At 46.6% G+C, this 63,866-nt stretch overlaps 1 protein-coding gene across 1 annotated transcript; it reads left to right on the top strand.

Moving 5' to 3' along the window:
* Positions 1-41,726: 41,726 nt before the first annotated feature.
* Positions 41,727-62,338, top strand: LAPTM5 (lysosomal protein transmembrane 5). The gene is made up of 8 exons (XM_051774230.1): positions 41,727-41,983; positions 48,790-48,883; positions 54,433-54,509; positions 55,254-55,382; positions 55,867-55,992; positions 56,418-56,513; positions 60,932-61,024; positions 62,124-62,338. Exons 1-8 carry the CDS (start codon positions 41,897-41,899, stop codon positions 62,196-62,198), a joined length of 777 nt encoding a protein of 258 aa, XP_051630190.1. The 5' UTR covers positions 41,727-41,896; the 3' UTR covers positions 62,199-62,338.
* The last annotated feature ends 1,528 nt before the right edge of the window (positions 62,339-63,866 follow it).

The raw sequence follows: 63,866 nt of genomic DNA, 5'->3' as shown, positions 1-63,866 counted from the left end.
CTAGTGGGGATCATGGAAGAGCAGAGCTGGCAGGGGACATTCCCACTGAGTAGAAATCAAGGATATAGCCAAGAGAAAGGAAAAAAAAACGCATCCAAGAAGGCAGCAAACGAAGCCAAGCAGTGGCAAAGGGTTCTTAGGTTTGAAGTATTAAAACATCAGTCCATTTTCATAAAGAAGGGTTGGATAAAGAACTGGAGCAGCCCCATTGCACCAAGTTGGGAATGTTTTCCCACAGAATATGCTGCTCACAAAGAGGTGGCCTGAGTGGGTTTTGTTTGCAGGGAAGGCAGAGATTTTGTGGAATATAACTGAAGTTTTACAGGAAAATCCAGGTGTTTGTGTATGTGGGTGAGTATCTCTGCCTCTGTAGGCTTTGGCTAAGATAAAAAAAGGGATGGGGAAATTATCAACTGAATGTGAATCCGTGCAAAATCTCCCTCCCTTCCTGGAATTCTGTCACCCACCCATTTATTTCTGGCTGTGCCTTGCCCTTTGCACCCCCTTGGCCTGACCCTGCCTGGGTTTTTCCAGCCAGCAAGTGGGAGTTTGATTTTAAATGGCATTTCTGGGAAGGGAAAAATCTATTTGTTTAGCTGATCTCTATGAGCCAGACCCAATCTCCAGCAGCCTCCAGGAACCAGGTAAAAATACATCACTTACCAATTCCTTCACCCCACTGAGAACTCGTGGAAAGGTATTTCATTGGGATTTGTGGATTGGAGGCCCCACTTCAGTGCAGGCTGCTTGGATTTATGCATGAAAGGTCACAGACTTGTAGGAGTAAATAACTTCCCTGGCATTATGTTCTGTTCCAGAGACACAAAGAGAAAAATATGTGTTTGCAAAACGTCTATTTACAGCCTGGGAGACCTTTTATTTCAGCTCAGGAAACACAGAAATGGAATCTCCATGGAAGGAGGGAGGGTCTGTGTGGAGGAGTCTGAGAGAGGATGGGCACTGTGGGGGCTTGGGGTGCAACATCCCCCCCTGAATGGGAATTTTAAATGCCTCAATCAAGGAAAATCAGTGTCTGAATCACCTGAGCTGCTCTCCCTCAGCTCCTTGATTAGGGAGGAAGCTCCAGAAAGGGATTTATCACATCCCAAGGCAGGTGTCAGAAATGGGGGGAGACGGATCACAGACCCACGAAACACATCCATCTGTGTTCTCCCAGTGTGTCTTGGTGCTTATTGACAGGACAAGAGCAGGAAGATGCTCAGATCAGGCTGGTGGATCCTCTGGGTTGCAAGGCAGAGGTTTTCAGAGCCAATAAAACAGGCATCAGGCCCTTTTGGGGGTGCAGGAGGCAGAAATGAGGGGGGCAACCCCACCGAGTCCCTCACTGCTGAATATTTCAACTGAGATGTTTCTTTATTTCCTCCTTTAGCTTTTCCCAGTGGTTTTGCAGAGCCCAGCACTTTGTCCAGCAGAACAGGGCTCTGTTATCCTGAACTTTCCCCTTCTGTAACAGGCTTTTGATCTCCTCCTTGCAGAGCACTCTGGTGTTTTTTGGCGGTGGAGCCAACGCCGGAGCCACCACCAAGCACAGGCTCCTGAGCAATTCTTCCCTCCCAGACGAAACAAAGAGGCTGAAAGCAGTCACCAGCCCTGGGGAGCGAGCCATTCCCACATCCCATGTTGTTTGGATCCCCGTGGGAAGCCCCAGCTCAAAGCACAGGAGGGGTTGCTGCAGGCATGTGACGCTGTGGTTTGTCCTGGAGCTGCAGAGACACCTCAGCTCAGGTTGCTCCAGTCCCAAAGGGTGTTCAGGAGCTCTGCTCTGCCTGAGTGGCTGGGAATGTTCAGAGACAGGCAGCTCCTGCCCCAGTGAGCTTTTATTTGACGTGGAAACGAGGATTCAAAGCACTTTTCTTGAGCTGCAAACGTGGGCTTACGCCGGGGTGGGCACCCCTGGGACACAGGGGTCACCCCACATTGCACAGGAATCAGCTCTCCCCCTCAACACCCTTCAGCTCTCATCCCACAGAGCTCCCTGCATCCCTGAGAAGCTTTTTGGGAGTCTCCCTGCTCCCCCCCCCTCATGGTTGCCTTCCATCCCTCTCTGTTGGGGTGCAGAGCCTGGTGCTTGCAGGTCTCCTGTGGATCACTCACAACACGTGCTTTCCTCTTGGGGTGTTCTAAGAAGCCCTAAAATTGCCCCTGGTGGGATTTTTGGGGTGTCCTGTGCAGGGCCAGGATGAGGATCCTTGTGGGTCCCACCCAGCTCAAGATATTCTGGGATTCAGGGGCAAAGTGGGAGAACAATCCCACACAGTGGGACAAGTGTCCTGTGGCTTCTTTGTGCCCACTAAACCCCCAGGATTTAGTGGGTCTGGTGGTATTTGGGGGAAAGTTGGACTTGATGATCTTGGAGGTCTTTTCCAACCTTAATGATTCCATGATTCCATGATTCTTTTGGGGCCAAGAGCCCCACTCCACACTCCAGGACTTTGTTTGCTCTCCTCCTGCCCCCCAAGTGGGGGCCTGTAGCACAGGATACAATTAAAGAAAGGCCTTTCTCTTTGATTCTCCTTTCCCACCCTTTATTGGGATCCCTAAAGAAGGGGGTGGGGAAGAGAGAGGCAGGTCTGAAAACCACCAGTTCCTCAAGGTGACCTCTCTGAGTAAACTCCAGCAGATGCAGAGGGATAAAGGTAATTGAGTGCCAGCCTAAGGAGCTTCTGGTGCCCCTCGTGCTCTAAAGAAATTGCATTAAATTGCTAAAGCACCTTTGCCACACATTAAGATGCATTTTTGCTCTGCTGCCCGAGCTGCTGCAGAGGCCCAGGAGTGACAATGGCCCTGCAGTGCTGGGGACACTGAGGTGGCTCTGAGATGAGCCCCAGGTGTCATTCCAGTGCTCTGAGTGCTCTCAGTGCTGCCAGGACTCGCCCCCCCTGTGCAGTGTTGGTGCCAAACTCACTCCTGTTCTTCTCTTAGTCTTGGTTTTAAATGGTTGTTTTAAGGGTCTTAACCCTGTGGGCCAAGAGCTCCAGGTTTCCTTGTAAGGGAGGCATGGTTTTTCTGGATCCAGGGTACCCAGATAGTGAGGAATCAAATGATTGGGGTCTTTTGATGGGCTCAATTAGAGGGGCTGCCTCCTGCTTAATGAGGGGAATCTCATCAGCTCCTTCCCACAAAGCTGGTGGTGCTGGGGCAGCTCAGCTTGGAGAGCCACTCCAGGAATTTCACAAGGACATGGAGGGACAGGACAAGGGGAAATGGCCTTAATCTGAAGGAGTTCAGAGTTAGATGGGATATTGGGGATAAATTGGTCCTTGTGGGGCCCTGGCCCAGGTTGCCCAGAGAAGCTGTGGCTACCCCAGCCCTGGAAGTGTCCAAGGCCAGGTTGGACAGGGCTTGGAGCTACCTGGGCTGGTGGAAGGTGTCCCTGCCCATGGCAGGGGTGGGAATGACATAAGCTTTAAGGTCCCTTCCACCCCAAAGCATTCCATGATTCTATAAGGGGGTGCCCAACTTGGCACCTCTGACATCCCAACCACAGGGGACATCTCCTGATTTCTCCCTTTCTGATTCCCAGCCAGAGCCATGTACTGCCCCATTTTCATTCCTACACTTGATTTCCACCTCCAGGCTTCCCCTCAGAGCTGCTTCCACCTTTCATTATCCCGGGCACGTGCGAGTCATTAGTTGGGAGCGGGTCAGAGATGGAAATGCCTTTTATTTGTGAGCAGAACGACCCCACCCATGCCTTTGATTCCTATTCCAGCCATTCCATTGCTATTCCAGCCCCGTCATGGGGCTGCTGGGGGAGCTGGGAGGATTAGGAGATGCCATCAGAAGTCACTGAGATATAAATGACTTTAATATGCCGTGACACGCGCCCGGGTAAATAAGCCTGGTGTGTTGCCAAGGTGATGCTCCTTTGTTGCCATGACTATATCAAATAGCCATGGTTACCTCTCCCTGCTGCCACTGGGAGACAACTATTTTTGAAATGTCCTTTTAATGCCTGGTGACACTAATAAAGTGATGGGGATTCCGGCCGGGAACGGGATTTGTGGGACACGGGCCAGGAGATGGTGCTTTGGTGAGTGTTGGGGGATCTTGTGCAGGAGAAAGTCCTCCAGAACCAGGGTTGTTCTGCTCATGGACCTCCAGAGTCACCAGGGGTGCATTTGGACCTTATTCTTATTATCTGCTGCTTCTTCCAAGCAGATCCAACTGGAGATATCTCAGTTGTTCTTGGCTACATAATCTGGTCTAGTGGAAGATGTCCCTCTCATAGAATCATAGAATTATAAAATTAATAGAATCCTAGAATTACAGAATCAGAGAATTAATAGGATGACAGAATTACAGACTCATAGAATTAATAGAATCACAGAATCATAAAATCATAGAATGACAGAATTATGGAATCATAGACATATAATCACAGAATTACAGAATCATAGAGTTAATAGAATCATAGAAACATAGAATTAGAGAGTCATAGAATTATAAAATTAATAGAATCAAAGAATTACAGAATCAGAATTAATAGAATCACAGAATTACAGAATCATAGAATTAATAAAATCATAGCATCATAAAATCATAGAATCATAGAATTATGGAGTCATAGAATCATAGAACTATGGAATTAATAGAATCATTGAATTATAGAATTAATAGAATCACAGAATTAATAGAATTATAGGATCATAAAACCATAGAATCCTAGAATTCTAGAATCATAGAATTAATAGAATCATAGAATTAATAGAATTATAAAATCATAGAATCATAGAATTCTAGAATCATAGAATTAATAGAATCATAGACTTAGAGAATCACAGAATTATAGAATCATAGAATTATGGAGTCACAGAATCATAGAACTATAGAATTAATAGAATCATAGAATTATAGAATTATACAATCACAGAATTATAGAATCAAAAAACTAATAGGATCATAGAATTAATAGAATCATAGACTTACAGAATCATAGGATTGTAGAATCACAGGAATGGTTGGAAAAGATCTCCAAGGCCATTGCAGAGGCTTGGACCAGCTGACCTTTAAAAGTCATTTCCAACCCCAACCATTCTAGGATTCCATTTTTCCTCTGGTTTAAAATCTCGTTGTGCAATGACAGGGCTCTGGTTTTCCTCTCCATAACTCGGAGATAATTCAGAAATAACAATTCATTCTTTTGCATTTAAAGACCTGTCTGTTCTCACCCAGCACACAGAGGGAGTCACTGGTGTGACACCTCCAGGAGCTGGATGTTGATAGAGCTCTGTTGACTTCAAAATGTGGTTTTACCTCGGCTTGTTTTGCCTGGATTTTGCCATTCTGGTGAATTGGGGGCTCAGAAAGCAGCTGACATGATTTGTGTCCAACACATCACTGCACCTTAATTACCTTGTTCAGTTTAGCCTCCATTTCCTCATTTTAATACTGCTGGAATATTTATATATTGGTAGGATACCAAACATGTCAGCCTGTCAATGTGACAGCTCTTGTCTGGCTCTGGGTTTGGTGGAAAAAGTTCCTTTTTTCTTAATAATGATGATTTTTAAGAGTTCACAGCCAATTTTTTTGCAGAGAGTTGAACACCTTTCTCCTTCAAAACTGAACAGATCCCTTGCTTGGTGAAATGTTTCCCAGGGGGTGCATGAGGAAAATGTGAAGAGGTGCCCAAGGTCTTCAGGGAACAAGCTCCTCTGATCAGTCCAGCAGTCCTGCACATCCATTTATCCCTCTCAGCCTGGGAAACCCCCCCAAAATCCACTGTTTTCCTGAGGAGCTCCGGCCATGGCCTCTCATCTCTGTGTTTTTTACTCTCATGCATCTGTTCCCTCATCCAGCCTCGGATCACACCAGCTTTGGGATCAGGGAATCCTTAAGGTCACATCCACATGTTTTTTCAACACTTCCAAGGATGGAGACTCCACCTCCTCCCTGGGCAGCCCCTTCCAATGCTTGACAACCCTTCCCATGAAGAATTTTTCCATAATATCCAAATTAAACCTCCCCTGGCACAGCCTGAGGCCGTTCCCTCTCCTCCTGTCCCTTGTTCCCTGGGAGCAGAGCCCGACCCCCCCCGGCTCCCCCCTCCTGTCAGGGGGTTGCAGAGCCAGAAGGTCCCCCCTGAGCCTCCTTTTCTCCAGGCTGAGCCCCCCCAGCTCCCTCAGCTGCTCCTACTGCTCCAGCCCCTTCCCAGCTCCATTCCCTGGACATGCTCCAGCCCCTCAATGTCTTTCTTGGACTGAGGGGCCCTGAAGTTGAATTTTAAAGCTTCACCTCATTCTGAAGCTCTCAGGAAACCAAAGATTAATTCCTGTGACCCCTTCCAAAACAATATCTCAGAGCCACCTTGGACTGCTGAGCCCTCTCTGGGATTTCCCTCCTGGTTTAGAGTAGAAATTCCAGTTCTCAGCCTCTGGAATGTTGGGACTTCACCAAATTTCATCCCATTTCTCTGTCTGCATTTTTCCAAGGCACCCAGTGCATTTCTAATCCCAAGGAGCAGCAGTGGGACTCCTTTTCTTGCCATCCCTGGGTCTGGCTCAGACCTCCTGAGGGACCCAGGGGTGCAGCACAGCTGGATGAGCCCAGCTGTGTTTGGTGCTGTCCCCAGGATCTCTTTGCACCATAAATGATGTCCCACACGTCGAAATCAAGAGGTGTGAGTTTGTCTGTGCTCCACTGGAATAAACTCCTTTCTGCCTGTAAGAGATTGATTTTCAATGGATTCACTTCCATCACAAAGCCTTTTTCTCACTGCAGTGTCGAAGATCCTTTGTGTGTCTAACTGTCCCTGAACTCGGGGGGCTGAGGGGATTGTGTTCAAATCAGCCATTCAGAACAATCTCCTGGCAGAGCCCGAGCATGAAAAATTCCCTCCGGAAGATGAAAGGGGCAGAAAATGTTCGGAGCTCCTGGAAAATGGGAATTTCTGAGGGTTTGCAGCCTCCACTGGAGTTTGCCATCAGCAATGTCCACCCAAACACGGCCAGGGCCAGAGCTCCCATCAGCTTTAAAGGGAAACTGGATTAAAGCTTTCAGCCTAAAGCCTCGTGACTAATCACCCAAAGTGCCACGGGATCCTTCAAGTGGCTGCTTTGCTTCAGAGGAGCTGCTGCTGCAAACTCCCTGGGAGAATTCCTCAGCCTGGGGTGGCAGAACTGGGAGGCCTGGATGGGAAAAGCCTGGTCTCTGATGCCCACAGGGAGAGAAGTGATGCCCTCTCCCCCTTCCTGGGGGTGAGCAGCGCTCAGGAAGATGATTTCAAGCTGGTCCTTCCTTGGGGGGGGTGGGTGGAGAGCTCCTTTCCAGCCATCAAGGAACAAGCAGAGGTTACAACAATTAATAAATGTTATTTATAAAGCATTTCCCGCCCCAAGAGCCTTTTGGGAGCAGCGTGAGCCATTAAAATGAAATCCAATTATAAAACCCAATCCCAATTAAATTGCTCGTGTCTCTCTGCAGGAGCCCAGTCTCAGTCACTCACTCTGTGTCTCCTCTGGCCGAGCTGCAGAGGAGCTTCCACTCATTTGTTTGTGGCATCAACAAGAGAACCCTCATTATCTGCATATTATAAAGCTGTGTGGGCTAAAGGATTGAGATTAATATGAAATAATTAGCTCTGATGAAAAGTTGCCCCTCACTTGGAGCAGCTGGGACAGAACAGGATGCAACTGAGAGTTGATTAGTGTGTCATTACAGTATTAGAGTGTGCACAGGCACTGTCACAGGGCCCAAAATGCCTTGGGGACGATGGAATTTTAATTGAACACCGAGGTTGGGATGGCACAGGGGGTGGGGGCTTCATTTGGGTTGGTTTTAGGAGCAGGGCAAACCCTTCAGTGTTTCAACAGCAAAGCTCAGAGGGCTGTCAGGGTGTTGGGGTGTTGGGGTTGGCCGTGCTGGAATTTGCTCCAGAAATGGCAGAATCAGGGCTGTGGTGGATTTGTACCCTGTGCTCACAGAATCAGGGCTGTGGTGGATTTGTACCCTGTGCTCACAGAATCAGGGCTGTGGTGGATTTGTACCCTCTGCTCACAGAATCAGGGCTGTGGTGGATTTGTACCCTCTGCTCACAGAATCCCAGGATCACTGAGGTTGGGAAAGACCCCCAAGGTCATCGAGTGCCCCCTGTGCCCGATGCCCCCCTTGTCCCCCAGCCCAGAGCACTGAGTGCCACGGCCAGGCCTTCCCTGTTTGTTTTCTCTTTGTCAGCAAAAAGAGCTGTTGAGCTAAAATTGAGCTGTCACCTGGGGCTGAGAAAAAGTGCACTGCTGTATCCTGAGGCTTGCAGACATTCCTGAAGGTTGTTCTGCGGAAAAACTGAGATCAAACAACATGATTCAGCTTCTTCCATTAAAATCCCAGGACCACTGAGGTTGGAAAAGACCTCCAAGGTCATCAAGCCCACCCTGTACCCGATGCCCACCTTGTCCCCCAGCCCAGAGCACTGAGTGCCACATCCAGGCCTTCCTTGGGCACCTCCAGGGCTGGGCACTCCAAACCTCCCTGGGCAGCCCCTGCCAATGCCTGACCACCCTTTCCATGAGGAAATTCCTCTTCATGTCCCACCTGAGCCTCCCCTGGCACAGCAGGAATGCTTTGCTGTTCACTCATAGAAAAGGAGACCTTAAAGTCATTACAAACAGATTTCCATTTTCTAACAATTAATGTCACATGGTTTAGAAAAATACCTTAATTAGGAATTACCCTTCTCAACATCTGACTGGTCAAGGCCTGGAGGTTTAAGGTTAACTGTGTGTGGCACATATTTCATCCCCAAATGCAGTTTGGAGGACAGTGGGTGAGGTTGTGTCCTCACTGATGTGTGGAACCACGCTGTGACTCGCATATAGAAGTCAAATTTAATTCCACTTTTAGTTTTGGTAGCATTTTCCAGCGGGAAGAAATTGCACAAGGTGGAATTTAAGGACTTGGGGACGGGGGAGAAAACCCATTTTAAAAAGAGTTGAGAAAGATGGGGCTGCTTGGGGTTATTTCAGCACATCCTGGCGTGGCAGAATTAACTCAGGGGTGTGTGTGGGTTTACAAGGGCTTGTTAAGAAGTGATGATGTCTTAGGAAATTAAGTGGGAATTACAATTTCCGGCCTTATTGGACAAAAGCTGGACTGTGCCCCCAGCTCTGGAGCTGGATCTTCATTCTGGAGCTAAATTTGAATGTCAGAGCTGGGCCTGTGTAACAAACTCAGCCTGAACTGCTCCAGAACTCCATAAAAAATAGGGATGTTCTACCCAAAGTTTTATCCCAACATGAGTCCTCAGAAAACAGAAGTGCCACGGAAAATTGCATTGTTTTGTTGCTGGTGGAGCTGTTCCTGTGGGAATGGTTGGTCTTTTCCACAGAGGGAACCAAACACGACGTTATCAACACAATTTTAGAGTTCAAATCATTTAATTGGAGCTCAGATTAACCTTAAACAGGCATAGCTGCTTCTGAAAACCAACATCCAGCCCCAGCTTTGCTCTCCCACTGACAATCCCACACAGGGGCATCACTTTTGTCCTTAACATTTGAGTGGGAGAGAAATAAACCTTGGGAACCTTCCTAAAAACAGCAGTGAAAAATACCCTATATCCAAAGTAGGGGGTTTTTTTATGCCAGAAGTCAGCTGCTTCATAACATCAGTATTTTGGGAATGAGACAACAACTGAGGAAGGACCAGTTGGGTCTTCGAGAGCAAATGAGTAAAATTTTAACGAATAAAACATTTTGATGAGCAAAATTTTTCGCTTATCTGGAACCCCTCTGAGCTCCAGAGCCAGAGAATGCAGAGCACACGGGGTGGTTTCTTTGCTTAAAAATGAATATCCAGCCTCTCTGCACCTCCCAAACAGAGCCTGGAGGAAGATCTTTCTCCACACAGCTCGACTGAGAGTTGGGTGCAAACCCATGGGGCTTTTCTTCAGCCGAGAAAAACTCATCCAAAAACCTCCTTTAGCTCATTGATCCCTAAAAATACGGGTGATTTTAGAGCTGAAATGATTCTTTATCGCCCCCAAAGTAATGATTACTCTTTGTGGCATCAGTGGAGAGTTGCTCGGTGCAGTCAGCAGGGGGAATCCTTCCCTCGGCAGTGGCGGAGCAGGGAGGGCACTGGGAGAGGGGGGTGGCTCATGGAAAGGGCTCCGCTCTTGGAATTTTGGGAGCTTTGCCCTTGGCTCCCTCCTGCACGTGTGGAGCCCCCGGGGCTGGAGGTTCCAAAGCTGCGGCATTGCAGAGATTTCCAGCTCAGCAACAGGTCCAGAAATCCCTGGAAATCCCTCCTCCCTCCAGCGAAGGGAAGGATGCTCAGCCCTGGTTTTAAAGAATCAGCTCAAAGATTTGGGGGTTTCCTTAATTTAATTTTTTTTTTATAATATCTATTTCTCTTGGCTTTTCCAAAGTCAGCCCCGTTTAATGAGCACAAGTCCAGCTTCCCTGGAAAGGGAAAGGAGGGGAAGGGATTGATTGACATCCAAAATTGCCAACTCTGAGCTTTTTGCAGTGACTGAAGGGTTTTAAGCATTGCCTGGCCACCAACAGGGGGGCAAAACCTGGGATAAAAAGGCAAGAACTGGATACATGCAACTGGTTTCCTGCTGAAAACAGGGATATTGAAACTTTGCTTCCACTGTCACTCCTTCCAGAGCGTTCCCATTTTTGTCAACTGAAGCAAACACACAGGGAGGAAAAGAAATGTGTGTTTGATAAACATAATTCACTGCTCCTCAGCAGGGGAACATCTCTCCATGCCCAGCCTCACCTTGGGTGTGTGACAGCAAAATTCCCAGGAAAATGAGGGGATTGAACCTTTAGGGAGAAAAAAATGAGGGGATTGAATCTTTTATCCAGAAAAATGAGGGGGTTGAACCTTTATGGATTAAAAATGTGGGGATTGAACCTTTTATCCAGAAAAATGTGGGGATTAAATCTTTTATCCAGAAAAATGTGGGGGCTGAACCTTTAATCCAGAAAAATGTGGGGGCTGAACCTTTAAGTAGAAAAATGTGGGAATTGAACCTTTTCTCCAGAAAAATGTGGGGGTTGAACCTTTATGGAGAAAAATGTGGGCATTGAGCCTTTTCTCCAGAAAAATGAGGAGACTGAACCTTTTATCCAGAAAAATGTGGGGGTTGAACCTTTAATCCAGAAAATTAGAGAATTGAACCTTTATGGAGAAAAATGTGAGGATTGAACCTTTTCTCCAGTAAAAAATGAGATGATTGAACCTTTTTTCCAGAAAAATGAGGGGATTGAACCTTTATGGAGAAAAGTGTGGGAGTTGAACCTTTTCTCCCGAAAAATGAGGGCATCAAACCTTTCCCTCGTTCCTAAGGAAGGGCTGGAATGGGAAGGAGGTTTGTCCAGGGCTTTTCCTCCTGGAGATTTCACTTCAGTCATGGAAAAACATCCCCAAGACAGTTTGTTCTCTTGATCAGGATCCAGGGGCCGTATTTACATTTTGTCTGAAATTAATTCAGTCACAGCTTTCAAATGCAAATAACTGGGAAAGAAATAACTGAAATAACTCTGGATCATTGAGGAAAGTATATATATATATATATGTGTATATATATATATATATATACACACATATATATATTTATTTTGTTTTCTTAACAAATAATGCAGGCAATTGCTTGTGTTAAAGAGCATCAAAAGCATTAAAATCACAGGTTAGCAGGACATGGAAATATTCTTTCTTCACACCTTTAATAAATGTTAAACACTGACATTGACCAAAGCCATTAATTCTGTTATTAAAAGCCTGTGTTTACCCTCATTTTGATTTTTCCTGGTTAGTTCCTCATTAAAAAAAATATGCTGAAGAATCAAATACCAGCTGAGTGTTTGCAAAACAGGACAAAAATAGGGCAGAATCTGCTTCTTAGAGGTTTGTGTTAAACCCTGCACAGGGAGGTGTCAGTTGTGTGCACTTGGATCTTCCTGGGATTCCTGCAGGACCAACAGGAACAACGGGAACAACAGGAATGTGTCTTTTCCTGTCACTTCCATGGGATGTTTCAGGATATTCAATAAATAGCAGGAGCTTGAAAAGGGAATATATATTATATATATATATATATGAAATATATTCTGTCTATATGTTATATATATTATATAAATTATTATATTATATGCATTTGATATATATTTTCTATATATATATATATTTACATGTATATTCAGCAGAGCTTTGGGAGGGAAACCATCACTTGTGTGCACTTGGGGAGCTCACCTGGGATTCCTGGAGGAACAGGAACAGCAGGAATGTGGGTTTTCTTTTCACCTGAATGTGAAGTTCCATGATATTCATATAAATACCCAACAGCAGCTTGGAAAGGAAATATATATTCTATATATATAGGATATATATTCTCTCTATATATACATATATTCTCTCTATATACATATATTCTCTCTATATATATATTATCTATATTATATTCTATATATTATATTCTATATATTATTATATTCTCTATGTTATTATATTCTATATGTTATATATACTCTCTATATGCTATACATATGTATTTTCTAAATCTATGCTATACATATATATTTTATATATATATATAGGAAATATATTCTATCTGTATGTTATACATATATATAAATTATTATATTATATGCATTTGATATATATTTTCTCTCTCTATATATATTTACATATATATTCAGCAGAGCTTTGGGAAGGAAACCATCACTTGTGTGCACTTGGATCTTCCCACTGGAGCTCACCTGGGATTCCTGGAGGAACAGGAACAGCAGGAATGTGGGTTTTCTTTTCACCTGGATGTGAAGTTCCATGATTTTCACATAAATACCTAACAGCAGCTTGGAAAGGAAATATATATTCTATATATATAGGATATATATTCTCTCTATATATACATATATTCTCTCTATATACATATATTCTCTCTCTATATATATTATCTATATTATATTCTACATATTATATTCTATATATTATTATATTCTATATGTTATTATATTCTATATGTTATATATACTCTATATATGCTATACATATGTATTTTCTAAATCTATGCTATACATATATATTTATATATATATATATAGGAAATATATTCTATCTGCATGTTATACATATATATAAATTATTATGTTATATGCATTTGATATATATTTTCTCTCTATATATATATTTACATATATATTCAGCAGAGCTTTGGGAAGGAAACCATCACTTGTGTGCACTTGGATCTTCCCACTGGAGCTCACCTGGGATTCCTGGAGGAAAGGGAACAGCAGGAATGTGTGTTTTCTTTTCACCTGGATGTGAAGTTCCATGATTTTCACATAAATACCTAACAGCAGCTTGGAAAGGAAATATATATTCTATATATATAGGATATATATTCTCTCTATATATAAACATATATTCTCTCTATATACATATATTCTCTCTATATACATATATTCTCTCTCTATATATTATCTATATTATATTCTATATATTATATTCTATATATTATTATGTTCTCTATGTTATTATATTCTATATGTTATATATACTCTCTATATGCTATACATATGTATTTTATAAATCTATGCTATACATATATATTTTATATATATATATATAGGAAATATATTCTATCTGCATGTTATACATATATATAAATTATTATATTATATGCATTTGATATATATTTTCTCTATATATATATTTACATATATATTCAGCAGAGCTTTGGGAGGGAAACCATCACTTGTGTGCACTTGGGTCTTCCCACTGGAGCTCACCTGGGATTCCTGGAGGAACAGGAACAGCAGGAATGTGGGTTTTCTTTTCACTTGGATGTGAAGTTCCATGATTTTCACATAATTACCCAACAGCAGCTTGGAAAGGAAATATATATTCTGTATATATAGGATATATATTCTCTCTATATATACATATATTCTCTCTCTATATATATTATCTATATTCTATATATTATATTCTATATATTATTATATTCTCTATGTTATTATATTCTATATGTTATATATACTCTATATATGCTATACATATCTATTTTATAAATCTATGCTATATATTATATATATATATAGGAAATATATTCTATCTGTATGTTATACATATATATAAATTATTATATTATATGCATTTGATATATATTTTCTCTCTCTATATATATTTACATATATAAGGCATGTCCTTTCCTTGTTCCTGGGAATTCCTGGTGCACCTGGCACAGGGCCAGGCTTGTCCTGCCTTGCAGTGACAGGGACACGGGACAGCAAAGATGTTCTGCTGGCTGGGGGAGGTGGCACAGGAGGAAAGGGGGAAAAGGACAGTGGGTTTGGCTCCTGGAATTCCTTAGGGCTGCAAATCAGGATTCCACAGGCCTGGAATGGTGGCAGCAGAGCTCAGGTTTGGTCAGCCCAGGGGCAGAGTGGGCTCTGGGGGGTTGTTCTTGGGTGCCCTGCATGGGTTTGAGCCCCTTGTGCTCCTTTGGGTGCTGGGGTGGGTGTCTGCTCCAAGCACAGCCTTGGTGTGTCCTCCTGGAAATCCAGGTGCTTGGGCTCACTCCAGGGATGTCTCAGTGGAAATCCAGGTGCTTGGGCTCCCAGCAGGGATATTCTCCTGGAAATCCAGGTGCTTGGGCTCAGTCCAGGGTTGTCCTCCTGGAAATCCAGGTCTTTGGGCTCACTCCAGGGATGTCCCAATGGAAATCCAGGTGCTTGGGCTCACACTGTGGATATCCTCCTGGAAATCCAGGTGCTTGGGCTCCCAGCAGGGATGTGCCAATGGAAATCCAGGTGCTTGAGCTCACACCATGGTGTCCTCCTGAAAATCCAGGTGCTTGGGCTCACTCCAGGGATGTCCCAGTGGAAATCCAGGTGCTTGGGCATGGAATAGTCCATTGGTTGTGTCCTGGAGGGGTCAGAATTTGAAAAAGAAAAATCTGTTTATTCAGGGAGAGCAGGAAAAGATGTTTCATCATATTGAAGTTCTTCTCCCGTTTTCTTTCCTGAACCAAACCGAGGGGTAAAAGTCAAATTGGCAAATGTTTCTCATCAACTCTTGGTGATTTTCATTGGCAAATAAATTCATCTCATGAACTGATTTTCAAGTTTTTTTGGGAATCCTGCCTTGCCTGTTGCTTCTGCCCTTATGGTCAAGAGCAGCCACACGAACGTGCCCTGACTTTCAGGTTTAAGGTAACAGGTTTTTAATGTCACCACAGCCCAAGGTGAAACCAAAGCCTTTAATTTTTCTTGGATCAGGGCTAGAAAGGCAAACAGGAATCCTGCCAGGGATTTCATGGTTTCACTCTGGACCTGAATTCCGTGGGGAGTCGCCCACCAGACAACCCTCACTGGTTTTTAATACCCTAAAAGAAGCCCTGTGAGTGCAGGATTATCCTTATAAATCGAGTTTTTTGTGGGAGAGGTTGGCAAACCCAGAGCTTTGGCTCCTTCAGCCCTGCAGGTTCACCACAGTGGTCAAACAGATCAACCTTTAAACAAGTAATTTAAATAAATTTTTTTTAAAAATCAAGGTAATTGAGTCGGTAGACAAGAAATAAACATTTTGGTGAGGCCACAGGCTCAGTGATGTCCCTGCTGGGTCTGCCCTGGACTGGAAATATGTGATGGGAACATGGTCCTTCCCCCTCATTTAAATCAGGGGCAAACTGATGCTTGGCCTTGTCTTTAGATGATAAATGTGACCCCATTTGAGTTCCTCCAAGTGAAGGGCTGTCTCCAGTCTCACCAGGAAAATCTTGATGTCAGGGAATTCCTCGGGATCAGCAGAGAGAAGAAACTCCCCAAAATCTGCATTTTGGGATGTGGTGGGAGACACACTGAAACATCAGCCTGGTGTGACCAACGGGGTTGGGTGGTGGGAGACACACCACAGACACGAGCCTGGAGTAAAGCAGGATTTGGGATCATTTTAGGGTGCTAAGAAGTGCCTTGGAGGGCAGAGCAAGGGCACAGGGCTGTCCCTGATGGTGGCACAGGGCCAGCCTGGCTCCCATCCCAGCACCATCCTGCCCTCTGTGCCACATCTCCCATCCCTGTGTAGACACCTGAGCACCTGGAATGGCCCCAGCACCTTCTTCCCAGCCCCTGACCTTTAATGGGAATGCAGAAATGGGGCCACCTCTATTTGTGAGCCTTCAGAGACAAATTCCAGCCACTCCCTGAGGTGCAGGAGGAGGGCTGGAGATCCAGACCATGCATCTGGGATCTCCCAGGGTTCCCCTGGCACACCCAACCACGGGCTGAGACTGCCTTTGACTTCAGAATCTCCAAAAGCTGGACCTGGGCTTTGGATTTTCCTCTTTTCCTTCATCACCTCCTTGTTTCTGCTTTCTGAGCAGACCCAGCTCAGCAGTGGGGTTGGACCCCAGGCTGTTGCAACCCAGATATTACCTCAGAAAACTGGCAGGAAGAAGCCCAAGTGAGATCTGTTGATTTATCTCTACCATCTTTTCCACAGATAAAAGAACAGGAAGCCACATGGTCACAAGAGAGACTCTTTCTCTGCTGAAGAACTTGCTTAAAACTCCAAAATTTCAACTTTGTGCTGCAGGAGAGGTTCTGACTCCTCCACTCCACTCCAGCTACTCACAGGGGGAGCTGAGCTGAGGAATTCTCGATCCTGCTGGGAGGGATTTGACCCAAAGAAACACAACCCAGTCCAGAAGTGGGAAGGAAAAAGGACTGGGAGGGGAGCCAGGAGCTTTGCAACACTGGAAATGGGTGTTCTCCTTGTGCTGGGCTGGGTGGCCTTGGAACATAATAATAATAACAACAATAATAATAACAATAAGAATAATAATAATAGTAATAATAGTAATAATAATAGCAATAATAGTAATAATAATAGAAATAATAGTAATAATAATAATAGTAATAATAATAATTTTTTTTCTGCTCCAAGGAGGACAGGCAGGGCTGTTTCTCTTTCTGCTGGATTTAAATACAAAAAAAAAAAAAGGTACAATGTTGAAAGGCTGAAGACCTTTAAACCTGCAAAACTCACAGGGAATGTTCTCCTTTGTGGTGTTGGTGTGGAATTCTGAAATCAGTGTGTTGTAGTTATTTCTGGTGGTGATGTTGGTAGAAACACCAGTTTTTTAGTGAGAGAGGCCAAAATCTTTTCAAGGATAATTTATATTTTGCGTGCCCAGGATGTGATACCTCCCTTAGAGTAACCCCCCCACTTTTAGGTTAAAGGAGGTGAGATGAATCCCATAACTACCAGGTCTTAATGGGATCCTTTGGGATCAGGAGATGAGTCTCTGTGAGCTCATTAGGGCTGTTTCTCCCTTTGCCAGTGTCATTGCAGGAGCTTCCACTTCTGCCAACATTTTGTGCTTATAAAACTCTTTCCATTTTTGGATCATTTAAGAGCGTGTGGCCTGTCAGCCTTTACATCACATTTACTCCACTGACTCCAGAGCCCAATCAGGCACCCTGCTAATTGCTTAATGACTCTGAGAGAGCTCAAGTCTGTGGGCCCTTCTGCTGTCAGGGCTAATTAGGAAGGGATTGGACTTTCTGGGCTCTGAAAAGCTGGAGCTTTCCAAACCTGAGCTGGGTTGCAACGTTGCGTGTAACCATCTAAATTTAACCACTGCTGAGGGTGGTGCAGAGACAAGAACAAGCAGTTGGCAACCTAGAAATGCTAAAATCCAGGAATTCTGGGGGAATTTGATATGGTGGTGATGTAAGTCTGGATCTTTGGGAAAAAAGACCCAACAAAACAAACAACTGAAAACCCACATTGCTTCAAATACAGATTTTCATCTTCCAAAAGGATCTTCAAGAACCTTTTTCCCACATTCAGGTGTGGATATGGATCTTCAGGAACCTTTTACCCACATTCAGGTGTGGATATGGATGTTCAGGAACCTTTTCCCCACATTTGAGTGTGGATATGGATCTTCAGGAACCTTTTTCCTACATTCGGGTGTGGATATGGATATTCGGGAACATTTTCTCACATTTGGGTGTGGATATGGATCTTCAGGAACCTTTTTCCCACATTTGGGTGTGGATATGGATCTTCAGGAACCTTTTTCCCACATTCGGGTGTGGATATGGATCTTCAGGAACCTTTTTCCCACGTTCAGGTGTGGATATGGCCTTCCAAGCCAAGGTGGAGGAAAGCTTGGCCTAGATCTGAGCTTTAATCCTCTGCCCTGGCAGTGGCTGCCTGTGGGTGCTCGGGGTTTTTTCAGCCCTCAGCTCACAACTCTGAGGTGTGAGGGCGAGGGTTAGAGCTGAAACACATCCCAACAAATCCCAAAATATTCCTGTGAGCTCCTGGGAAGAGAAACCATCGAGCCACTCATGCTGTGGGTTATTTCTGAGAGCAGAACTAACACCCAAACCGAGGGATTTAAATACCCCTGTGTCGTGTTCCTCCTTTCCAGTGGAGGGGATTTGAGGGGAATGGGGTAAAAAAAGGCTCTGTGTGAGGGCAGTTCATGGGAAGTGCCTTGAAATGCTCTTTTCCATGATAATCCAAATGAATTTCATGTTGGTTGAGAGTCTGGTGCAAAGTCACGAGTTCATGGAGGAACTTCAAGCCCCTTCCCAGATCCACTCTGGGCACAGCAGGGGTTCATCATCCCAGTTCATGGAGCACCCAAGGGCATTTGAACTGGGGGAGGGCATCTCCAGGGATGCTGGGTTGGAGTGGGAGGAGGTTTGTCTCCCTTGCTGCAGCCACACGTCCCCCTTGGAAAGCAAGAACGAGTGTCCCTGTCCCTGCTGAGCCAAACTCAGCTCCCTGGGAAAGAGCAGGAGAGCACAACAGGGCATTTTCCCACATCCAGCCATTTCCATGAGGGGGTTTTCCTTACCTGATAGAGTTTTTTTTAATGTGTTTAATACTCATGGATTTCTCTTCTCTGAACTTGTCCATCCTTCCCTACAAACACCTGGCATCCCTTGGAATATCCATCCAAGGATATTCCTCTGTGGGAAGGAACCTCTCCTTTGCTTTGCTTCAGCTCTACCTTCTTCTCCCTGGATTTGGTGACCTCTGGTTCTCATTTTGGCACTGAATGACCAATTCCTTTCTTTTCCCTGCTTTTCCTGACTCCTTCCTGGGCAGCACAACAGATGTTTGGGCTCTGGTGTGTGACAATGATGTGCTTGAGGCCCCTCCATGGGCAACCCCAGATCATTCTGGGAGGGTTTAGGGATCAGATCACCTCAGATTCAGGGTTGGAAGAGTGCCTGAGCCAGTCAATAATGGACATTTGTGGAGGAAGGAGCAGCAGGAATGTGTTCCTTGCACACAGGCAGGTGTGAGGAGGTGTTAATTCTTACTGTAAACAGGATTATTATGATACAAGATGTCCAAAAGCCCCTTCCAGGCAAACACAGACACAGATACAAATTCCCCTTTGTGTGACTGTGGCTTGGTTTTCCAAAATCTCTTCCCCATGCACGTAGGGAGCCCATCCCCCAGGAGAGGCGTGTTCCTGGAGCAGGGTTTGCGTTTCTGGGACATTTTCCTGGTCCCACAAATCCCTCTGGGAGCACAGATGTGACCTGTTGGGATCTGGTGTCAGAGGCATCGGTCCCACCGAGGGAAAACAGACATCCCCTCTCTGAAGTTCCATTCATCCCTCTCCAAAGGCTGGGAATGTGCAGGGAGATTTGAGGGAAGGGCTGTTGTTTTCCTTTGAGGCTGTTGATAAACACTGGCAGCCACTCCAGGGTTGGAGCCAGCACCTGTGGATGTTGGGGCACCAAACCTCTGGGATTTGGAGGTAAAGGTTTATGGGGAAGCACAGCACCATTTCTCAGGTGCTGGAAAAGCCAGAGTGACTCCCACCCATATTATGGAAAAGGGCAGGAATCCCGGGTCAAGGCAACATGGGAATGTCTGGGAGACTTCAAGGTTGACTGTAGGTGATGTGCAATCATCACCCCCAAGGATCATGGAGTCCAACCCTGAGCCCTGCACAGGCCCAGCCCCAAGAGTCACCCCCTGTGCCCCAGAGGATCAGCCAAACCCTCCTGCAGCTCTGGCAGCCTTGGGGCTGTGCCCACTGCCCTGGGGAGCCTGGGCAGTGCCCAACCAGCCTCTGGGGGAAGAACCTTTGCCTGAGATCCAACCTGAGCCTGCCCTGACACAGCTCCAGCCGTTCCCTGGGTGCTGTCCCTGCTCCCCCAGAGCAGAGCTCAGTCCCTGCCCCTCCTCTGCCCCTGCCCAGGAATTGGAACTGCACTGAGGTCTCCCCTCAGTCTCCTCTGCTCCAGCTGAACACCCCAAGTGCCCTCAGTGTCCTCCCACGCCTTCAAATCCAGGCCCTTCCCCATCTCTTTGCCCTCCTTTGGACACTCTCCAGTGGCCTCAGATCTTCCTTCATATTGTGGTGCCCAAAACTGCCCTGGAGCTGCTCCAGCCGTGCCCAGGGATGGGTCCAGCCTGGCAGAGCTGCACTTCCCAGCCTGTAGGATGAGACCAGATGCAGAGTCATTCCACAGAGAGGAGTCTGGGGTGATTTTGGAGCCTGCCAACATCAAGCAGCCACGTGCCCACAGGTGCCATGGGTGCCACTCATTGTAGGTGCCCATTGTAGGATCAGCAGGAGCCCACCTTGAGGACCTCAGGCTTTGGTGATGGTACACATGGACATGTCAGAGGAGGATCAGCTCTAGTCCATCCTTGTCCTCTCTTTGGAAAGTGGGAATACCAACATTCAAGGTGGGCTTCAGGCCACAGCCAGAGCCTGGGACAGCAGAGCTGGGCTCCCCATTCAGACCAAACACCAGCCTGGAGCCAGAAAGGTGAAGCTTGGGCTGTGTCATTATAATGTCTGAGAGCCTCCACCCCAGTAATGTCCTTCTGTCTAGCATCAAAGTCATCAATCTGGTGAGTTTAATCATAAAACTGATGTGTTAAAGCTCTGTATAATTTACAGCTTGGCCACATCTTCCATCTGAGGATGATTCCTCAGTTCCTGCCCAACACTTAAAGCTTTTTCTGTAACAACAGTCTCCATTTTGTCTCTCTGTTCCATTCTCCTTGTTTACCTATCTAACTATCTATATTTCTATATATTATCCTTTTCTATATTTAATGCTCAGGAGAGAAAAGAAAAAAGGAGATAATTCAAAATGGACAGATTTTTTCACACTAATTCCATCCCTGTTATAACTGAGTCTGTATCCTGTGAGAGAACTCAATTCACAGAGTTATTTTTTTTAATCCTAGTGATTTTGAAAACAAAATTCTGGGGTGTTACAAGGCAGTTCTACTGTGCTCCAAAGGACCAAACCAACCCTGAAGTCTCCTTTTGACCACAGTGGGCTCACGAAAAGCACAGAAGGAACTCAAAATATGTCTAAAATACATCATATTTTAAACATCCCTGAGTCCCCTGGACATGAATTACAGACAATCCCTGCATGGCATCCCAGGAGATGATATCCCTGAGCAACCTGGGATAGTGGAAGGGCATGGCAGGGGAATGGAAGGAGATGAGCTTTAAGGTTCCTTCCAACCCAAACTATTCCTTGATTCCCTGTAATAATCAAACCACTGCTCACCAGAAAAGGGTGGCAGGACCGTTGTGAATTTGGCTGTTTTAAGTTCCAGCACAAACAAAAGCAGAATATTCTCTTTTTGTGTGCACAGAGCCCTGCTTGGCTCAGTGGGGTCGATGGCAGTGGAAGGAATTGTGATCTGAGCCAAAGTGGGCGAGACCAAAACTAAAAACCAAGGCAAACCCAAACCCTGGAGTCAGCTCAGGACCACCTGCCCCATTTCTGCCTGTGTTCAGCCCTCAGCCAAACTGCTGTAAATCCCTTTTCAGGCAGTGACACGTCCTGCACACAGCTCACTCTGCTGTTCTCCTGCCTTTGTTGCTCCCTGGGAATTCGAGGTGGACTTCCAGCCAGGGCCTCAGGAGTAATAAAAGCTGTGAGAATCCAGGGAGAGGCCAAGGGAAGGTTTCAGAACCTCATTACTTCAAGCCCTGTCTGCACAGCCAAGGTTCTCACCTCACCTGCTTGCAAAACAGAATTTAGGCCTGAAAAATTGTAAATTAGGGGCTTTGCTGTTCTCCCTAGGGCATTTCTCCCAAGTTTTTCCCAGCATGGGAGTGTTACAAGCCCATGGGATGCCAAGGACATGAGGGTGACAGCAGGAAATGTGGGGGGAGAACCCCAGGAACTGTGCAGGTTGTTGGGAATGTGGGCACAGCTTCTCTCCCACCCTGTCAAAGGCACTGGTTGGGAACCCCAAAAGTGCTCTAGATGTGGAACTGGAGCTACTCTTCCTAGCAGGCCTCGGAATCAGGGCACAAAAAGTTTTCCTTGCTGGATATGCCTGTTTGGGGAGCACCTGAATTTCTGTAACTCACTTTCAGACTCCAGTGAGACCCAGAGAAAGCAACGAGTGCTGGGAAGAACAAGGAGGAGGTGAACTCGACAGCCCTCCAAAAGGCAGGGCCTAAATGGAAGATTCCTGCAAAAGGAACCAGGAAAACAGCCTGGAAATGCATGAGGGAAGAGCCCTTGGGGGAAATATCTATAGAGCTTTGATTTCTCTGGGAGCAAACGGGAAAATCTTTTAGCAGAAAATGGAACAAAGGAGAAAAGCTCGCAGAGTTGGTGACCACAGCCCCAAAGATTTTTGGGACAGGGATGGAGATGACACAGATTCTGGGATCAGGGATTGATATCCAAGGGTGGGTGACAGGGAGGACTGGAAACCTTCCCAAAAATGCCTCTTTAACATCTTTGCTTCTGTCCAGAGGTGGAACAACCCCACAAGCACACACCTGCCTTTGCTTTTGTTTCCAAGACTGAGAACCTGAGGGAGCCCAGGCAATGCCACCCAAACCAGGGCAAAATGGGCACAAAGATCAGGTTTTCCCTATTCCCTCCCACTCTGGTGTGACTTTCCACCTGTGTTTTAAATCAGGATAAATCCTTACTCATGTCATGTCCAGCTGACAGAAAGTTCCAGCATCGTGGGCTGTGTTGTAAGAGCTTCAAGAACTTCTACAAACCCAGGAAAAACAAACAAAAAAAAAGGAATCCAAATATAGAGTGACCAAATGTTTCCTTCAGGTTCCCAGCTCCCTCCGGGCCACAGTTCCTCATCACTCCTGTTTCTCATCCCAGCTCCAGGAACAAGGTGCCCTTGGCAGTTGGATTCCACTCCTAAAATTTCATTACACTCTCTCCGTGGTGTTCTGTGCCAAAAATGCCTCACCTGGTTTTGCTGCACCTGAATCTCCCACTGGGAATCCAGGCCTGCTCTCTTCAATTAAATCAAAACTTGCCAGGCTTTGTTCCTCACCTGTCCCTCATGGTTTTTTATCCCAGATTCTTCCCCTTTGGCAAGGTCAGGCTGTACAAAGCTGGAGCTTTGCTCTGCTCTTCCCTGCAGCTTTTCCCTTTGGCACATCCCTCCTGTCCACTGGGCATTTCCCATTTTCCAAGGAACCTTCTGAGGCCCCATTTTTTAGTCCTCCCGGCTCCCATCATTCCTTTGACGCTTGGAGTTTGGGGATTTGGCCATCTGGACTTTTTTAATCCTAAATTCTCAACATTCCCCTTTCCTGGCCGGGTATTTGTCACAATTTCCCAGATTTCTGCCTCGAGAAAACAATCCCAGTTTTTCCTTTTTCAGGTCCCATCTTCTGTTCATGGAAAATTTATGTCACTTAAGACCCACAATTCCATGTTGTGGAATATTTGGGAACAGGCAGTGCTGTGGCCTTGGACGCTTCCAGGGGTGGGGCAGCCACAGTTTGCAAGCTCAGCAGATCATATTTGGATTAATTAAGCAGCAGAACACAACTTAATCCAAGGTACAAAGGTGGATAATCTGCCTTCAGGGTTCTCAGTTTATTTTCCTTCCATGAAACATCTGCCAAAGCCACCAGGGGTGGGTTTCTTTGAGGAGGGACTTGAGCTCTGTTAAACATCTGGGCTTTGTCCTCATCTCAACTGGTTGAGGTTCCAAACATGTAAATATGGAAATGAATCCAAGAGCTGGCTATTCCCTCGTTGGCTCAAGCATTAATTGTTGGGATTGATGCATTTCTCCTCTCTTTCCTCTGCAAAACACCACTAAATAAATACTGACCTATATACAAAGACATTTAGGGAATATAAAACTGGGACACACGAGGAGAGAGGGGTTTTCTTGCCCTGAAACCTCGTTCTTAGCAGGCCAAAACTTTGGTGACCTCGAGATAGAGATCTGGAACCTTCTCCTTCAACACAGGTGGTGATAAAGGGACAGAAACCCTTCACTGCAGCTGTGCTGGTGTTATCAGGTCATTTTAATGAGCTCATCAGATCATTTTAATGATCTCTACTTCGATTAATAACCAGTCTACCAGAAGGGATGTGTCCTTGAGTCCCCTGGAGGACGTGGTTTGTTGGTGACCATGGTGGTGCTGCTGGTTGGTGGTTGAACTTGGGGATCTCAGAGGTTTCCTCCCGCTTTAACAATTCTGAGATTAGGGTTTGGTTTTTTTTTTTCACTCTCTAATCATCCATTTCAGCAACAAACCCATCATGAAGGCCTGGACACAGGCAGCCTTCTGGAGCTGCTATTTCTGGAGCAGCTGCCAGTTGGGTTTCCAAGCAGAAAAAAGCCCTTTGGTGCCCCTTTGGCGGAGAGTTGTGACTTCCTCGGGTATTTTTAACCCTGTTCCATTTAAACAAACACATTTCCACATGGAGGGATGGGAAGGATTAACTGATTAGAATCTCCTGAATAGTCATGAAAGCTAAATCCAGCCCCAGCAGCTCCTCAGAGTGCAAATTGCATGAATATATATGAAGTGACTGATTTAAAACCAGCCTTTATTGCTGTTCCTTTCAGTTTTGTTTCACAAAGAGAAAGAAGTGGAGTTTTAAGGTGAAAAATCTCTTCTCTTCTGCTGCCATAAATCAAGATGGTTAATTCAAAAAAAAAAAAATAAAAATGTCAGTCAGGCCCTTGGGTTGTGACTCACCTGGATTCTGCTGCAAAGCATGAAAGGAAGAGTGAGGATAAAAGGGATTTTTCTCATGAAATAAAGAATAAAGACCCGGAAATTTAAGAAGCAGAATATTAGAATTGCTCGGTGATAACTGTAAAAACACAGGGCTCTGCTGCAGGGGGGAGCTGGGCAACGTTTGGAAACGAAAACCTGTTTGTGTCCCTTCAAATATTCCGTGCAGGAAAACACAAACCAGCCAGAGTGGAATGGAAAAGCTTTTGTTTGGAGATGAATCCGGTGCTTGATCCTGACCCAGCCCCAGGGAGATGAGTCCTGTTGGGGGTGAGCAGAGCCCCAAGTGCAGGAGCTGCTTTCACCTCTCAGCTCTCTGAGTTATTGAATTCTTTTATTGAGATGTCGTCTGCCTGGAGGGAGAAATGGTGTCCTTGATTCCTTCCTAAACGAGAATCCTGCATCCTTTGGGAATTACTCCCTTTGGGAATTCTTTGGGAATTACTTGCAAAGGATTTCTTGCAAAGAGCCCCCGTTTTGCTGCAGTTTGGGGGTGGAAATGGCACCAAAACCCCATTTTCCTGCCTGATGTGCCACGGCCCCACGGCCCACATCTCCTCCTGCCCTGCCCTTCCCACCCCAACATCTGCCCAAACATCTGCCTGGGGGCCTGCCAGAGCCACCAGACACCTTTTCCAGCGGGAGAATCCGCAGGGAATGAAATCTGGGCCCGGAGAGGGGAAATGGGAGCAAGGACCAAACCTCCTTCTCGCCACAGTTATCTGGAAAATTTGAAAGGGCATTAATTTTTCCACTAGAGAAATTACTGTGGTTGCTGTGGCCTGTGGTGGGAATATATATATATATATATATATATATATTTATGTATTTTTATATATATTTATATATTTCTATATATTTTTATATATATTTATATATTTAATATATTTTTATATTTATATATATTTATGTAGTTTATATATTTATATATTTTATATATTTATATATTTTATATATATTTATGTATTTATATATTTTATATATTTATATATTTATATATTTTTATATATTTTTATAATTTTTATATATTTATATTTTAAGATATTTTTATATATTTATATATTTTATGAATTTATATATTTTATATATTGATAAAAATATATTTATACATAAAATATATCACATGATATATAGTAATATATCATAATATATTATACATATAATTGTATGCAAATAAATGGACATATATATTTTTATATATTATATATTTTTCTATACATATATAATTATATTTTATATATATAAATATATTTTATACATATTTATATATTTTATATATTGATTAAAATATATTCATACATAAAATATATCATATGATATATAGTAATGCATCATAATATATATATAATTGTATGCAAATAAATGGACATATATTTTTATATATTATATATTTTTCTATACATATATAATTATATTTTATATATATTTTTATATTTTTATATTTATATGTGTATTTATGTATATTTATATGTTTATGTGAACAGCTTTAAAGAACACCTTGAATAGGGGCCTGAGAATGGGGACACAGCAAAAGGAAGGAACAGCCCTTAATTCTTTGGTCTCATGATACATATCCAAGGAAATATGGTCCAAATATGTGGAAATTCCCTGTTTTAGACAGGGAAATCAGGGTGGAACTGAGATTTCCCAGGAAAAGCTTCCTTGGGAAAACACCTGTTGGGTGGGATTCAAGGGTTTTTCTCAGAATGGGTCAGATTTGATCACCTTTATTTCAGGTATAAAAATAAAAACCAGCTTTCTGAACCAAGAGATAAATAAAGATATTCAGCTTCACCTTCTGTTTGTATGTATGTATATTTATATATATATATATATGTATGTATGTATGTATAGATCTAAATATTTGCCTGACACATATTTCTCAAAATTTTAGTTGTAAAATTTCAGTTTTAAAAGTTTAATTCAAAAGTTTAGACATGTTTTCTTGGATTTTTATCTTTTTTTTTTTTTTAGTTCCTTCCTAGCCCAGGATTACAATTCTTCCATTTATTGACATCTTCCAACATAAAGAAAAAAAAAAACCAGAAAAAAATAATTCTTCCTAACTTTAGCAATGGATTTTCCCTCTTTTTTAGCAGAAGTGGAGGAGGAGCAATGTGAGGGTGTCAGAAACAGGCAGAAGAAGTCACAGAAACAGATTTACTGGGATGTTCTCTTCGGGAATTCTCTCTGGCCTTGAATTGGTGTGGAAAAGAGACCAATATTCCATAGTTTGACCTCTCTGGTCCCACCCAGGCACTGTCAGGGACAGACTCTGGGATGCTCTTGCACAGAAATTCGGCAGTGGAATTAAAAAAATAAGAATAATTTCGTCACCTCACGGAATTTTCATGGCAAAGATCTCTGCAAAAAGGCCTGAAATTGGGAAACAGGAGGAGAGGTGGAACTAAACCTTCCTCAGCCACCCAGAGAGCTGAGAAATGAAGGAGCTTTTGAGGTGGCCCGGGGTGAAAGTGCCCAGTGGCTTCTGGATCAGGGAGGGGCAGAACCATAAAATATCCCCATCCATAAGATTTTCTCAACTGTTCCCACTCGAAACATTTCTCTCCCTTTTCTGCTTGAGAAGAAATATCCAGGTATTGGTCTGGGAGTGAAGGGGAGAGAAAAAAAAAGAGAAAATAAATGAATGAGCAGCCTTGAAAGCCACCACAGAAACCTGCCGTAGAGGGGGGTCTGTGAGGGGGTGGAGCCCAGGGGCTGGAGCAGTTTTGGGGGATGAAGAATTCCTGGGCAGGATGCCCTGAAGTCCCAGGACAGTTCTCAGCACAAGGCCAGGGTCTGTGCACCCAACTGGGGGGAAAAAAATCGAGTTGTTTTTCAAGAGGTGTGCAGTGGGATTGAAGGCATTCCAGCATTCCTGGTGGGGAACAGATCTGGGGTTTGTGCAGTTGTAGTGAAAGGAGCTGAGAGGGACAGACATTCCTGAGTCAGGGAATAGAACCAGGGGCTTGTTAAGGCTGGAAAAGATCTCCAAGATCAGCAAGTCTTTGACTGAATCCCACCATTCCCACTAAACATATTGCAAAGTGCCACATCTACTGGTTTGTTCATCACTGGATCCCAAAATATGCTGAGCTGGAAGGGACCCCCAAGGATCATGGAGTCCAACCCTGAGCCCTGCACAGGCCCAGCCCCAAGAGTCACCCCCTGTGCCCCAGAGGATCAGCCAAACCCTCCTGCAGCTCTGGCAGCCTTGGGGCTGTGCCCACTGCCCTGGGGAGCCTGGGCAGTGCCCAACCAGCCTCTGGGGGAAGAACCTTTGCCTGAGATCCACCCTGAGCCTGCCCTGACACAGCTCCAGCCGTTCCCTGGGTGCTGTCCCTGCTCCCCTCAGAGAAGATCTGAAGGTCTCATCCATCCTTTCCAAAGGTGGGGAAACCTGGATAGAGGGTGACCAGGCCCAGCCCTTGTAGGATGGGTGGAAGCCACCAAACTAAACTGATTTTTTGAGCATCATTTGAGGTCAAAGTAGAGCAAATGAGACAGCAACACCACGAGCTGTTTCTTTCAGTTAAATCTTTGATTTCCTTGATTTCAAAGAGAGAAAAGCCTCTTTCCTCACTCACACGTGGCAGGTTGTTCACCCACACCGTGTCTGCTCTCAGGGGCCTCACTGGGGGATGTGTGACACCAGCAGCACCTTGGCAGCACCTCCAGGCACGAGGTGTGCTGGTTGTTAATGGGAATCTGCCCCTCAGACACTCTGATTGTCATTTACAGCACAAAGTGTGTTCACAGCATCCTTCAAACCCTCCACAGGAAGATGGTGAAGGGTCTGGAGGGGCCACAGGAGGACACTGAGGGCACTTGGTGTGTTCAGCTGGAGCAGAGGAGACTGAGGGGAGACCTCAGTGCAGTTCCAATTCCTGGGCAGGGGCAGAGGAGGGGCAGGGACTGAGCTCTGCTCTGGGGGGACATTTTCCTGAGATCCAGCCCAACCTTCCCCTGACACAGCTCCAGGCCATTCCCTGGGGTCCTGTCCCTGGCCCCTGAGAGCAGACATGGTGTGGGTGAACAAAGTGCCTTGTGTGAGTGAGGAAAGAGGCTTTTCTCTCTTTGAAATTGAGGAAATCGAAGATTTAACTGAAAGAAACAGCTCGTGGTGTTGCTGTCTCATTTGCTCTACTTTTACCTCAAATGATGCTCAAAAAATCAGTTTAGTTTGGTGGCTTCCACCCACCTTGCAAGGGCTGGGCCTGGTCACCCTCTGTACAGGTGTGCAGAGGCTCCATCCTCCCCACCTTTGGAAAGGATGGATGAGACCTTCAGATCTCTGCTCTGGGGGAGCAGGGACAGCAGCCAGGGAACGGCTGGAGCTGTGTCAGGGCAGGCTCAGGTTGGATCTCAGGCAAAGGTTCTTCCCCCAGAGGCTGGTTGGGCACTGCCCAGGCTCCCCAGGGCAGTGGGCACAGCCCCAAGGCTGCCAGAGCTGCAGGAGGGTTTGGCTGATCCTCTGGGGCACAGGGGGTGACTCTTGGGGCTGGGCCTGTGCAGGGCTCAGGGTTGGACTCCATGACCCTTGTTGGTCTCCCAGCTCAGGATATTCTGGGATTCTCTGAAATCTCCAAAGCTGGAAACACCCCCCCTGTGGCCTCTCCTTGTCCAAGAACAGATGGATTGGGGGGAGCACAGGCACATGGAGCAGGTTGGTGCAGGAGTTTCTTTGCCTCACTCACTATTTCATGCTGCTGCTCCATGACTGGGAGCACATGGACAGAATCACCTCCCTCTCCCTCCAGCTTTAAATCCCCTGTGAGTTCAGGCCAGTGCAATAAGCTCAGAATTATTTACTGGAGGGGACAGTGCCCAGCCAGGGCTGGGTTTGTTTTGGCTCCTGGGCCAGGTTCCCCCTGCCCCGTGCATTCAGCACAACCACTTGTGCTGCAGAGCCAAGTTCTGAGCTGAAAATTGGCACCAGAGCTCGGGAATGACAGTGATTCTCTCCCTGCCTGCTTGTTGGAGATGTGAAATGAGCACCAGAGCAGGAGGGATCAAGCCAGACTGGGAGCTGATGGAGAACAGAAGGTCAGGAAGGAGCTGTGGTGCTGCTGATTGAGTTTTACCTTCCCAGATAAAGAAACCTTGGAGTTAAAGCTCATCATCTAGATTTGGGGGGCAAATCCTGGAGTGTGGAGTGGTGTAAATGGGATTTAACTCCACCAAACCCGGCAGGTTTGCACCCACCTCGTGTGTAAGGCTGGGCAGGATCTCTGTGGTTATAACATCAATACAGCCCCAGTTTGGTCCCAGATTCTTTCAATCACAGACTTATGAAGTCTTTATTCAGCATTTCCACACCTCCCCGTGCCCTGATGGAACTGGTTATGAAATGAAGCGTGTCTGGCACAGCTGGAGCACTAAATCATCCTCTGGTGCCTCACAGCAAAAATCCAGTGCCCTGAAAGCAGCCACAATTCTGCTGGAAAACACAGACTGGAGCCTGTCCTTCACCTGCCACCTCCATCTCCCACCCTCACGACAGAGAAATCCCCTAAATCCCAGCCTAGGTCATGGTTTAGTTAATGGTGTTGTTCACAGAGAGGTATTTATTTAGATTAAGTCTTTCTAAAACAAAAGTGACAGCACAATCATCTTTAAACACAGAAAATCTTAATTGACCTCAGCAAACCATTTGCTAAATTCCTCAGCAGTGTATGTAGAATAAAAATAAGTATATTATGTCTGCTGGAACAAAAGGAAATTAATATAGTGGAGTAATGAAAGCAATTAATCTTGTATTATACCAGCTAGAAAATTTAGAGTGTGTGGAGAGGAGATAAAACACTATTTTAGCATCAAGTGTCCTTATAAGCCATTAGAGGGGGGAGGCTGGGATGGACCTGGGGTTTTGTGCCATATTTGTGGATTCTGGAAGGGATGCATTAGTTGGTGATGCTGTTGCTGCCAAGGTCGGAGGGATGTGATGGGATGTGAGGCAGGAGAATGAGGGCTCTGAGTGTAGCACAGCAGGCTGCACAGGTAATAAATTAGTATGCAAATTGGGGAGTCTGAGGAGCTCAAAGGGCACATTTGGGGGGTGTGCTCTGAGAGCTGTTCTCCCAGGATAAGGTCACTGACAACCACCGTGGTCCCCTGGCTGCCAAATCAGCCTCTCCCAGGAGTTACCCAAGATTTTGCTCTGTCAGAATATTTTTTGTGCTCCAGGGTATGGCAGGGACTGAACTTGTGTCCTCTCTGCCCTGAATGCTTTTATTGCCCAGATCTGAGCGTTTCCCTGGGGGTGTTAAGCAAAAGTGCTGTTTTTTAAGAAAATCCGGCCTGTTTTCTGCCAGTCAAAACCAGAATATGCAACAATCCAGAACCAAGCCATGAGCTTGTATTTTAGGGTTTTCATCCCATTTCTTTAATGCAGCCATGTAAAAACTGGATCCATGTAAAAACTGGATCCATGTGAAAACTGGATCCATGGAAAAACTGGATCCATGGAAAAACTGGATCCATGGAAAAACTGCATTTGTGTAAAAACTGGATCCATGTGAAAACTGCATCCACGTGAAAACTGGATCCACATAAAAACTGGATCCATGGAAAAACTGGATCCATGTGAAATGGATGAAGTGAGCAGGGAGTTGACTGGAATCCCAGCTCTTTCCTCCTCCTGGGTTCTACAAACCCTGCTCCGATGATTTTCCTGGAGTGTGGGAAGGAGAGGAAGTGGCTGCCGTGGGGTTTGGTCTGTTCTTCTCTGTGCAGTTCCAGAAGAAAGGAGCAGGAATTGCTAAAGATTTCCAGCTATTTTTTTTTCCTCCTTTTCCTTCTCTGAGAAATCTTTAAAAAATATCCAATCAACTCCACAGTTCAATGAGAAGCTCTCACAGAAATTGCTGTCACACATTTTGAGGAGCTTTTGATTGTGATTTTCAGTTTTTATCCATTCCACTCATGAGGATGAAACTGCCTGTGATCATTAGGGAGGGGAGGTTTTTAACCCAAGGTTCATTTTAATGAAGTATTGATTACATTTTATATAATTTATAATAAATTATAATTTTATATTATAATCTATAATTATAATTTAAATATTATTTGATTATATTCTATATAATTTATAATAAATTATAATTCTTTATTATAATTTATAATTATAATCTCAATATTATTTTATTATATTTTATATAATTTATAATAAACTATAATTTTATATTATATTTTATTATTATTTTAATATTGTTTTATTATATTGTACATAATTTATAATAAATTATAATTTTATATTATCATATATATTGTTTATATTATTTTCATGATGTAATATAAAAATTATAAAATAACAAAACATGAAAATAAATTAATAAAATATAAAATAGCAACATACAAATAATTATAACTATTTATATTATTATAATTATAACTTATAGTAAATAAATTATAATTTATTAAGTATACGTATAATTTTATATATACAATATTATATATAACATTATATAATTTATATAATATTTATATAATTATAATTTATTATAAATAAATTATAATTTATTAATTATATGTATAATTTTATATATAATATTATATATAATATTATATATATATGTATATATATATAATATGAGATAGATAGAGAGATAGAGAGATATATAATATGATATATATATTACACTCTTTGCCTGCCTGTCCCTTAATAAGCACAGTCCCAAGGGGACAGAGACAGTGGGATATATTCCATTTGTTTCTGACCAAGATGGAATTAATCTCCCTCCAGAAAATCAGCTTAAGGACTCTCCCCTGCTTAAATTGCAGCCAGGCCTCTGTGGTTCACTCGAGTGATCATTGATTGGATTTCTAAGAGATATAGAGAAGCTCTGGCTAATTAATCTGGGAATAACTACACACTTGGGCCTCGGGCACTTTGGGCCTCAGGAAAAAAAAATAGGAAATTCAACGTGAAAGTCCTCAAAAATGTGGTGTCTTGAAAAACAAGGCTGTCAAAATCTGGTCAGGTGAAACGGTTTGATTTGATTGCTGCAGGGCTTTTTGGTTTGGTTTGGGTTGGGGTTTTTTCTGCCATCTCTAATTCTGAAACATGTTTCGAGGTCAAATGTTTTCTCGACCCGAGTAAGGGAAACGTTTTGTTTGGAATGTGGCAAAACAAAGTGTTCCCATCCTTCTGTTATGGGGGTGGAGGATTTAAAAAAAAAAATCAACAAAAAACAAAAAACAACAACAACAACAACAAAAACCAAACCAAACCAAAACAAAAAACCACAAAAAAAACCCCAAAAACCCCCAAACAAACAAAAAAAACCAAACAAAAAACCAAACCAAAACAAAAACCAAAACCAAACAACAACAACAACAAAAAACACAAAACAAAAAAAGAAGAACACCAAAAAAAAAACCACCAAAAAAACCCCCGAAAAAAATCAACCAAACTCTGCAAAGTTTTAATGCTTTTGTGTGAATCTCATCTGAGTTTGGGCTCAGAATTCAACTTTCTGTGCCTGTAACACGTGTCCTGTGCAGCTACAGGTGAAGCCCTTGCACGAGAGGGACTTAAGTTGCAGTGTTTATACAAGGAGAACGGGGGTTGATCTCATTCCTGAAGAAAAGATGGATGTTTGTGGGATCTGCACACAGGAATATATTTATAATTATGAGTAGAATTTAAGATCAGTGGTAATGATCACCTCAGTGATCAGCTGGGTTATGGGGACATCAAGAGGCCACTGCTGTGGCAGGAGGGAAAACATTCCTCAGGGACATCCCTGTGATCCAGGCAAAGCCCAAATATGACTCCAACCTGCCCAGCACCCCCGAGGCAGGTTGGTGAGGCTACAGAAGCAGCTGCAGAGCTGAGATGGGGTTTGGTTGGAAAAATCTCCCGAAAATGTCATTTATTGGGTGGCTCAGGGGGGTCATGAGCTGCTGTGGGGCATCCATGGAGACCTGCAGGCCTGGGATCAGCAGGATCAGGAGTCAGAGATCAGCAGGATCAGGAGTCAGGGATCAGCAGGATCTATAATCAGGAATCAGTCAGATTTGCAGTCAGGGATTAGGACGATCTGCAGTCAGGGATCAGCAGGATCAGGAGCGAGGGATCAGCAGGATCAGGAATCAGGGATCAGCAGGATCTCCAGTCAGGGATCAGCAGGATCAGGAATCAGGGATCAGCAGGATCTGGAGTGAGGGATCAGCAGGATCTGCAGCCAGGGATCAGCAGGATCTGGAGTCAGCAATGGCATCTCATCCCTATCCTTCTTTTTTCAAGGTAGTTTTGGGGGCAGGCCGCAGTTTTAGCACAGAGTCCCATACTGGGGACTCTCTCCTGCTGCCTCGAGACTTTCCTTCCTTTCCTTGAGTTCCTTTCCCTGTCGCCTTCCAAAGGTGCCTATTTTGCTGTGGGCAACCTTCCCTTGAGCTGGAAGTACAAGCAGTGAGTTTTACACAACTTAACACCACAAATGTTCCTTTCCACTCCAGACACGTTTTCCCTCCTTCCCTACAACTCCTCCATGAGCTCCTGGAAGCTCTTTGCTTTCCTGAGCTCAGTTTAGAGCTTGAAGAGGCTTCACTCTGCTGTCCAAACCATCCATGTTTTCCTACATTTCTGGGCTATTGTAGTTGGCCACGACTGGTTTGTTATAAAAACATATTCAGTGTTTCTCTCTCTGCTGCAAACCAGTTTGGGTGGAAAGCCTGAGAGTGGGAGAAGGAGCAGAGGCTCCATGTACATGGAAATATTTGGAAGGCCACTCAGTTATTCATACAGGGTGTTCTGCCAAGCTCTGTGCAGGAACACTCACCTTTTTTTGGTGTCCCCTAATGAAGCTTTTGAGGTTCACAAGCGGAGCAGTTTGTATTCCCTTTTAAATAATCCATTCTTTGCTTGGGTTTTTGTTTCCTGAGCAAATCAGGGACAAAAAAAATATCATGAATGGGAGGTAATCGCAGATGCTTCCAGAGAGAAATGAGGGTAGGTTGTGGACAAACCTGGGCATGGAAAACTCAATAAGGGATACAATTTTTTTATGTGGTGACTAAGTTCCAGAAATATGTTGTTTTCCTGTTGTGCCAACAGGAACCCACTAATTGGGCAAATGTGCTGTGGTTTGGGCTGGGCTGGGGCCAGGGCTGAGCTCTCCTTTGCCCTCGGATGAGGTGAGTTTGGCTCTGAACTGCTCTTGTGGAGTTTGTCTCCCGGCCTGACCTGCTCCTGGGCTGGTTTCTGCACTGGAGAAGGACCAGCCCAGTCCTTGGGAGTCCCTGGACAGCCCTGGATGCTGCAGGAGCCTGGAGACTGTTCCAGCAGCACGTTGGTGGTGCTTGTGCCTGCACAGCCCCCAGGGCTCAGCCACCTCCCAGAGCTGAGGAGTGTTGTAGGACACACCCCAAAGTCCTGGTGCACCCCAAAAGTGCCTCCCATTCTGGAGGTGATCCTGGCCACGCTTTCCTCAGTGATGGAGAGGAAAAAAGGGCTCGTGGAAAAAAGGATCCCTCTCTGTCAGTGAGTTATTTATGAGCAAGGTCCTAGTCCAAGCTCCTCATCCAGGCTCCTACATCTGGGAGAGGGAATCATCCCATGTGTCTCAGATTGGATGCCCAGGGTGGGATTAGCTCCAGGTTCAGGAGCAGCATTTTGGGCTTGGATGGGGATGTCTCTGGGAGCTGCTGGGGGCAGCTGTTGGAGCAGCAGTGGAGATGTGGCCCTTGGATAATCTTTAATGTCCCTGTCCATCCAAACCATTCCACGATTCTATGAAGTCTCCTAATGGGAAGCTGGATCCATTATTTAAGTTTATAAGGGTTTATGGTGGTGGGAAGGATCTTTCTATTAATCATTCCTATGAACAACAATTAAACAGAAGCAGTGATTTATTGGTTTATCCTTGTTAGACGAATATTTAGATGCAACTGCCTTATTTAAAAGCAAAGGACAGCCTTGCTCTTGCATAGCTGTGTGAATAAAAGCTAACACAGCATCTTCCTCTATCCAGCTGAATGACAACAAGACTCTTTTACCTCAGTGAGCACTTAAATATACTCAAGATTATTATTTTTTATGTCTAAGTGAAGCAGAAGGCAGGCAAGGTAACGGATAAATTATAGGCAGGTGTATCTAGAGGGAGGCAGGGTGGACATCAAGCATAGCAAACCTGATCTAAAATATAATGAAAGAATAAAGCAGGTAAGAGGGCAGATATAAATCCTGGTGCAATGAATAAAGCATGTCACAAATGGGGATAAAAAACCAGCAAATGGCAAAACACACATCAGCACAGACATAAAACATAATGAACTGATGGCTGAAAGTCACATTAATGGAGAGATTGCTCTTGTCACTCTGAATAAGCAAAATTATAATTTTGTCTTCTGAGCCCTCGGAGAGCTTCTGGCTACGCAGGACTGTGGGAGGGGATTGGAGTTTTCCTGCTCAGAAAGTAATAATATCTGCCACAAAGGTGTTCCACTGGACATTCTCATCAGGGCTAAAAAGCTGTCAGCTTGGAAATTTTTGCTGTGAGGCTCAGTGAGGGTTTGCTCAGGTTGGAAACATGGTTTGAGGGGCTCAGAAGAACAGGCTGGAGGGGGACAGACAGGTCAGCAAAGCTCACAGGGCTTGGGAAGCAAGGCTGGAGCGTGAGGAGATGCAGCTGTGCTGCTCCAGCCCCCACTCCCAGCCAGCTCCCCACGGGAATCACTGGCACTGCTCGGGTTTAACAAGACCAGGCTCCAAGTGCTGCTCCTGGGAACTCCTGGAATCCATCCAGGCTGGGGATGAGCAGATGGAGAGAGAAGGGACGAGGACTTGGGGTGCTGGTGGGTGAAGCTGGACACGACCCAGCCCAGGCACCCCTGGACAGCAGGGATGGGGGGATTGTGCCCCTCTGCCCCCTCGGGTGAGACCCCCCAGCAGAGCTGCCTCCAGAGGGGGGGGACCATTGTCTGAAGGACGTGGAGCTGCTGGAGAGAGTCCAGAGGAGGCACCAGGATGATCAGAGGGCTGGAGCAGCTCTGCTGGGAGGAAAGGGTAGAGGGTTGGGATTGTTCAGCCTGGAGAAGAGAAGCTTCGGGGTGACCTAATTGTGGCCTTGCAGAGCCTGCAGGGAGCTGACAGGGAAGATGGAGAGAGATTATTCCCAAGGGCCTGGAGGGACAGGACACAGGGAATGGCTTCCCACTGCCAGAGGGCAGGGATAGATGGGATATTAGGGAGAAATCCTTCCCTGGGAGGGTGGGGAGGCCCTGGCCCAGGTTGCCCAGAGAAGCTGTGGTTACCCCGTCCCTGGAAGTGTCCAAGGGCAGGTTGGAGCAACCTGGGCTGGTAGAAGGTGTCCCTGCCCGTGGCAGGAGGTGGAACTGGATGATCTTCAAGGTCCCTTCCACCCCAACCCATTCCATGTCCTTGCCCATCTCTGGCAGCTCCAGCTCTGTCCCACCAGCAGCACGGGGGGGTCTCAGACCCTCAGCAGCTCCAGCCCAGAGGCAGCTGCAAGACTTGGGGTTCAACTGTCAGTTGAATGGATTTAAACTGCCAGGGAGTGGGTTTAGATGGGATATTGGGAAGGGATTCTTCCCTGGGAGGGTGGGGAGGGGCTGGGATGGAATTGCCAGAGAAGCTGTGGCTGCCCCATCCCTGGGAGTGTCCAAGGCCAGGTTGGAGCAACCTGGGCTGGTGGAAGGTGTCCCAGCCCATGGCAGGGGGTGGAATGAGATCCTTCCAGGAAGGAGTCAGTGCCAAGGAGCTGCAAAGCCCATAAAATCCATGTCCATAACTCCACGAAAAGCCAGGGCTGTGTTCCTCCGAGCACCCTGACCTCCTCCAGCCCCAAGCCCTCAGCTCTGCTCTGGGTGCCAGAGGAGCCTGGAATGCAGAGCCCTGAAAGGGGCCACTCAGGCTGCCCTGAGAGCCAGCTCTGCACTGCCATTGAGGCTCTGCAGCCAAAGGCCCGGCCTGGGCCACACTCTCTATTTGTTTTTACACTTTGGGAGCTAAGTTTGGGTTTGGAGCCCTCAAGCCACACAAACAGGCCTCTGTCTGCCTCTGAGAGGACAAGGGGGCACTGCAAAGGGAAAGTACATTTTCCACGCAAAGGCAGGGTCAGATCATGAACCAGCTTTTCATATTTGCAGGAAATGCTTGATCCTCCTACACATTCTTTAGGCTGGGCCCACAACACAGGCCCCTAAAGAAAATACATTTCATGTGGGGAAGGTGAAGCCAAGCCCACATTTGCAACTGGTTTGTAAGTGAAAGATACTTGAATTGGTCCATTTTTAAAATTGAACCTTATTTATAACCCTATTTATCTGAAGATGCTCCACATTATTGTGGTTGGAGGCAGCTCTACCTGCCCCAGAGGTGTTGGTGGATGCAGGGTTGGGTGCTTGAGGTGCCCTCAAGTCCCTTGAGGGACTTGCTTTCCCTGCTTGGGAAGAGATTTCAGTTTCCTGTCACACTGTGGATCCACCAGTGAATCTGTGCAGCTGGATTATGTGGCTGAACAGTAGTTCTATGCTGAAAAATGTACTAAAAATGCTAATCATGAATTTGAAAAGCAAGTGCCATAATGGTGGCAAACAACAGGGGATGTCAGAATTTTGCCAGTCGTCGGTCAAAAGTCCTTTGGTTCAAAAGTGACCTCAGAGTTGTGGGGATTCAGTGGCTGGACTCGATGATCTTAGAGGTCTTTTCCAACCTTAAAGATTCTCTGACTTAGGCCTAACCTAATCTGACACCCATGAAAATCTCTAGGAACTGTCCATCATTTATCTCCCATTCCTTCCTCTCCCCTCCCCGATGGTTTCGTGGAGACCAGGAAGCAGGAGCTGTGAAACCCTGGAGTAAAATCTGTGTTCCTGATACTGCTCAGAATAAAAATCAAACCATGTCCACAACTGTGTATTATCCATAACATCCACTCAGTGTGCAGGGGGACAAAACAACCACTGCTCTCAGAGACAATGTTCAAGCAACATCTCAACCTCTCCACGTCCAGAGCTGCAGTTTTGCCCCCCAGGAGCTGTTTTGCTCTTCCCAGTTTTATTTACAGAGCTCATTTTTTCCAGTATAAACTGGGGCCTTTCTTGCTGGAGCCTCGTGGACCAAACTGAAATGTCACAGTAGCTCTGAGCTGCTGGACATCCCTGGAGCCCTGGAGGGATGGGGACATCTGGAGCTGTGTCCTGATGGACATGGAGGGGAGATGGAGGTGAAGGTGAAGGTGGAGATGTCTCTGTTGGAATAGACAATTTTTAGGCTTGGGACTAATGATGGGCACTCAACTGGGGTCCTGACCATGGGAAGGCAAAGCTTTCCCAGGGCTGTGGACGTCACAGGACTGTGATCAAGGGGAGGGCTCAGAGGCTCCTGCTCTGCTCCAAACCCAGGGCAAAGGGATGAGGGGCAGGAATGGATGAGGGTATGGGGTGAAGGACAACAGGGAATGGCTTCAAACTGACAGGGAGTAGGTTTAAATGGGATATTTGGGAGAAATTAGATGGGAATTAGCTCCAGGTTCAGGAGCAGCATTTTGGGGTTGGATGGGGAGGTCCCTGGGAGCTGCTGGGGGCAGCTGTTGGAGCAGCACTGGAGATGTGGCCCTTGGCACCACGAGGGGGATGGAGCTGGGCCCTCAGCAGGGGCTGCTCCAAGGGGACCTCAACAGCTCCCACATTCCACCCCGGGGCAGATCCTCATGGAATGGGTTGGCAATTCTGGCACACAAGGAGACACCTGGATTTCAGTCCATCAGGAACTTCAGTGATGGGACAAGGAGTGAATGGGTTCAGAGGGAAAGATTTAGATGGGATATTGGGAAGAAATCCTTCCCTGGGAGGGCGGGGAGGCCCTGGCACAGGTTGCCCAGAGAAGCTGTGGCTGCCCCTGGATCCCTGGAAGTGTCCAAGGCCAGGTTGGAGCAACGTGGGCCAGTGGAAGGTGTCCCTGCCCATGCCAGGGGTGGGACTGGATAATCTTTAATGTCCTTTGTCACTCAAACCATTCCATGATCCTGTAACTCTAGAATCTCACCTAAAATTGGGAAAATTAAACCAACAGAGCAGAGTGATGGTGCACGGAGCTTCCAAGGGTTAATAAACCCCCTGGGCACTTCTGAGATGACAAAGTGTTGGCAGGAGACGTGGCTGTTTTTCTGTTTTGCTTGAAACAAAAAACCCCAAGCAAACAGTGCACCACAGCCCTGCAGCGACAGACACTTGAAGCAAAGCAGGAAAAAACCCCTCAGTGGTTAAAGAACCTTGCAAATATTTCCTGTCATGCTTAAAAGGAGATTGATACAAAGATAAGGCTTTAAAACAAAGAGGAGATCACATTTGTGGGCTGCAGCCCAAACCCTCCAGCACTAGGACTTGCCTGACAAAATCTTTACCTCTGTCAATAAACAAAAACCCTCTGGAAGGAGCATTTCCCAGCTGCTGCCATGGATTTGCCTTTGCCTGTGAATTCAGGAAGCTGCAGGAGGTTGCTTGTAACAGGAGACCCATAACAATGCTCTGGACAAGTCATTTTTTATTTCCCATCTTAAAAAAGAGGCAGAATCTGTAAAAAAAAAATCCTACTGGGGAGGAGTGAGACCAAACATCCTTCCACAGAAATGGATCCTTGAGACCTGGAGCTGCTCAGAAGCCAGACAAGTGGAAAGTGCATTGTTAAAAAACTGCTTTCAGCGACGCCACCTTTAATTTCAGTGTCTATAAACGTCAGGGTGTTCCTTTCAGTGAAACCTCTCCTCAGAAACAGCAGCCTGGGAATCCTCAGGCACAGGATCCCTTCCCAGGGCAGTGGGATTCCCTTCTCCTTGGGCAGTGCTGTGGCCACGAATTGGTGTGAAGGAACGAGGATCAGAATGGGAAGGGTTTCAGGGATGGAAAAAGACATACAGCCATTGAAAGGACTTTATTACAGTTATTGTGTGTTTTGCATTGCATGATTCCCCCAGATTTGTATTTCCCGGGCTTGCCCAGGCAGGCCTGTTCCCTGCTTCCTTTCTGCACACGTTTTTCCCAGTTTTCCAGCTGTAAAAATGGGATAATGATCCCTGCACACTCTGCAGAGGCTCCTGGGCGAGAGGCTGTGCAGCAGGAGAGCAGAGGTTTGGTTCCATGGGCTCAGCTGGGTTTGCAGGGAAATTTGGAATCGAAACCATGGACTTGGAGAGGTTCAGAGAGGAGAGGTTCAGAGAGGAGAGGTGAGGAGAGGAGAGGGAAAAGAGAAAAGATGGGGTTTTAATGAGAATGGTACTAAATCTGTGATGAAGAGCACAGTTGAGTGAGTTCAGGCAGGGGGACACCCCGAGGTCCTGCCCAGTGAGCTCACCAGGCTCACATCCCACTGTTGCTGGTCCTTTCCAGGAGCTGCTGGACAGAAATGACCTTGGGAACTGGGAGCAAACCTGCAGCCAACAACTCTCCAGCGTCCTCTCCTCCCAGAGCCCAGGGCTGCTCAAGCAGCAGCTCCCAGGAGCCCTTCCAAGGCTCTGGGACTCAGCTGGCAGGGAACAAGCTGCTGCAGAGCGAGGAACTCGGATGTTTCCTTGCAACAACAGCAGGTCAGGCTGAAGGTGAAATTCTTGGCCCCCTGCTTTTGTTTCTGATGATTTTTGCCGGGCAAATCTTCGCCCTCCTCTCCCTGACACCTCCTCTGCTGGACACCACCTGCCCCAGAAGGGTTGGTCCTCCTCGGGGGGGAAAGGTCCTGATGAAAAAGCAACGAGAGAATTTTGCTTTCTTTATCACTGAGAAACCAAGAAAGCCCTCATGTGACTTTGTAGATGACTTCACACATTCAGAGGGCAGGAAGGAAGTCGGGCTGCAGTGCTCCCTTCGCTCTCCTGCGGGGCGGCGGCTGCAAATTCGGCCTCGTTAACTCCCAAAATGACCCCCCAGACACCCCCCGAGCCCCCCAAGTGCTGCTTCTTCAGCATCAAGACAGCCACAGTGGCCCTGGGGATCTTCCACATGGTGAGTTGTGGGGCTGGGAGAGGGCACAGGGAGGTGGAATCTCTCCCCGAGGTTTCCTGCCCCTCGAATTTTCCGTGTTGCCAAAAGAGAAAACCCGATTATTTAAGAGGGATGGACAAAAGAGGAGAAGGTGGTGGGGAAAAGGAGGGAGAGTGGATGAATTTTCCTGGACTGGGAGAGGTTTTTAACTATTTTTGCCTGGCTCTGCCAATTGGAGTCCATGGAAAGTCACTGTGCTTCCTGGTTTTCCCCTGCTCAGGGCAGGGACTCTCACCAGGGTTGGGTGTGGAGCTTGGCCAGGGCTCAGCGTGGAGCCCTGGCCCTGCTGGGTACAGTGGGCAGCACTTTCACACTGGGAATGTGGGAATGCCAATGGGCATGTGGGAATGCCAATGGGAATGTGGGAGTGCTGCAAGACAGAGGAGGGATTTGTGCTCTGGGTGAGCAAAGAGTGAGAGGCAGAGCTGCCTCATCTTGCACTGCATAGTGTTTGCAGTGCTTCTGTTTCTCTTGGAATCTTCCCTTCCCTTCCCTTCCCTTCCCTTCCCTTCCCTTCCCTTCCCTTCCCTTCCCTTCCCTTCCCTTCCCTTCCCTTCCCTTCCCTTCCCTTCCCTTCCCTTCCCTTCCCTTCCCTTCCCTTCCCTTCCCTTCCCTTCCCTTCCCTTCCCTTCCCTTCCCTTCCCTTCCCTTCCCTTCCCTTCCCTTCCCTTCCCTTCCCAAACCTTCCCTTCCCAAACCTTCCCTTCCCAAACCTTCCCAAACCTTCCCTTCCCAAACCTTCCCAAACCTTCCCAAACCTTCCCAAACCTTCCCTTCCCTTCCCCCTGTCCCTCCCAGATCCCAGGCAATGGGACCTCCCCCCCGTTTTTGGAGCAGATGCTGCAAAGCCACAGCTGGGGCTTCGCTCTGCTCCCCCTCTGCTCACCCTGGCAGTGCCCTCAGTGCCAGGGCTGCCTGGGGAGGAAGGTTTTTATCTCTCAGTGACACCCCTAGTGCAGTTCAGCCACCCCTGGAGGGACCAGCTGGGTGTGGGTGGTGGCTGGGAGGGTCTGGGGTCACCCTCAGCCCTTGGGGGTGCAGTGTTGTTACACCAGAACAGGGATCACCCCGAGATAAGCACAGGGGGGGTGTTCAAATGGTGCAGGGGGTGGTTTCAGGGGTTTCAGAGACCACCAGCAACTAAACCACACCTTGAGTTTAGACCAAGCAGCCAGAGATGCTCTTAAACACCTGGAAAAATCCAGTAAAGGATGTGGGGAAAGGGCAGGAGCAGCCTGAGCCCTCAGCTCTCCAACTGCTGCCACCCCTCAGCGATGTCCCATCACCACAACCCCAAAACCTGTGATCCCCCAAATCCTCGTGGGTCCCCCTGTGTCTGCACCTCTGGTTTCACATCCTGCCCCACTGAGTTCCTCCATGTGGTTTCCCAAATGCCCTGCATTTCTCTGGGCACACCTCATTTCCCCCTGATCACACCTGTCCCCACCAGCCCTTTCTCCCAGGTCCATCCTCTCAGCCATCCTTTATCCACTTTTATATCCCCACTTATCCTGTTTTCCTCTTCCTACAGAACAGTACAATCTCTTTTACTCAGGACTCCACGAAAAATGGTTTATTCTTTGATAAGATTGTCTTGTCTCCTTCTTGTCTGTGTCACTTCTTTAAGAGGTAACACAGAATATCAACCATTCCCCCCACACACTTCTCTACCTTTTTGAGGGTGTAGCTGCAGCTGCACAGAGGGAGGGAAAGAGAAAAGGGGATTTATACCTTGGCAGTGACTTGGATGATTTGCTGCCTCAATACAGTTGCTTTGGATCAGTATAAATTCCTGCTGTGGGTCCCAGTGAGGGATCACAGCCATGCTGGGTGGGAGCAGTGCCATCAAACACGAGCTCTGGGGATTTGTGGCCGTGTCTTGTCCCCCTATAAATTCAATTTGCCTCACTGCTGATCTCTTCAGAGGCAGAGGAAATAAATCCTGGGCATCCTGAAAGCAAACAGGGAAGGAGAAGGAGGGGGATGAGGAGGGGACAGAGGTGTGGGATTAGCAAAGCTTCACTGGCTGCTGGGAGGTGACTTGCAGGTGATGTTCATGGAGGGATTTGTCCTGCTCATCAGCTCCTCTCAGGCATGAAGAGACCTGAAGGAATTTGACATTTAGCTTCAAGATCAGGGCTGGGAATTTGCTTGGCCAGAGGAAGCCTTTAGAAAGCAGCTTGTCTGGAGCTTTTCTCAGTCGTAGACAAGTTTTTCTCTTTGGCAGCAGAAAGTCACCCCTGGGACCTTCCCAGGTCCATCCTCAGTGCTGGCCACGATTCCTGGCAGAGCAGAGCTGGGATTCACTGAGCACTCCCCAGGCTGGGCTGACCTGAGCTGTCCCACAGCCCCTGTGCTGCTCCCTCCTCCTCCTCCTCCTCCTTCTCCTCCTCCTCCTCCTCCTCCTCCTCCTCCTCCTCCTCCTCCTGGAGCATCTCTGTGGCACAAACCAGGGGGAGGAGGAGGAGGAGGAGGAGGCAGCAGGAAGGAAAAGAGAAAATGTTTTGAAAGGAAACCAAGTGGGAACTAAAAACATTCCTCACTTCATCCCACACTGCCACAACAAGCACTTTTCAAGTGAAATAAGGAGGGGTGAAGCTCTGAAAGGGCAGCATTTATGTGTTATTTGCCTTCAGAGTGCTGGGTGTCACCTGCTTCTGTCAGAACCCCACTGGCCCCAGGGACCCCTGGTGATCCTGGCATCAAACTGTTCTTGCAGAAACCCTCGTTGAGAAGACAAAAAGGGAGCATCTGCCCCCCCAGGGTGGTGTGCATGAACAGAAATCACTCGGGGATCAGTCAAATTGAACGTATCTCAGAAAAAAAAGGCACAACACAACCTCCAAGAGCAGCTTAACCCCACGGGAGTATTCACCAGGGGTGGGGGCTGTGTGTGCCAGGCTGTGTGTGCCAGGCTGTGTGTGCCAGGCTGTGTGTGCCAGGCTGTGCAGATCCTGCCTGCCAAGACACCCCCAATTTATCTGCCTTGATTTAATGAGCAGCTCTGCCTCAGTCCTGCATGATGTCACAGTGTCATGGAATGGTGGAATATCCTGAGTTGAAAGGAACCCACAAGGATCATCAAAATCCAACTCCTGGCCCTGCACAGACACCCCAACAATCCCACCCTGGGAGTGGGTGGGAATCCAAACCCTCCTGGAGCTCTGGCAGCCTTGGGGCTGTGCCCACTGCCCTGGGGAGCCTGGGCAGTGCCCAAATATCAGGGAAAGGTTCTTCCCCCAGAGGCTGGTTGGGCACTGCCCAGGCTCCCCAGGGCAGTGGGCACAGCCCCAAGGCTGCCAGAGCTCCAGGAGGGTTTGGCTGATCCTCTGGGGCACAGGGGGTGACTCTTGGGGCTGGGCCTGTGCAGGGCTCAGGGTTGGACTGGATGATCCTTGGGGGTCCCTCCCAGCTCTGGATATCCTGGGATTCCAGCCCTCCTCTGACACAGCTCCATTCACTCACATCCTTACCAAGAAATGTGTTTAACTCCTGTTAAACAGAGGCAGCACCAACCTGAGAGGTGTCCTCCAGGAGTGGAGGACAAGAGAGGAAGAGAGGAAGGGGCTGTGGAGGGGCTGGGGGTCAGCAGCACCCCAAGGGAGCTGGGAATTGGGTGCTGGGGGGGGAATCCTCCTGTTTTAAACCTGCCTTTCTCCTGTCAGGACATAACAAAGGGAAAGGGAAGGGGGTTCTTGCCTGAGCAGCCCTGGCAGGCTGAAACAAGGACTTTTTGGTTTCTCCTGGAGCCAAAGGGTAAATCTTGAGTCAGAACATGCACAGCCCTGAGAGGTTCCATCACCACATCCCAGGCACCATCCACCCAATGCAATGGAGATGGAGAGGTGTCCTGCTCCTCCCAGGGGGTGATGAGGAGCCCAGGGAGAAGGTTGGAGATCATTCTCTCCTCGTAGCTCAGTGGCTCGTTCTTTCCATGCATTTCTAAGCCCTTGTAAATGCAAAGTTTAAACCAACTTTTGCTTTGAAATTCTTCTCCTTCATCTGTCAGGCTGGGCTTGGGTTTCCTGCCACCTGCTTATCTTTGGGAACTGCAGCTGGTCTGGTTTTGTGGCTCATTTCAACACCAACAAGGAAACCAAGGGTGTCTTCTGCTCTGCTGTTCCCTCTTTGATAGACCCTGGAGATGGTTCTTTGTGCTGAAGTTTAGCCTCTGGATAAAAATTATAAATCCATCTGGGGTGGGAGCATTTGGGATTTGATGTCCTGCTTTCAGTCATTGTCTTCCAGGAATTAAGCTGATATTTAGGGCTCACTTCATCCATTTTGCTCAGGCCTCCTTTTCACTGAAACCTGAGGGGAAAAAATAGCAGTTTATCCCTTTATTTCCCACATTTCCATTTGAGGGTCTGACCAACAGCAGCAATAAGAAGCAAAATCTCTTTGGGAGCATGAACATAAAAGCTGCCAGACAAGTTGGGGCACCTGCAGCCAGGTGTGATCTCCACGTGTAGGCAGAGGAGAGATCCTTCACATCCCAGGGTTGATCATCAGGTGTAAAGTCACTTCAGATCGATGCACTTTCCCCCTTGACAAGGTTCAGTGCTGCCCTGGGACCTTAAATGCTGTTACAATAAACCTTCTTATGTTAACTTTCTTGTATCCAAATGTTATAGGATCTAAATTTTTTCTCCTTTTCCTGTCAGCCTCAAAGCAAAGTTCAAAGTTCATTTACTGCAGGGCAAAAAAAACCCCAAAAAACCCAACAAAAAACCCCCAAACACAAGCCCAAAAGAAATCACAGAATGTTTTGGTTTGGAAGGGACCTTAAAGATCATCCAGTTCCAACCCCCTGCTATGTGGCTTTTGAACAGCCTGATATCAGCCAGGTCAGGAGAAGACATGAAACACTCAGGAATTGTTTTAAATTCCAAGGCAGGGATTGTGGTGGGATCCCAGGGGTCTGAGTGGGGCTGGGGGGATGCTCACCCTGAACACAAAGGGCTCTGGGGGATGTTCAGGTTGGAACAGACCTCTGGGATCATCAACCCGTGACCCAACCCCACCTTGTCACCCAGCCCATGGCACTGAGTGACACGTCCAGTCTGTGTTTAAACACCTCCAGGGATGGGGACTCCACCCCCTCCCTGGGCAGCCCCTGCCAAGGTCTGATCCCTCTCTGTGTAAAGAAAGTTGGTGAGTTTGGGTTTGAAAACAGTTTTTGGGTCTGCAGCTGAGGTAGAGACAGTGAGGGAGTGTGTGCTGAGCTCCTGCCTGTGCAGCCTGTCCCCCCCAGCCACGCTTCCCCCTTTCTGGGGGGATGCAAAACCTTCCTTTCTGTGTCTCCTCGGCTTGTTTTCCATCTGTGGCAGCTCTGGCAGCTCTTCCCTGCAGTGGCAGTCCCAGCACCCCTGACTGGAGCTCCTCCTGCCTCATCTTGGACCTCAAATGCCTCCTCCAGACACTGCTGTGACAGAACCTCCTCTCCCTTGTGCCCCCTCACACTCAGCTTTGTCTCAGCTCCCTGAGCAGCTGCTTTTGTGCTGTTTCCAACACACAAAGTTTGCAAACACGAGCACAAACCACACCAGTTCTGGTTCCTCCTTTGCAGCATCACTTCTTGCAGTGGTTGCTGAAGTGAAAGGGCTGCTGGAGCTCTGGTGGAAAAGTTGTTTCAGCTCTACTCAGGTTTGTGTTGATCCTGGTGGCTGATACCAACTGGCTTCCTTACCAGTGTGGGGTTCAGATGACTCAGAATCCCAGACTGGGTCGGGCTGGAAGGGACCACAGTGTCCCATCTGGTCCCACCTCCTGCTCCAGCAGGGCCATCCCAGAGCACCTGGCACAGGGTTGTGTCCAGAGGGGTCTGGAATGTCCCCAGGGAGGAGACTCCACTCCCTCTCTGAGCAGCCTGTTCAGTGCTGACAGTGAAGAAGTTCTTCCTCCTGTCCAGGTGGAGCTTCCTGGGCATCAGTTCCTGCCCGTTCCTGCTGTGCCATTGCTGGGCCCCCCCAGCAGAGCCTGGGCCCTCCTCTGCCCCTCCCTGCAGAGGCAGACATGGGCAAGATCCTGTTCTTCTCTTTGCAGTGCCCTTCCAACCCAAACCATTCTGGGATTCCATGATTTTTTTGCAGCAGGAGCTCTCCCTATCCAGGGGTTAGACGTAGATTTTTCACTCCACACATCATCCCTGAGTGGATGCAGAAGTTCAGGACCAGGACTGAGAGCTCCAGACCTTCACTCCATCTCAGTTGCTAAACTCAGGATGGAAAGACCTCCAGAGTCTGGGGTCTGATAGTTCAATTTGGAGAAAATAATTTCAATTCAGTGCGAAAAAAGAACATTTGAAGATCTTCCTCGAATAAATAAAAGAATGAAAGTGGCATTTTTGCCAGTGAAGCAGCACAGCTACACTTACAGAGAGATCTTTGGTCTTTTTGTGTTTCTTTTTACACTTTAAAACTCTGTTATTACATTTAGCTCAATTCTGAAGCAAAAGGCAATTTCCAGGCATAAAACCAGGACTTTCTTTATAAAACCCATTGAAACCAAACTCATTAAGTTTGTCATTTCTCCATCCTCCTTCTGCTGGCAGAGGAAATACAGTTAAACCCAACCCATTAATAAACTGATTACTTTTGCCTCGATATTTCCTTGTCCAGGATTTTAAACCTTCTGGGTTTGCTTCCCTTGGAGACTTCAGCCTGCATTTGGTTCTGGGGCCATTTCCCCAGCCCTGGAGATAAATCTGCTGATGGGAAGTTGCCCCAGGGCCACTGACTTGTGTCCTTTTGCTTTTGTTCTCCCAGGTCATGAGTGTTTTGCTGCTGATCGAGTATTCCCTGGAGGTGTCCAACGGGAAGGGCTTCCAGAGAGATCTGCCCAAGGATTACTACGGGATTGGTGGGTCACTGGGGGGCTGGGGGGGTTTAGAGGGAGCCCAAGGTCCTGCACTGGCCCCTCTTCCTTTTCCAGCAAAGAAAATCAGAACCTGGTGCTCTCAGCAGACGGGCCCAGAGCTCAGATATTGTTTCCCAACTCCCCCTATTCCTTGTCACATTCTTCCTGCCACACTCAGACACGGAACTGAGGGTTGGAAATTCAGATTTTGGCTTGTTGGGAGATCAGTGTGGAGAAGTTGCCTTTATTTCAGCAGGTCAGCACCCTCACAGCCCTTCATCCCCCCTGCAACACACTCGGGATTCACCTCCCGGTCCTGGTTTCTCCCCCATTCCCAGATTTTCCCAACTTCTGGTGCTGTATTTTTTTAAGAGTGTTGGTTGCAACCAGACTGTTTTGTATCCCACAAATGCTCACAAGCAGCATATTCCTCATGGTTGATTGAATTCCTGGATCTGGAGCTCAGAAGGATCTAACACCAGCCCACCTCCCTCCCTTCCCCTGCCCCTCTGACCCCCATTCCCAGATTTTTCCAACTCCTGGCTTGTTTGTTTTTACAGAACTTTGCTTGCAGCCAAAGACTGGTTTGTATCCCACAAATAGTCACAGGCATCATATTCCTCATGGTTGGCTGGAGCTGGGAAGGATCTCCCTTAGACCCTTGCACAGACCTGGCTCCCAGAGAGCTGGGACCTCTCTCGTGTGGGTGCCATGAAACACAAAATAACCCCCCAAACCTCAAATCTTGCTTCACCAGCTTATTCTGCACAAGGCTCTTTGGAAACCACAAGCTCAGGGTGTTTTTACCTTTCTTCAGTTGCTTTTCTGTCTAAAGCCCCTTTGATCTCCCAATTCCCTCTGTAACACTCCTGGCATTCGCCTCCCAATCCTGGGTTCTCCTCCCTCCCCTGCCCCTCTGACACTCATTCCCAGATTTTTCCAGCTCCTGGGTTGTTTTTTTACAGAACTTTGGTTGCAGCCAGACTGTTTTTTATCCCACAGCCATCATAGTGCTCACAGTTGGCTGGAGCTGGGAAGGATCTCCCTTAGATCCTTGCACAGACCTGGCTCCCAGAGAGCTGGGAACTCTCTCGTGTGGGTGCCATGAAACACAAAATAACCCCCCAAACCTCAAATCTTGCTTCACCAGCTTATTCTGCACGAGAAACCACAAGCTCAGGGTGTTTTTTTCCTCTCTTTGGTCCCTTCTCAGCACAAACCCACGAGCTGAGATAACCTTTCTCTGCCAGGCAGCCTGGCTCCCTCACCCGGGGTTGTCTCTCTCCCTGTGGAGAAAAAAAAAAACACCACGTTTTTCCAGTGAAAAATACAACTTCTGGCAGCAGGAATTGCTTGTTCCCTGCTTTTTCCTTGTGTCCTTCCCCAGGCTGCAAGACCCCTGAGAGGGGAGGAAGAGAAAACCAAGTAGAGCAAGTTCCTGCAGCTCCCAAACTCATCCCTGGAGGGGGAGTGAGACAGAGTGGAAAGCACCAAAGCAGGAATAGTCACTGTCTGGTGGATTTGTGATGGGTTCACAGTTTTCCTGACCCCCAGCTGGGGTTTAGGAGGCTGTTTTACATCGGTGCTGTGGGGTTTGTTTCATAAAATAAAACCATGGAATGGTTTGGGTTGGAAGAGACCTCAAAGATTGTCCAGTTCCACGACAAAAGGCATTGATGGGGAGTAGAAAATGGGATTTTGGGTGAGTGCTGAGCACAGGACACCCAGGAAGGGGCTGCTTTCAGGGTTCACACCTTTCACAGGGAGCATTAATTCCAAATATCCCAGCCTGGGGGGGTTGGAGGCTCCTTTGCTCTGTGACCCACAGAGGTCCCTCAGCAGCTCTGGCTCAACCCAGCAGCCAGTGTAGAGTGGAAAATGCCCTTTCCAGAGCTTCCCATGGTGGCAACACCCCAAAGAGGCTCCCAACCAGGCTGTTTGCCAGGGAGATCAGGGCAAGACAACCAGGAGAATCCCCTTTTTCCATTTCTGTGACGGGAGCTTTTCATTGCAGTTTCTGAAGCACATGATGCCAAGTGGGACCTCAAGGCCTTCCTTCCTTTTTTCAGTGTTTGGCTGTTTTGCTGCTTTGTGGGAGTATTTTTATTTGTTTGGGGAGTTTTTTGTGGTTTCTTTGTTTGGTTGGTTGGTTTCTTTGTGGGTTTTTTGTTTGTTTGTTTGGGGGTTTTTTGGGGGGTTTTTTTGTTTGTTGGTTTGGGGTTTTTTTCTGGGGTTTTTTTTGTGTTTGTGGTTTTTTGTTTTGCTTTTGGTTTTTTTTGTTTGTTTTTGTTTTGTTTTGTTGTTTGTTTGTTTGTTGGGTTTTGTGGGGGTTTTTTGTTTGTTTTGTTGTTGTTGTATTTTTGATTGATTGATTTTTTGGTTTCAAGGTACCCACCTTGGCCGTGGCCACAGTCACAAATAGTTTGTCCTGATGGTGGAGCACACAGAGAATTCTGACTAGGACAGTGACCTGAACTGCTCAACACTAAACAAGACATTTGCAGATCAGAATATTTTCCCACAGACACAGTTATGTAAAAATTACAATTGTTTATCATTATTTTTTTGCCAAAAAGATCATCCGGGGCCAAGAATTTTTCACTTTTTTTTTTTTTTCCAAGCATCTGAGTAAAAGATGCTTTAAAGAAACAGAAACAAGGAGTTGAGACAGATTTTTCAGGTGATTTCCGTGCTATTTTGTGCTTTCTAAGCAAGATTTCTGCAAATCTGGAGGGTGTTCCTTTAAGAATAGGACTGTTCTGAGGGAAATTGGCCCCGTTTTTAACACTCCCCCCCTTCCCACACAATTAAAAATGACAGGTTTTCCCCTCCCCCTCTTCCACTGCCTCCTACACCAAAAAAAAAAGAAAAAAAGGAACATTTTCTAATGAAATCCTCAGCACTTCCACTTGGCTTCTCTTCCCGAGCATTTCAAAGGGCTCTGCTTGGGAGATTTTTCTGATTAGAGCTGGAATAAACACGGCACAACCCTTCCAGTTCCAGAGAGGAGCAGGGAAGCGACGGGAAAAGTCCAGTCCCACTTCCAAAACCCAGCTGGAAGAGCCGGAGAAAAATTTAGGGAGAGGTTCTGGGGCTGCCCTGAGCATCTGCTGCTCTGTTTGTAGATTCAAACACACCTCAAATATCTCATTCCAAGCTGCAGCCCCGGCCCAGGAACAGAAACGAGGGAAGGTTTTGTTTTTCACATCAGACAGCAGGAAAAAAAATACACCCAGGATTTTTTTTCCTAAGGAATCAGGCTGTCGGTCACAGGAATCTGGTCTCCAGGATCTGCAAATCTCAAAGCCCAGGGAGCTCCTGCCTCTGGAAGGGCACTTGTCACCCTGCCAGCCCTGCAGAGGATTCCAGGTGCCGTTTGTCCTCTCATGGAACGTCCCACACTTCCATGGATTGGCACACAGGGCTGAGAACCAACACCTCCCACCACCCAAGGGGGTCCCTCCCTCACCCCAAGTGCCCCCAGAAAGGAAGAAAGCATTTTGTTGGAGTCAAATCCTTGATTCCCGAGATCCCAGCCGTGGTTCCAGCAGCCAGCAGGAAGGGTGACTGTGTCTGCTCTGACAAACAGGAGGCAGACAGAGCTGGGAAAGTTGTTTTCCCCTGGTTTTCCCTTTCTTTCCATCCCTTTGTGCTTGTAGGATTGTAGGGGGGGTTCTTTTGGGGTGTTTTTTTGTCGTTTTATTTAGGGTTTTTTGATCAAGTTCTGCTTGGAAAACTCAGCTGGGCTCTGCCAGCAATTAGCCCACAGCAGCAGTGGCCAGTTGCCCAATTAATTAACGAGCTTGTGGAGAGAGCTGGAGCATGAGAGCATGGAGAGGGAGGCAGAGCAACCCAGGATCCAGGGAAACACCGTGCTGAAGAGAGAAATCCTCCCTGGAGCACACCTGGAGTGCTGCTTCGGGGAGAAAACCCGAGGAAAACGGCTCCAGGCATTTGGGTTTAAAGGCTGTTCCTACAAAGCCTGCCCGGCTGCTTTGTTAAGCTCGGCTTAGTTGGGAGGTTACGCCGTGCTGGTGTTAATCTTTGTTCTCTGAGGACATCACAGCCTTGTTTCTGCCCCCCTGCTCCTGGAAGGGGGGTCGGGGTTGGCTTGGAAGCTGCAGCTCTTCCCTGAGGAGCTGCAGAGCTGGGAGCAGCTGATCCCCTGGAGCAGAGGGAAAGCAGCTTTTGGATTGAGCTGCACTTTGGAGTCTGGGTTTTCTTCAGGAAGCAAAGCCCTTTCTGTGTCACCCTCCCTGTTCTCATTCAGGGTTTGCTGCATTTGGGATGGGTTTCTTTGCTGTTTCCTAAGACTTCTTCCTCTTCTGCATTTCAATTCCCATTATTTCGTGAAAAACAGCTCCCGCACTTGGGTTTTTTTATCATGTTATAACTAAAAGCTGGTTTTTTTGCTCTGTACTTAGGTCATATTTTCACAACTCTCTTTTCCTGATGCAGGTCAGGTGTTTGTTGGACACTTTTGGTCACCCCCTTAGGTCTTGGATGTCTCCCTGCTCCTGTAGTGCTGCTCCCTCCTCTCTCCAGATGAGCTATTTTTGAGGGGGTGCTGCCTCCTCAAAGGGTTTTTCCCTCCAACACTGCAAAAGAAGAGGCTCCTTGTTCTCAGGGAAGGAAGTGCTGGTCAGAGCTGCTTTCCCAACTAAAGATTCCCTACGAGCAAATCACCTTTCCAGAGGGGACTCAAGGGTGTTGTTAATTCTTGAGGAAAAAGGGAATTTAAAATATCTTCTGTATCAGTGCATTTAAACTGAGTGAATGAAGGATGTGAGGAGTGTTGCTGGTGGTGTCACCTGCCCTTGCTGCCAGAGGTAGCTGAGCCCAGCTCTCAGGAATCCCAGAATCCCAGAATATCCTGAGCTGGGAGGGACCCCCAAGGATCATGGAGTCCAACCCTGAGCCCTGCACAGGCCCAGCCCCAAGAGTCCCCCCCTGTGCCCCAGAGGATCAGCCAAACCCTCCTGCAGCTCTGGCAGCCTTGGGGCTGTGCCCACTGCCCTGGGGAGCCTGGGCAGTGCCCAACCAGCCTCTGGGGGAAGAACCTTTGCCTGAGATCCAACCTGAGCCTGCCCTGACACAGCTCCAGCCGTTCCCTGGGTGCTGGTAGTGGGAGGTTAAAATTACCGCCTCTTGTCTGCTTGGGCTCTTGAAGATCCTTCCCCAGGTTTCACTGTTCCTTGATCTGTGTTTGAGTCACAAATAATTTTTGCCTCTGACTCATTAACTGAAAACACTCTGACTTTTTTATTTCTACTTCGTTTTACCTTGATATTTAAAATCTCAGTCCTTGGCTCCCTCGTGCCTGAGCTCAGAGCCTGCAGGACCTGGTGGCTGAAGAGACAGAAACTTCAAAGACAGATTCAAAAGTGGGTTTAAAAAGGGGGGAAAGGAGTTAATTCCAGCTGCATGACACCTATTACCCTCCCCACAGGATCCTTTGTGCCAGGTTATCACAGTTTATCTCTTCCTTAGAGCTGTGATTGAACTGGGACAGCAGGTTTTGCTAACATGGTAATTACTTTTATGACTTTTAGCCGATGTTGTCACCAGTTTCCTGCTGATCATCATGTTGTTTGTCATCAGCTTCAACCTCCTCCTGGGTGTGCTGAAGGTAAGATCTCCACCAGTGACATTTAGGTGCTGGCTCGGGCCCGGCCCAGGTGGGAGGGTTTGGAGGAGGGGGCTGGAAGGTGTTCACTGAAATGCTGAAATATGCTCAGAAAAGCAGATAAATCCCCGGGTCACAGCGTGGGAGGGGGACTGTTTGTAGTCTCAGACTCGTCTTCAAGGCTGCTAAATGCCAGAGTTACCAAATCTGGAGCAATGCTTCCATCAAGACTAATTTTTCTGGGTTAAGTGATGGAAATGCTATGATTGGAAATGTTTTATTGCCTCATTTCCCTGCTCTTTTGCAAGTCAGGTCCTGGAGAGGAACTGGAACTCCCCTCTTACAGTGAGGACTCCTTTCCCACTTCAGGAGGAGAAATGACAAAGCCTTGGGGTGGGAACCCAAGTAGTTTGGTGTTAGTACAGAGTTTAAGCCCTACCCAAGCAGCACAGCTCTCCCTCTCTGTGGGAAATTTTGGGGAGAATGGAATGACAGCTCTGATGGGATTCAGTGTCAGAGTGAAAACTCCCAGAAATTTTCCAAGGGGCTGAAAAAATTCCATGTCGGGGCCTTTCATTGTTTGTTGTCACTGGAGTGCCTGGAATCAGATCTCAGAACTCCAGGGACTTATTTAATTTAATTTAATTTAATTTTGGAGCACCTTAATTTATGCCCTGTCAGGTGTTGATAGCTGGTCTCATTCTCCCAGTTGGAACAGAAATAACTGGAATTGCTTTTCTCTCTCAGAAGAGGGAACGTCTCCTGATCCCCTTCCTTGCCCTGCAAGTCATGGACTTCCTCCTCAGCCTCCTGACCATGTTCAGCTCCTACCTGCAGGTCCCAGTGCTCATTTCTGTGTCCTCCCTGAGCCACACGGTGGGTAACAGCTTCTTCTGGGGGGTCTTCTCTGGTTTTTAGCAGCTGGAGAATGAAGGGAGTAAAGGGTGGTTATTTTGGGCCACAGTCCTTTATAGAATCATTTAGGTTGGAAAAGACCTTGGAGAACATCAAGTCCAATGGCTGGAGACAGGATACAATCCAGGCTGGAGGGCTCATAAGGAAAACTGGTGACAGGTGGGACATTTAGTTTCCCCTGGCTAAAAATCTTCCTGTTGATTTGAATTTTGTCTCATGGTTTCGGGGGAAGGTGTTTCTAGGAAGGGTTTGCTGGAAAACTGGGGCTGGCAGTGCTCCAAGGAGAGGCCTCTTCTGTGGAGCTCATCTAAATCAACCCAACAAGATGGTTTGCTCCCCATTTTGGCCAGAATGAGTGAATTTATTAGTGTGAGAAAAGCATAAAATGTGAAGAAGCCTCTAGAAGGGCCACAATCTGGTAACCACAACCAAATTCCTGTTGCAGCAGGGACATTCCAAGATCCCTCTCCTGGCTCTGCAGCTGCTGGACTTCTGCCTGAGCATCCTCACCCTCTGCAGCTCCTACATGGAGGTGCCCACCTATCTCAGCCTCAAGCCTTCAGACAATGGGGTAGGTCATGGCCAAGCTCCTGGTTTTTCCTGCTGTGAACTCCTGCAAAGCTTCCTTCAGGAATCAGCTTTCTCTGCCCTCTCTGTTCGACCACCAGGGAGGGTTTTCTGTAGGTTCTCCCCCCCATGGTGTCCTTGACTGTCAGCTCCTTTGTGCCTGTGTTCCTTAAAAGCTCTCCTTGTTTTCCTGGTAGGGATCTTATGGATGCAAATTGCAGGGCAGAACGACTGGGACAGACCTGCCTGCAGACATTTTCATCTTTATTCAACAGCCCTGCTTTTAATTTTCATTTCAATCACCCACTGGGAGACGTTTCTTTATTGGGAAAGGAAAGTTTCCCAATTTCTGAGGGACCTCAAACACCATCACTGGGTGTGACCCTGGGACAAGTGGTTGTGACTGAGACCTTCTCCCTCTTTCCACAGGGATTTTTGCCAACCCTGGAGAAGCTGCCAACAGAGGACTATGCCAAAGTGATGATCACCTTCACCATCGCCTTCGTCGCCGTCCTCTTCCTCAAGGTAAAAGCTGCAGGGGCTGCTGGGGCAGTGGAGCTCCTTTGGCTGGGGAATAGGAAAATTTGGGGTTACTTCTCTCCCAAACCTTAGAAAAGCCTTGTTGGTGTCTCCCTGGGCACAGCAGGAGCTGGTCTGAGGCAGGACTAACATCCAAATCACTGGGTTTTTTTTTTTTGCTCCTGCAGATGTGGGTTAGAAAGTTATAAAATCTCTCTTATATCCGAAATAAGAATTAGAAAACCTCTCTTAGATCCAAAAAACTCTTACTGCCCCTCCACCTCTAGAAGGATCAGAGGGCTGAAAACAGAGATGGGAAAGCGTTCTGCTGCTGTGGGACAAAGTAAATCAGATTATTGAGGAGCAGGTTGGATCTGCTGGGATGAGTGGCTGTATCCACACTGGGGTGAGCAGAGTTCTGCACTGACACCCTGGAAGTTCATTAAAAGCAGGAGCTGCTGAATCCTGCAGACTCCACTGGGAGATGTTTTCTATTCCTCTTGCTTCAGTGGCTCAGAGAACACATTTTTCACTGAGGGGTTCCAGGCCCACTGAGAAAACCAGATCTTTCCAGGTACTTGGGCAGACTCTGTCACAGTGAAAAATTGCTGCCTGTCAGTTGGAAAATACTTTATATTCTTATATTTCTGACTCTTCTCAGGTGGCCAGATAAGGCAGGGTGGAGTGGCTTGTCTTGTGTGGCTGCACTGCAGGCCTGGCTTTAGCATATCTTGGAATATTTGCATGAATTACGGACTAGGAGTGGAGATAACCCTGCAGCAGTGGGGTCTGCAATCTCACTGACCTGGCAAATGGGTTGATTTGAATTTTCCATGGGATTGGGTCCAAAACTGCTTAACTTGCACTGACTCCTTGTGCTGGAGTCTGGGGGAGGAGGGACAGGGAAGGATAATTAAAAAAAGCAGTGGACAGGTACAAGTCTCTTCTAAGTACCCCAAAGTATTTTCCCCAGTAATAAAATCAGTCCAAATAACGTGGAAGGTTCTTAAAGAAAACATGTTTCCAAACCAAGTTATGTTCTTTCCTATCTCAGTTTTTAATGGCACTGTCTCTTCTGACTATTTCCCTCTCTCCTCAGTTATTTATCCCTTTTTCTCCTCACAGCATCTTTTTTGCTCCTCTGCCCCCTGGGGTGCTCTCAAAATGCAACCAAACCCAAACCAACCCTTCAGACTTCTCCTGGTCTGCTGAACTCCCCCAAACTCCCCCAGAGGAAACCCATCCTTTAAACCCAGTGACAATCCCTCACCTCTTCCCTGGGCAGCAAAACCCTTTTCATGATGGTTCCTTCCAAGTGATAAAGGCCTTTGATGAGAAATGTGGCAACGTGAAATATTTTATGATGAGAAATGGGGCAAAAACCACTAAATATTTTATGCCTAAAAAGGCCATTTGGCCAATTTAGGGCACATTGGTTTCAATTCACTGGATGCCCACACTGAGGTGTTCTCTCAATAATGTTGGACTAAGATCTTTTGGCACAAATGGACTTGGTTAATGACCCATCACAAGCATTTATGGCCCTAAAATGGTTCTGTGTGTGGTGCTGTTCTCTGCCAACTTGCAGTTCCTGTCCCCAAATTGTTGTCTGGGGCATAACTCAGCTAAAAGGGGTCTGTCCCACGGAGCAGATGGGCCACCTGCCCCACTGGCTCTGCCAGAGACCTCGGGTGAGCCCTGCAAGGCTTTCCCAATGCTCTCAGCAGGGAAGATTTCCTGCTGGGAGGTGCTGCTGCTCCTCTCCCTCCTTCTTCCCACCCTGTGCCAGGAGTGTGGGATGTGTGGAATGGGTGGAAGGCCCTCCATGCAGCCCCCCAGCTCCTCACCAGTGGTGGCTGGTTGGGTGGTGACCTGGGGAGCCCTGAGGGATCAGCTGTCCAAGTCTGAATTCCTTGGAGATACAAAGTATTCCAAGGGCAGAGTGAGGGCAGGGGGATGCTCCCATTAAGGCAAAATTCCCTGTTGAGCTGTGTATCCACAAGCAATCCTAGAAGCATGGAATGATTTGGGTTGGAAGGGACCTTGAAGCTCCTCTCATTCCATGGCCAGGGACACCTCCCACCAGCCCAGGCTGCTCCAACCTGCTCTTGAAGACTTCCAGGGATGGGAGGTGCCCAAGGGGTCACAGCCTGTTCCTGTGACCTTTATCTCTCTTCAATACCCTCCTCCTCCTCCTCTGCCCTCATGGTGAGAATGCAGAAAAACAGGGGAATGAGACATTCCTGCTGGGAAATGAGAACAGGCTTTGCCAGAAGTGCTGCTGAAGTTGCTCCTTCCCAACCTCCAGGATGAGCTTCCCATCCACGTCCTGGGGCAACAACTGCCAGAGGAGTTCCCCCTCTCCAATCCAGTGTGGAGAAGGGTGTCCCACATGGATTCAGGAGTGGGTTTGGACGAGCCCAAGGTCCCTGCCTGCCTTAGATAAACTGTACTAACAGATCTGCTAAAACTTGCAATTGCTTGCAGGAGTCACTGAACTCATTGCTTGGCACTGCAGCAACTCCTCCAGAAGCAAACCCAAAGAATGGATTCTTTTGCTGCATTATTTTATTTTATTTTATTTTATTTATTTTATTTTATTTTATTTTATTTATTTTTTATTTCATTTTATTTTATTTTATTTCATTTTATTTATTTCATTTCATTTTATTTTATTTCATTTTATTTTATTTCACTTCATTTTATGTAATTTCATTTCATTTTATTCATTTTATTTTATTTTATTTCATTTCATTTCATTTTATTTTATTTCATTTCATTTTATGTAATTTCATTTTATTTTATATTATTCTATTCTATTCCATTTTATGCTATTCTATCTTATTCTATTCCACTTTATTCTATTCTATTTTATTGTATTTTATTCTATTCCATTCTGGTTTTTTCCATTTTATTCTATTCTATTCTATTCCATTTTGTTCTATTCCATTCTGGTTTATTCCATTTTATTCTATTCTATTCTGTTTTATTCCATTTTATTCTATTCTATTTTATTCCAATTTATTCTAATCTATTCCATTTTGTTCTATTCCATTTTATTCTATTCTATTCTGTTTTATTCCATTTTATTCTATTCTATTTTATTCCATGTTATTCTATTCTATTCTGTTTTAAGCCATTTTATTCTATTCTATTTTATTCCAATTTATTCTATTCTATTCCATTTTGTTCTATTCCATTTTATTCTGTTCTATTTTATTTTCCTGGGCTTCCTTTCCTGGCTGAGTGGAGGTCTCCACACCGTTTGATGCCTTCAGTGTCTCCCCCATTCCCCCCCTGCCCGAGGAACCTTTCGGAGGCAGGAAGGTTTTTGCAGCATCCCCTAAAGATGCTCCAAGCATCCCTGAGGGATTAGAGAGATGGATTCCTCCAACCAGACACTCACTCCTTGGTCTCATCCTTGTCTTGGCTTTGTGTCAGGCCCCACATCCCCATTGTCCCAGGAAATCCTGGGCTGCTTTTGGGGCCACACAACCCCCTGTGTTCCCTTGCAGAGGCCACAGTGGAGCCCCAGGCCAACAAAAACAAGAGGCACACGACTCTTGCTGCACAGAGGAGGCAAAATATTGATTTAACAGGGGATGTTACACAGACTTTGCTTATTTTCAGCTGCCACAGCCCATCAATCGAGCCATTTTTCCCAGAAAAGCTCTATTTATTGCATCTCAGAACCCGGGGAGGTGCAAGGAGGTCCTGCCAGGGAAGTGTAACTGTTGCAAGGACAGGATTTGGTGGGATAAACTGCCTTTTTGGGTCAGTCCTAGTTGGCCACGGAGCCTTGGATCTCTGGAGGGTGGATGTTGTGCCCAAGGTGCTTTTTGAGCCATCCAGGCTTTGCAGCCTGCTCGGAAAAATAACATTAAAATGTGCCTTCCTTTCCTCCTGGTGACACTGTGCTCTCAGAGGTCACAGACATTGCATTTAATGTGCTTTAAACATCTTCAATTGGGCTTGAAAATTTATATTTAAAAACTTGAAACTTTACATTTATATGCTTTAAAAATTATATTTAATATGCTTGAAACATGGTATTTAATGTGCTTGAAACATGATATTTAATGTGCTTTAAACACGATATTTAATGTGCTTTAAACACGATATTTAATGTGCTTTAAACATGATATTTAATGTGCTTTAAACATTATATTTTATGAGCTTTAAATATTAGATTTAATGTCATTACCAGTCGTAGTCCCACCCCACTATTCTGTTCTGGATCCATGGAGTTCCCACCTTCCTACTGAAGGATGGACAGAGACTGATTGAAGGCCCTGGGACCCAGAATCCCAAACTTCTGCCTCCAGAGAAGAGACTGGGACAGCATCAGGCTGATGGCAAAAGTGGGAATGTTCTTGTTGACCTGCAATGCAATGGAAAAATGCCATTTTCCCCTTTTTTTTTAGGCCTATATGTTCAAATGTGTGCTGAGCTGCTTTAAGTACATCAAAGCCAGCAAGAGAGAGGAGGTGAAAGTCGACCCACAAGCAGTTGAAAAGGTGAGGAAAACTCCTTTAGATTTAAAAAATCACATTTCAGACTCATGAGGTCCATGGAGACCCTTCCTTGTGCTTCTCTGGTGGTCTGAGAGAGAGTTTAACCCTTCAAATGTGCATGGACAGGTCCTAAAAACCAGTTTCCAATTATATTATACTGCATATATTATATACACATTATTTTTGTATTAAATCTTCCAGTGGACTCTGCAAGGAACCTGCAGCTCAGGCTTCAGGCACAGCAGATAAATGGGAATATATCACTTGTAATCTCTGAGCCACAGCAGATAAATGGGAATATATCACTTGTAATCTCTGAGCCAGAGCTGTGGGTTTAATTTCAGCTGAACTTTGGGTTCTGTGTGTCCAAGAGGGTTTAAAATTAAGCTTGTCTTCACCTTTCACAGTGTCAGTGTCTGAGTGATTTGGTGCACTGCCCTTCACCTTAATGATTTGATAATTAATGAATCTCAGTGTCCCTCCTCAGGCTAGTGGTGATCTGTCTATGAGCAGCATCCAGCTGCTCTGATATGATGGAAAATCATTGACTCATGGAATGTCCTGAGCTGGGAGGGACCCCCAGGGACCACCCAGTCAACTCCTGGCCCTGCCCAGACACCCCAACAATCCCACCCTGCCCAAACCCTCCTGGAGCTCTGGCAGCTTTGGTGCTGTGCCCACTGGAAGTTGGGAACTTCTGTGAGGTCTCCAAGATCTTTAATCCTGTAAAGATGGATGAGAAGCAAAAGAGGAAGGATATGGAATGATAAATGTAGGGGGTTGTCTTGCTGAAACTTGGGAACTGGGCTGAGCCTTGCCTTGCCAGCAGCCTGTGCCCCTGCTGTGCCCTCTGCAGTGCCCTGAGCTCAGCTGCTTGGCTGATGTTCTGCACATCAGAGGCTCTTGCACCATTGATTTCTCCAGGACATGGAGGTGGGACTGGCAGCCAAGTGGTTCTAAAGTGCTGCTGCTCCTCTAACTCTGCTGGATTCCTGCCCTTCATGGCCTACAGCCCACGGGGCTCTTCTACCCAGCTTTGAACCAGCTGGAGAAACACGTCCAGGATCAAACCCAGAGCATAACTGCTGGTCTTCTCTTCCAGGCTGTACTGCCATCCTATGAGGAAGCCTTGGAGCTGCCTGCCAAGGAGTCCCCACCACCCTATGTGACAGTCTAAGTTCTGTTCTGGGGAGCAAACAACACCAGTGCTGCTGCTGGTGCCTCTTCCCCTGCTGTCAGAGAGTCAGTCCCACCGAGGAATCCTCGCTCTGGAGCAGCTCCATGATCCCAGCTGGGTGATCCAGCCCACTGGGGGATCCTGCAGAGTGGGGGGATTTGATGCCTTGGCCCACACTGGCATTTTGACTCTCATTTATTGCTCATTTTACCAGCCTGGGCTCCAGGCCCTGCAGAGATTCCCAAGCCTGGCTCTGCCCTGTGGGACGTGCAGGCACTGCCTGAGCCCCTCCCGGCCTTGCTTTCTGCCAGGGAGATGCTGCTTCTCGTCTGTCTCACACATAACTGAGATATTTTGGGAGTGGGATGGGGGGGGAAATGGGGGAGAAGCTTTCCTGTGCCACAGCCCAGCCCTGAAGCTGTGCCAGCCAGACCCCGGGGCAAAGGGAGCACCAGGAGAATGAAGATCTCCCCTGAATTATGACCCAGCTCTCATCCTGTCTGCTTCCCATGAGGATTGATCCATCCAACATGTCACAGTGTTGCTCTGCCATTTTATACCTGAGTGGTTGCATATTTTATTTTGCTTTTAGTGTGACTTGAAAGATGAGTTTCAATTAAAAAAAAAATGTTAATGGCTTCACCGTTTTGCTGTCTGATTTCTGCCTGCTGGGGTCTGATTTCTGATTTCTGAAGCAATAATTTGCTTCTTGGGAAAAAAAAAAAATTAGCAAAAACTTGTGCTTTGACCTTGGGGTGATGTTATCACGTGTGTGTGCTGCTTGCAAAGGAAAAATTGGTATTTTTAACAGCAAGTCTGGTAATTTTATCTAAAAATCTTCCTCCATCCTTCCTCTTCTGTGTGTGAGAAAGATCTATGGCATGTTCAAACTGACTGTGCACAGAGCAGAGACCAAATTCCAGGTACCTCTCATCTGCTTGGGATTGTTATCTGCTTTCTTAAAACAGCTCAGTAGGGAAGTGTGGTTTGCTCAGTAATAACTATTCCAGCATCATCTCCAGCTTGGATCACAGCCTGAAACAAAACAAACCAACAAGATTCGAGGGAATATTTGCAAAGAATAAATAAGAAGTGTGGTGCTGCCCCGTGGTCTTTTCACTGGGTGTGTATTTATGCATATGGGGATGGAGATAATGATGTTGGTTAGACACTTTTGAGCTGGTTTTCTCATCACTGAAAAGAAAGGATGACTCCCTTTCTCTGTGCTTCATCTTCCACGTTCTGGGAGCCAGGATACTCAAAACCAGCCATGAAGTCTGGAAGGAGGCACCACAATGACACCTTAATAGCTCCAGTGCTTTTAAATGTGCTTCAAATCATCCACAAAAGCACACAAAAAGTACAAAAAGTCACCCACAGAAGTACCAACCACTCAAATTCTTTGAGGCAGAAAATAATTCCTCTGATCCTAAATGTGGCAATTGTGACCAAAGAGAGAGAGACCAACCCAAAATCCACCCAGGAAACCTGGCAGAGGAGTGTGAAGAGCCCAGCTTTATGCATCAAGGTCCAGCCCAGTCTCCTGCTTTATTATGTGGAGAGATAAAACATTACCTTTAATTCTGAATGATCAATAGGCTCCAGAACCTTCCAGACAAGCCCTCTTGGTCTTAGTCCTGAAGCCCAGGCTGCAGCTGCTGCTCATTT

This window comes from Manacus candei, unplaced genomic scaffold (genome assembly GCF_025592945.1).
Source record: "Manacus candei isolate 608988 ecotype Guabito, Panama unplaced genomic scaffold, ASM2559294v1 h1tg000193l, whole genome shotgun sequence".
Taxonomy (NCBI): domain Eukaryota; kingdom Metazoa; phylum Chordata; class Aves; order Passeriformes; family Pipridae; genus Manacus; species Manacus candei.
The sequence above is the reverse complement of the archived record's forward strand: the minus strand, read 5'-3'. Positions and strand labels throughout refer to the sequence as shown.

Bases quoted from the DNA above. Each gene is read 5' to 3' on its own strand.
- LAPTM5 (XM_051774230.1), top strand. From the start codon at position 41,897: ATGACCCCCCAGACACCCCCCGAGCCCCCCAAGTGCTGCTTCTTCAGC. The intron at 48,884-54,432 runs GTGGGTCACTGG...TATGACTTTTAG, and splicing joins CAAGGATTACTACGGGATTG to CCGATGTTGTCACCAGTTTC. The intron at 54,510-55,253 runs GTAAGATCTCCA...TTTCTCTCTCAG, and splicing joins TCCTCCTGGGTGTGCTGAAG to AAGAGGGAACGTCTCCTGAT.